Genomic DNA, 71,798 nt, shown 5'->3' with positions numbered 1-71,798 from the left:
ACTCACAAGATGAGGCCCATCATCCCCTTACCTGTTCTTGGGACCTTCACTGCGCCTTTGCAGCCCTGCTCATGATTGTCATTGTGAACTGGATAATGATTTTTAAAGTTTTAAATAAAGTTTTAAATCGCCTCCCCACCCCAACCCCTCCATCTCCTCACCCCCACCTCTCCACCTCCACTTGTATCCACAGCCCTTTTTACCTCCTCACCCCCATATATCACATCTGCCACTATCTGCCCCACCCCCATATCCTCACCCCTACCTCCTCACCTCCATATACTTACATGCTGCTTTACTATCCTCTCCTTTACCTTCTCCGGCTCCCCTCCATTTTACCTCCTCTTTCCTTATCTCATATCCTTGCATATTTACTTATCACTCACTATATCCTCACTATCGGATCAGGGCGCATCGCTTTACCGTTTTTGCATCATCATTTTCCCGTGAAAATGTCATCATCTGCGGCACGGCGCAGCATCATCGCTGCGTCATCGCGCATCGATCAGACGTCACAGCATCGATTTTTGCTTTACGCACACATCGCTGCAGCGTAATCTGGCATCGCGCATCACACACGGCACATTTTACGCTCATCGCTGAGTCATCATCGTTACAGTCATCATCATTTTGGCATCATCAAAAGCATCGTCATCACCAGCGCAGTCATCATCATCAAGCATTTTACCATCATCCATAAATCCAAGAACAAGCATCAAAAAGCATCACCGGGTACATCTTTCATCAATAAAATCATGCGCGCATCACGCTTCCTTTAGCATCATCATTTTACACTTTAGCATCACGCTTTAGGTATCTGCGCATCTGGGATCATCGCTTCCGATTGCAGCATCATCTGAAGCGCAGCATCATCATCATCAGCATCACGCTTCCAGCGCATCGCTCCATCGCTTTAAGCGTATCATCATCCATCATCGCGCAGCGCATCAAAACGTATCGTACAGATCATAATCGTCAGCGTCACACCTTTTGGCGCATCCGGCGTCATCATTTTTAAGTCATCGTCAGCATCGAAGCTGAAGAGAACATACCGCGTTGCGGATCTGATCGATCTGACTGATGGATGATCTGATCTGAAGATCTGATCCTGATCCGATCCGATGATCTGACTGATCTGACCCGGACTCACGATCTCGATCTCGATTCCGATCTCGACCCGATCCGCCGCTGCGGAATGGACGATCCGACCCTCAAGGAAGGGACAGAAAGCCCTTCAGGTCCTGGGAGGAGGGAAGAGCGGGAGGAAGAGACAGAGGAGCGAGTCGAGGCGGGATCCCTGCATTCACTCACTGGTCTCCTGGTTGACCTTTGAACCTTATGTGTTGGGGCGGGGTGGGCGGGGTGGGTTCGAAGGACATTGGGGCTACCCAGCACCCCGCTTGTGTAATGATCCATCCTCTCTCCAGGTTTGCTACCAGCCAGGTTGTGCACTCATGAAATCCTTACAACAACCCTAGGAGGTAGATACTCGTTATTACCCGCTTTACAGGAGAGGAAACGCCCAGCTAATTTTTGTATTTTTTATAGAGACAGGGTTTCACCATGTTGCCCAGGCTGAATTTTAACTCCTGTGCTCAAGTAATCCAGCTGCCTCAGACCTCTCAAAGTGCTAAGATTACAGGAGTGAGCCACTACTTCTGGCTTAAAATGTACTTTAAAATTTAATTTAAATGTGTTTGATAAAGATTTGATAAAGATTCAGTAAGATAAAGGAGATATTTGATAAAGATTCAAAGAGATATAGGAGAGAACTACAGAAATACCTTGGGGGGTGCTGGAGAAAGCATTTCAACAGAGGGAACAGCAAATAGAAAGAAAGGCCCTGAGGTAAAAGTATGTCTTGCTCATTCAAGATACTGTCACATTCCACGAGCCAAAAGTGATTTCTGTCATTTGCAATCAAAACATTCCTAGCGGCTGGGCGTGTGGCTCACACCTGTAATCCTAGCACTTTGGGAGGCCAAGGCAGGCAGATCACCTGAGGTTGGGAGTTCAAGACCAGCCTGACCAACATGGAGAACCCTTGTCTCCACTAAAAATACAAAATTAGCCGGGTGTGATGGCGCATGCCTGTAATCCCGGCTACTCAGGAAGCTGAGGCAGGAGAATTGCTTGAACCCGGGAGGCGGAGGTTGCAGTGAGCTGAGATCACACCATTGCACTCCAGCCTGGGCAACAAGAGTGAAAAAAAGAAAAAATTCCTGCTAATATAGCTTCCCTGATTACCCCTCAAGAAGCAGACCCTCTTCCCTCCCTCCCAGCTGTCTGCTATCTTTTACTATCTTTTACTGCCACATTTACTATCAGTTCTCACTGCTTCGCACAGCTGCCTTTATTTTAAATCATTTGTTATTCAGAAACATCATTAAACACCTACTATGTGCAGCGTGCATGATCACACCCGGACATGATACTGTCTCCCACTCATGAGTGCCATCAGGAAAGTTCAGAGAAGCTCATTTTTCCCAGGGCCACAGTCACAGCAAAGGGCAGAGCTGGGATGCAAACCTAGGCTTGTCCAAGCCCAAAGCCCACGTTTGCAGAATTGGCATCCCAGCTCCATCTCAAGTTGAAGACACTGGGCATATGTTCTGGAAGGAAGGAATGTCAGCTTCTCCTTTGGAACTCAGGTGCAATTCAAGCCTGTAAGGAAAGCAATGTTTTTGATAACAAAGCTTCGGCCAAATGGTACAGTAATCGCTTTATGCACACAGCAGCTCATTTCGTTTCATAAAGGCAAGGTTTGCTATGTGCATTTTCAGGTGAAGAACCAGAGACTCTGACGACCCTGCTGCGACCTCACCTGACTGGTCTGTGTGGCTCCTTGTTCCCAAGGGTTCTTAATTCCCTCCTCTGAGTCCTGCAAAGCACTTTGCATGGGGCTAGGCTTTGCTCTCAGCAGCCCTTGCTCTCACCAGGGCACCCCCCGAGCTGAAACCCCTAAAGTCCAGAGGCCCCTCTGCAGAGCCAACGTAGTCCCTAGAAAAGATGCTGGCTCAGATGGAATCTTAACCCTGGCTCCCTGTCCCAGTGGGAGATCCTAGCTTCCTGGGGGTGGCCCTGCCAGAGCTCACATCCCACCCATCCTGCTCTGTCCCCTGCAGTTCCTGAGGGGCTCATCCTTCCCTATGTTTGAGTTTCCATCCTCCCACCCCACCCTAAGGCAGCCGGGCCACTCCCCAAGACTGAGAGCCTACTCCAGCCTAGGAAGCCTGGGGTTAGGTGCAGAAGGTGCATCACGCTGGAGCTGGAAATGCAGTGATTTTGGGCAGGTTTTGGCTTCTCCACTCACCTGTGAGCCTCAGGGTGGGGACCAAGTTCAGTATCTTAGTTGCTCCTCTACCCGACAGGAGGCTTCCTGACCCCATCAATGCTCTCAGAGATAGTGCATTAGTTGACCAGGGCCGCTGTAACAAAGGACCGCAGCTTCATGGCTTAGAACAACAGAGATTTATTTTCTCGTAGGTGTGGAAGCCGAAAGTCTGAAATCAAGGTATGGTAGGGTTGGCCCTGCTGGGGGCTCCAAGGGAGAACGCTTTCCAAGCCTTCCTTAGTGTTTGGTGACTGCTGGCAATTCTTGGCTTGCAGCTGCGTTGCTTCAGGCTCTGCCCCCATCTTCACATGGCCCTCCTCCCTGTGTGTCTCTGTGTGCTCTCCTTTTCTGTCTCTTTTAAGGACACTGTCACTGGATTTGTTCTTAAATCAGGGATGATTCCTTCTCAAGATCCTTAATTACATCGGTAAAGACCCTGTTTCCAAATAAACTCACATTCACAGGTGAGGGGGATTAGGACTTGGACGTCATGTTTTGGGATCACTCTTCAACTCACTGTAAATGGGAAAATGCAGGCTCAGAGCAGACTGGATTTGCTCAGGATCCACGGTACACTTGGGCAGCCAAAGGACTTCCCTGCTCTCTCGATGCTGGACCAGTACTCCGCCTCCAGCTCCACACTGCCCCGGGTTTCCGAGACCCTCTGGGAACGTGTTCAGTGAAAAAAACATCTGGAGACTGTCTGGACTCAAGAGTAACTGGGAATGTCACCATGGGAGGGAGTTTCCCTTCCTGGTTGGCTCGGCGCCTGGGACCCTGGCTGGCGTGCAGGCCTCACTCTGGTGAATAGGCCATGTCACACCCTAATCAGAGCTGCTGCTCTCATCCACTGCTCTGCAGAGGCCAGACTCAGCCCCAGACACAATGAGAATGGTGAGAGGACTGAGGTCCCCCTGCCCTCCGGGTCACTCTCTTCTCCGGAGATGCTTCCTGCTCTCTTTGATGAGAACCAGAGAACACTGCATAAAATTTAAACTGATTAATTATGATTCCAAATCCTTGGCTCTTAGAGGCTACAGGGCAGAACGGTTAGGATTCTGGCTTCGAAACCCAGTCTGCCTGGGCTCAGGCCCCAGCTCCAACATTTGCTAAGCATTTAGTCTTGGGCACATTTTTCTTCTCCAAGCCTCACTCCTCTCATTGGTAAAACAGGACAATGGCAGACTGACCTTATAGAGTTATTAAAAGGATTAACTGGCTGGGCACGGTGGCTCACGCCTGTAATTCCAACACTTTGGGAGGCTGAGGCGGGCGGATCACCTGAGGTTGGGAGTTCGAGACCAGTCTGACCAACATGGTGAAACCCCATCTCTACTAAAAATACAAAATCAGCCAAGCGTGGTGGTGCATGCCTGTGATCCCAGCTACTCGGGAGGCGGAGGCAGGAGAATTGCTTGAACCTGGGAGGTGGAGGTTGCGGTGAGCCGAGATTGCACCGAGCCGAGATTGCGCCATTGCACTCCAGCCTGGGCAACAAGAGCGAAACTCTGTCTCAATAAATAAATAAAGAAATAAATAATAAAAGGATTAACCTGAGCACATAAAGCAATGATCACAGAACCCATAGTAAGATCAGCAGAGATGGCTACTGCTGTTGCACTGTTCACTGTGGCCTGAGCTCTAAATAAAGGCAAATGTCTCTGTAATCATGTTCATAGGACTCCCAGCCCTCAGCTTATCCTTGCTAGAAGATTCTCTCTTCTTCCCAGACATCACGCCAGTGCCATTCAGCCCCAGAGCTTTGCTTTTCTGTGGGAATCAGAATTCATGTCCACACCTTAGGGAATTACTACAGGCCATGTCAATACTGGTTTGAAGAACTTCTAAGAGAAAAGAAGCTCGTCTGATGTCATCATCTGCATTCAGGGCTGCTCTGGAAGGGGAAATAAAAGAGGTATGTTCTTGCCTTAATAAAATAACCTAAGATCATCCAATAACACCTGTCGTCAAGGACAGATGCCTGTTAGGCCCCTTCTTGTCATGCGTGCTCCCCGCTCCATGGCACTCTGAGCACAGGTCAGTGGTACAGATCTCTGGGGGACAAGCTGCTTGTAGGGGCCATAGGAGCCTTGTCCAACTCAGCATCGATGCAAGACTCCTGCTTCTGGTCATCTACAGGGAAGGAGCGAGGGGACTTCTTCCCTCTTTTTTTTTTTTTCTTTTCCTATTTTTTTTTTTTTGGAGATAGAGTCTCACTCTGTCGCCCAGGCTGGAGTGCAGTGGCGCGATCTTGGCTCACTGCAACCTCTGCCTCCCAGGTTCAAGCAATTCTCCTGCCTCAGCCTCCTGAGTAGCTGGGATTACAGGTGCCCACCACCACACCTGGCTAATTTTTGTATTTTTAGTAGAGACGGGGTTTCACCATGTCAGCCAGGCTGGTCTCAAACTCCTGACCTCAGGTGATCTGCCCTCCTCGGCCTCCCGAAGTGCTGGGACTACAGGTGTGACCCACCGCACCCAGCTGACTTCTTCCCCCTTATTTCAGAAGACTTTCTGACCTCTCTGCAAATTTGCCTGGTCCCTAGACAGTAACCCTTGAGCTCTGCACAGCACAAGATAGGAATTTGAGTAGTTCTGTGTCAAGCCAAATACTTGCCTTCTTTCCCACAGGATTTTGGAATCTAAGCTTTAAGAATGTTAGAGCCTTAAAGAAAAAGAATCTTCGCCTTAAATGTAGAACAGTGTGGGACCTCCTGGCAGCCCAGATGTGGCTGTCACCAGGCACTGCCTTGAGCCTCACCCTAACCAGCCCTTCTTCAGGGCCACATTAGAGAATCCAGGCCCATAGTCAGAAGGAGCTGGCAGCATCCCAGGGCCGTAGGGAGACCATCCTGACCGGATGCCAGGCAGCAACAACCAAATAAAACCCAATTCGCTTTGTTGCTTCTTCCCTGGTGCCACACCTTGCCAGTCCTTTCTGGCCCATCTGGCTTCTTCCCGGCTCCACTCCTCCTCCATTGCCAGATGCTATGCTTTGCCCTCTTGCCCCAAACACTGCTTCCCCTAAGGACTGGAGCTTGTGTTCTGTCCTACCCGCTTTGCTCGTGGAGGACTGGTCAGTTTAGCTGCCACATCCCACCCCTCCACAAGCCCCCATCCTCTCTGGGATTCTGGTGCATGTGATTTTCTCCAACTCATTGTATTCGAACCAGGCCTACTATGAGCTGTGAAATTTAGGTCCCTTGGACTCAACAAAGGTTCACTGTGCTAGGTGCTAACTGCCAAGGAGAAAAGATGTGGGTCCTGCTCTGATGTCACCTAGCGATGGGTAGAGAGCTGGGAGAGCTTAAGCTCATCGCCACTGAAGCTAAGTCCCTTAGATAAGGCAGGGGGCCGGAATGAGAGTGAGGGAAGACACTGAGAGCAACAGGAGGCAGCCAAATGCCCAGGCAGACAGGGGCAGGTCCCCAGTGAAACTCCACCTTCAAGCCAAAACCGAGCCTGAAGGCTGAAAGACCAGACTGCTGGTCCTGGATGAAACCCCCGACCCAGAGTGAGAACATCTGTTCCTGTTTGCCCACCCTTTCCCGACAGATTCTTTCTGAATAATGCTTTTTTTTTTTTTTAATTTTTTTTTTTTTTTGAGACGGAGTCTCGCTCTGTCGCCCAGGCTGGAGTGCAGTGGCTGGATCTCAGCTCACTGCAAGCTCTGCCTCCCGGGTTTACGCCATTCTCCTGCCTCAGCCTCCCAAGTAGCTGGGACTACAGGCGCCCGCCACCTTGCCCGGCTAGTTTTTTGTAATTTTTAGTAGAGACGGGTTTCACCGTATTAGCCAGGATGGTCTCAATCTCCTGACCTTGTGATCCGCCTGTCTTGGCCTCCCAAAGTGCTGGGATTACAGGCTTGAGCCACCGCGCCCGGCCCCTGAATAATGCTTTTTAACCAGTCGAATGTTGCCTTTTCCAACACTACCTACTGCCTGCCCCTCCCCCATTCTAAGCCCTTAAAAGCCCAGACTCGGCCACAGTGGAGAAACTTTCCCGCCTTTGGATGGGGGGGGGCACCCACGCGTCGCCTCTCCACCGAAAGCTGTTTCATCAGTCAGTAAAACTCTCCAGCTTGCTCACTCTTCAATTGTCAGTGTACCCTCATTCCTCTTGGGTGCGGGACGAGAACTTGGGAACTGGTGCACGAGCCAGACTCAGCCAGGGTAGGCCGAGTGAGCAGGCCGTCTCATGCAGCAGGTAGCACGGCCGAGAGAGACCCCAGTGGGGATTGCTGGCCAGAGGCCCCTGGCTTGCAAAGTGACCAAGAAAAAATCCTGTGTCAAAACCAAGGTATATTTTTTTGTGATTGGCCTTCTTGGGGTGCAAGAGGCAGTCTGAAAACACACATCCACAGGGCTGGGGAGTGAATAAGGCTTGGATACAAAGCAACAGAGGTGCAAAATACTCTTTGAATCATAGCATCTCAACAAGAATCACGGAATGGTAGATTCTAAGGGTCACAGGATCACAGCCAAGAAAAGGACCTTGGCTTATCCAAGGAGATCCTCTTGTTTTGCAGATGTGAAAATGGAGGCTCAGAGAGGGCGGGGCCCTGGTGTTTCAAGGGGAACCTGCTCTGTCCCACACTCATTCCTGAAGGCTGAGGCTCCTCCTGCTGGAAGATGCTCCCTTCTGGAGCATCATGAGTTCACAGGGGAACCCTGGCCAGCCAGAGCCCAACTGCCCACCCTTGCAGGGGAAACAGCATGTCCATAGCCACAGTGGGTGCAGAACTAGGTCTGCTGCTCCTCAGTGACCTGGTGGACTTTCATTCTTGGCCACAGCAAGGCTTCTTGGAGCCACAGGCTCAGATGGCCTGTGGACTTTCTTCCTTGGCCACAGCGAGGCTTCCTGGAGTATGTCCGGCAGTTCCCTGTGTACGGACACAGAGTCTCTGGGGGAGATAACACCATCTTCAGTCCAGCAGAGGGGGAGTCTCGATGGCCGTGGAGGGCAATTGCCAGAGGGGCCCATTCTCTGTGATGCATGTGGGGTGATGCCCAGGGAAGCCCAAGCCTAGAGAGGTTATGGGACATCCCAACATGGATTCTTCTAGCTGGAGCAGAGTGGCTGCTAAACCACGGTACTCAGGGCACCCAGAGGCTCCCACCTTGGAGGACCAGCTGCCGGGAACATGCCACTTCACAAAACACTATCAAGGGTCTCTGGGCCACATCAGAGGTAGCCAGCCCTTTAATACCTGACACGCCTTCCCCCAGAGAGGGCATTCGCCAGCCAACTCATACCGAAGAGCACCGCATTCATTGGGTGCCCTTTTTACCCCCCCTCCAACCTCATGGCTCAGTGAGGACTTTCTGGATACTAGAATACTGCTTTTACATTCCATCGGAGAGGGAATGTAACCCGGACTGAGGAACTGGAGAACCAAATAACCCCAGCCACAGAGACCAGTGGGACTTGGAACACAGGTTAACCTAGAGAGATCTTTCCAAAGAATTTTCTTACTAGATCTGGTGGGGAAAATGCTCTCGAATCTCCAACCCAGGAACTAGAAGGACATGAATTGGAATAGACTTGACATTCTCTTCTTTCTGTTATGGAAAAAGCCCACCTGTAGTGGGACAGAATGAGGCTGGAAGAGAGAGAAAGAAAGAGAGAGACAGAGAGAGAGAGAGAGAGAGAGAGAGAGAGAGAGAGAGAGAGAAAGCTACAGTGGGGCTCCTGGTCCCTGAACCTGGAGCTGCCTGAAATCTTCTAGATTTTCCTTTGATTGTGTGAGCAAGTCAGTAGTTCTCAAGCATCCTATCTGTGACCCATTTCACAGTGCAATCCATAGCACACACATGTGTGTGCGTCATCATTATATGGACATAATTTCCATGAAACAATACTTACACCCTTATTATGTATGATATACTCTGATTTTTTCTTTACTCTAGCTCATTTCATTTTCTTTCTTTCCTTTTTATTATTTTTTTTTTTTGAGAAGGAGTCTCTCTCTGTCACCCAGGCTGGAGTGCAGTGGCGGAATCTCAGCTCACTGCAAGCTCCGCCTCCCGAATTTACACCATTCTCCTGCCTCAGCCTCCCAAGTAGCTGGGACTACAGGCGCCCGCCACCACCCCCGGCTAGTTTTTTGTATTTTTTTAGTAGAGACGGGTTTTCACTGTGTTAGCCAGGATGGTCTCAATCTCCTGACCTCGTGATCCGCCCGTCTTGGCCTCCCAAAGTGCTGGGATTACAGGCTTGAGCCACCGCGCCTGGCCTTTTTATTTTTTATTTTTATTTTTTTAATTTGAGATGATCTGTCTCCCAGGCTGGAGTGCAGTGGCACAATCTCAATCACGGCTCACTGCAGGCTCAACCTCCTGGGCTCAAGTGATCCTCCCACCTCAGCACCTCCCACCCCCCATCTCCCCAACACACACACCAGTCTCTAGGACCACAGGCGCACCACCATACCCAGCTAATTTTTGCATTTTTTTGTGGAGACGAGGTTTCACCATGTTACCCAAGCTGGTCTGACTCCTAGGCTCAGGCAATTCTCCAGTCTCAGCCTCCCAAAATGCTGGGATTACAGGCATGAGCCACCACGTCCGACGTCATTTCCCTTTATTATCTCTTGCGACCCACTAGGCTGATTTCAGGACACAGTAAATTGTGACTTGCAGTATGAGAACCACCAAGCTGGATAAATAGCTTCCTTGCTTTTGCTTCCAGTGCTCCAAGATGATGCGTCACTTGCAACCTGCTAACTAAAATGCCAACTAACCTCACCTCTTGCACAACCTGTACCTCCTGTTCCAGCCCCCGCCTACCCCCACCCCACACCTGGCCAGGCTACCGCAAGGAGAGCAGTTTGCAAACTCACTGATCATTCAGCCACAGAACAGAGATGTGGGTGGGCTTCTGCGATGTGCTTTAGTGCAAAGAACTGGAGGCAGACAGATGTGGGTTGGACGCCTAACCCTAGTCATGTTAGACACTATGATCTTGGATGAAGTCCTGGGACCCAGGAGCATCAGCCTTGGCAGCTATAAATTGGGCTTGTGTCCCCTGCTTCATAGAAGGAGCACATGGAAGAAATGAGATCATGAGTGAAATATTCCCAGCACGTGCTCCACATGTAGCATTCCGCACTTGGAAGTTCCCATCCCCCCAACCCAGGATGCCAGACATCTTCATTTTTAATTCAGGTAGAGACGAGGAGACATCCCCTCAAGAGTCTCTCAGATCTCCCATGAAAGATGAGTCCTTGGGACCGGGCGGGGTGGCTCACGCCTGTAATCCCAACAGTTTGGGAGGCCGAGGCAGGTGGATCACCTGAGGTCAGAAGTTCAAGACCAACCTGGTCAACATGGTGAAACCCCATCTCTACTAAATATACCAAAAAAGAAAATAGCCAGGTGTGGTGGTGGGCGCCCGTAATCCCAGCGACTCGTGAGGCTGAGGCAGGAGAATTGCTTGAACCCAGGAGGCGGAGGTTGCAGTAAGCCGAGATCGCACCACTGCACTCCAGCCTGGGCGACAGAGCGAGACTGTCTCAAAAAAAACAAAACAAAACAAAAAGCAAACAAACAAAAACTTCCTCACAAGAATCCCAGGAAGGAGACAGAATGGAAGTGGGTGAGGGTTAGTTGCTGTGGGCCAAGCAACAAGGGTGTGGCCATGCCAGGCCTGGCCCTTTTGGTGGTCCTGGGTTCAAGTTCGGTGCTCCGCTCTCCCCTTGTGATGGCTACTTCCCTGCTTCACTCTGGCCTGGATTCCCAGGATCCCGAAACTGCTTCCAGGCAAAGCAATGCAGGTTACGATGGAACTTTTGCTACATTTGGCAAATTGCACTCAGGACAGCGTTTGCTCAAACTCTCCTTACATGCTGTAGCCAGAGAGAAGAGAAGAAATTTCTGGAATTCAAGAATCTCAGGGTCAAAATGTGCTTCAAGGCCTTTCTCTCCTCCCTGTCTGTGCCAGGGGCCACTGGGCCGAGGCGTGGTGAGTTCTCTGGGAGGCAGACAGCCTGAGCCCAGGGTGGGTTGGTTGTGGCTGCAACAGAGAAAACCTGCGGCTCCTCGAGAGAGGTGCAAGGCAAACCAGAACCCAGGTGTCCGGGAGCCGGTGATGCCTGGTGGGAGGGTCACAAAGGACCCTCTCTGTGGGCCAGTGGAACCCCAGAGGGCCAGTACAAGCCCCTGCCCCCAGATGCCATCTCAGAGGCAGGCAAATTTCCTCCTTCCTTCCTTCCTCCCTCCCTCCCTTCCTTCCTTCCTTTCTTCCTTCCGTCCTTCCTTCCTTCCGACAGGGTCTCGCTCTGTCACCCAGACTGGAGTACAGTGGTGCAATCTCAGTCCACTGCAGCCTCAATAGGAGGCAAACTTTTAAGAAAACATAAAAAGCCCTGACAGAAAATTCGAACTTAAATTGCCTGAACATTCACCCCCAAACGACAGACTTTATCCAAAAGAGTGTGTGTGTGCGTGCATGTTTTTTTTTTTTTTAATTTTTTTAATTTTTTTTTTTTTTTGAGAGAGTCTCACTCTGTTGCCCAGGCTGGAGTACGGTGGCATAATATCAGCTCACTGCAACCTCCGCCTCCCAGGTTCAAGCGATTCTCCTGCCTCAGCCCCCCGAGTAGCTGGGATTACAGGTGCGCACTACGACACATAGCTAATTTTTGTATTTTTAGTAAAGATGGGGTTTCACCATGTTGGTCAGGCTGGCCTTGAACTCCTGACCTCAGGCGATCTGCCTGCCTCAGCCTCCTGAAGTGCTGGGACTACTGGGCCTGCCTCAGCCTTCTGAAGTGCTGGGATTACAGGCATGAGCCACCGTGCCCCGCCCGGCCCGAGAGTGTGTTTTAAACCACAAGAGACTGAGGGGCCTTCAGGCCAGTTTGTTTCTTTTCAGCAGGTCTTGGGCCTTGAGGGAAGGGAAGTGGACTCTAGGAAATTAAACAACTCCCCACTTTTGTTCATCTGACCTATAGGGTGGATGTTTTCTGTTCCCTTACATAAGCAGCACTTCCCTGCATTTGGATACAGAACATTTTTCTCACACAGCATCTCTTGGGGCGATCGTTTCACAAGAGCCCTGGTGGTAAACACTGCCCCTCATCCAATGGCCGGTCTGGCCCCTGAGACTCCCAGGACCGAGCAGTGACCACCACATCTGGGTCCATTGCCAGGGAAAACAGCAGGCAGGCCTGGGATGGCTCAGCGACCCCAGCCAGGCAGCCAAGTCCGCTTCAAGGTCACGCTGTGTTTAGAGTGTTCTCCAAGTGTGGGAGGCCACAGCAGGGCTGGCTTGTGGAATCTGGGATGCCAGGGTTGGAAAGGCCCCTACAGGACCCAACTCAGCAGCCCTTAACCCCTCATTCCTGCTCGTAGGGCCCAGGGACAGGAGGTGGCCTCCGTCGTCGCAAAGCCAGGACTGGCTAGGTGGGCCACGCCTTCTGCAAAGCAACAGCCAGGTGTGGCCTCAGCTAGGGGTGGTGCCTGGGGATTTCTGCAAACCACGTGACTTCTGATCACAACTTGACACAAATGCTAGAGAGACACAGATCTCAGCCCGTAACCACACTGTGGGCTCATTCTTGCAGACACAGCGCCTAGGACTGGTTCTTAGCTGTGTAATCACTAACAACCCACAACTTCCAGAAGCCTGAGTTTCCTCTTCCTTAGAGTGGGAGACAGAGTATCACATCCTGTATCTCCAATCCTTGAGGCCAGATGCATGTCACAGTTCCCAATTGATTTTTAGAAAGGTAATGGGGTGCAGGTATCACATACTGTATAACCCACCCACCCCTAGCAACCCTCCTCAGTCAAACATATTCATATTTTTGCAGTGACAGTGAATATTCAAATTAAGCAAGAGACATAAAAACCATAAGTGAATTCATGCCAGATCAGGTCAGGTTTTGCCACTAAATGAATAAATTATTATTTTTTTTTAAGTTTTCATTTTCAGGCCGGGTGCAGTGGCTCACGCCTATAACCCCAGCACTTTGGGAGGCTGAGGTGGGTGGATCACTTGAGGTCAGGAGTTTGAGACCAGCCTGGCCAACATAAAACCCCATCTCTACTAAAAATACAAAAATTAGCCAGGCGTGGTGGCGGGCACAGGTAATCTCAGCTACTGGGGAGGCTGAGACAGGGGAATATCTTGAACCCAGGAGGCGGAGGTTGCAGTGAGCCGAGATCGTGCCATTGCACTCCAGCCTGGGCAACAGAGCGACACTTCATCTCAAAAATAAAATAAAAAATAAAATAAAAAAGTTTCCATTTTCAGAGGATTCTGCATTTCAGAGTTATTAGCCCTTTAATGCCGGCCGTGCACCTCATAGGGCTGTTATCCACATCAAGATGCTGTGGAGGGAAGCAGTTTCAGAACAATCAGTGATGATCACTACTGTGAATCCACTATTCATCAGGTGCCCCATCGCTTGCTCATGGGCTCCTCACCAGAGCTCTAAGCCACAGGAGCTATTTTCATACCCCATATAGGTCCATCCTATAATACAGCCAGGACAGAGATGAGAGACTCAGGCCTTCTGACTTTGATTCTGCTCTTTCATCTCGTTGTGCATGCAGTTAGAGAAACAGGCAAAAAGGAAAATGAAAGTGCACAGCTGGAGCCCATGATTTCCTGGAAGAGCCCGAGAGTTTGGCTTTTTTTTCTCCTGCAGCACTTAACAGAAACCAGTTTCACAATCAATTCCTGTTCAAAGGCCACCCTACTCTTCCTATCTGTCTTTCTCCAGCCCAGACGCTCACAGCCTCCTGTAGGACCAGGGGGCCTCGGAGAGTCAAGGACAGAGGTTCAGGATCTTCCTCGCCCTCGGGACCCGAGGCCACAAAGGAGAGCTCCGTGGAGAGAAGGTGAGATGGCAGGCAGAAGTTGGGGGAGAAGGGGGCTGCTGCTCTAGTCCCTGAAGGACAAAGCCCCCAAGGGGTTAGCTTTAGGCACCTGACTCAGGAAAAAGAGCTGCTGTCCAAGCAGCGGGGTTCAAATGCCAGCCAGAGCTTGGGGAGAGTCTGAGGATCAATTTCTCCTGTGTTAAACCTGGTAGGTTTCTGTCCCTTACAGCCATTTGAGGGTTAAATCAAAATGTGATAAAGCATGTAATGTGACTAGCCAAGCTGCATTTGCCCCTCCACTGCTGGGGATCCAAGGGCTTAAGCAGAGGTGATCTGGCACTTAGAAAGCAGGTGATTTCAGCTGGGCGCGGTGGCTCACGCCTGTAATCCCAGCACTTCGGGAGGCCGAGGCGGGCGGATCACAAGGTCAGGAGATCGAGACCATCCTGGCTAACACGGTGAAATCCTGTCTCTACTAAAAATACAAAAAATTAGCCAGGCGTGGTGGCAGGCGCCTGTAGTCCCAGCTACTCAGGAGGCTGAGGCAGGAGAATGGCGGAGCTTGCAGTGAGCCAAGATCATGCCACTGCACTCTAGCCTGGACGACAGAGCAAAAAAAAAAAAAGAAAGAAAGCAGGTGATTACATTAGCCACAGGGGTTTCTCTAGAAATTCAGTATAGGAATGGTTTAGGGGTGTCATTTCACAAGAAAAAGGGTGCTGGGTGAGTTGTCCAGAAACTGCAAAGCCAACCTACAGAGTTTTCTAGATGTAGGTTTATGTGAAGTTGTTTGGGAAGAGGGTGAGGGAGTTTGTGATAAATATTAGGGTGACTAGGCCAGGCGCAGTGGCTCATGCCTGTAATCCCAGCACTTTGGGAGGCTAAGGCAAGTGTCTTGTTTGAGCCCAAGAGTTTGAGACCAGCGTGGGCAACATAGTGAGATCCTCTCTCTAAAAAAATCAAAAATTAGCTGGGCGTGATGGTGCACACCTGTAGTCCCAGCTACTGGGTGGATAGGGGGGTGCTGAGGTGGAAGGATTACTTGAACCCAGAAAATCAAGAATGCAGTGAGCAGTGATCACACCACTGCACTCCAGCCTGGGCAGCAGAGTGAGACCCTGTCTCAAAAAAAAAAAAAAAAAAAACATTGGGAGATTATCTTGAAGCTGTGTTTTCAAAGTAAGCAGACTTTTCTTACTTAGATTGTGTATCTGAAGAAGTTGGTTTTGCGGGGGAAGGCAGGTAAGGAAAGACTGTCATAAATATCCTATAAGCTTTCTAATGAAAATAATGTCTCAAATCCTCTCCCAATACAACTCTCATCTCACAACCACCGAGAGCAGGTCAGAGGGGAGGGAATGGGATCTGCTCAGACGAGTTTCCTGCTGTTACCTTTGCCCTGAATCCCATAGGACTAATGTAAAAAAAAAATGGGAGAGGTACTGAGGGACTCTGGTGAAAAATGGGGTTCCAGACCAGGGTCTCTCACCCCCGGCATCCTTGTCATGTTTAACCAGGTGATCCCTGGTTGTGGGGGCCGTCCTGTGCATTGTAGGGTGCTTGGCAGCATCCCTGGCGTCTGCCCACTACATACCCTCTCCAGCTGAGACCATCAAAAATGTCTCCAGATATTAGCAACGTCCCTGGGGAGCAAATGTGCCCTGATTGGGACCGACCACTCCAGACTCAGCGTGGCTGGAATCGTACAGGCTCTCCTGCTTACTGTGTAACACTGACCTCCCTATGTCTCAGTTTGCACATCTGTAAAATGGGCATAATCTTGGCATCGATTTCACAGGGTCACTGTAAAGCAGGTAGATGTATGTCTGGTGAAAGTAAGTCCTTAAAGGTGCCAAGTCCCTCAAATCAAACCGAGCTTCACATACCAGAGAGGGGAGAACGTTTTTATCTTTGACACATTAATTCTTTTTCATAGACTGCCCCAAAGAAATAACCAAACATGTAGACACACATCTATATAAGGATTTTAACCAAAAATTATAAATACAAAATTTAAAACTAACTGAAAACAACCCAAAGTTTCAACAGTGAGAAAGTTACTGAATGTGTAGTGATACATTCGTATAATGAAATGCGACACGGTTTCTATATATCACCTGGGGAACTACTACCATACAATGTTTTTTTTTTTTTTTTTTTTTTTTTGAGACGGAGTCTTGCTCTGTGGCCCAGGCTGCAGTGCAGTGGCCGGATCTCAGCTCACGCAAGCTCCGCCTCCAGGGTTCATGCCATTCTCCTGCCTCAGCCTTCCGAGTAGCTGGGACTACAGGTGCCCACCACCTCGCCCAGCTAGTTTTTTGTATTTTTTAGTACAGACGGGGTTTCACTGTGTTAGCCAGGATGGTCTTGATCTCCTGACCTCGTGATCCACCCGTTTCGGCCTCCCAAAGTGCTGGGATTACAGGCTTGAGCCACCGCGCCCAGCCCCAACGATACAATGTTAACTGACAAGAATTCACACAAACTACCTGAACAGCATTCATTTAAATTTTTGGTTTGTAAAATAAAATGTCACTAGTTTTTATTTCCATGTGGTGAGTGTACAGGTGGATTTTATAATTTATTTCTAAATTTTCAACCGTAAACTTGTATTCATTTAAACAATTAGAAAATGAATGGCTATAAGAATTTGTAGGGGGCCGGGCGCGGTGGCTCAAGCCTGTAATCCCAGCACTTTGGGAGGCCGAAGCGGGCGGATCACAAGGTCAGGAGATCGAGACCACGGTGAAACCCCGTCTCTACTAAAAATACAAAAAACTAGCCGGGCGAGGTGGCGGCGCCTGTAGTCCCAGCTACTCGGGAGGCTGAGGCAGGAGAATGGCGTGAACCCGGGAGGCGGAGCTTGCCGTGAGCCGAGATCGCGCCACTGCACTCCAGCCGGGGAAAGAACAAGACCCCTCCCAAAAAAAAAAAAAAAAAAAAAAAATAAGAATTTGTGTCCCAGGCTGGGCACGGTGGTTCACGCCTGTAATCCCAGCACTTTGGGAGGCTGAGGCAGGTGGATCACCTGAGGTCAGGAGTTCAAGACCAGCCTGGCCAACATGGTGAAACCCATCTCTACTAAAAATACAAAAATTAGCCAGGCGTGTTAGCACGTGCCTGTAATCCCAGCTACTCGGGAGGCTGAGGCAGGAGAATCGCTTGAATCTGGGAGGTAGAGGTTGCAATAAGCCAAAAATTGTGCCATTGTATGCCAGCCTGGGCAATGAGAGCAAAATTCCGTCTCAAAAAAAAAAAATTAATTAATTAAAAATAAAAAAAAAATAAAGAATTTGTGTCCCTTCAGAGTATGTGAGGGAGGATTTTTTTTTTTCTAACTTTTTACAAGTGGAAGGGAAGAGGATGAGAGAAGGGAGGATGAGCTGAGCAAGAAGCCATGTCTAGGAAATGGCATTTCTGCCGTAAGTGCTGGACCAAGTACCAAATGTAGGGAAGAGATCCAAAGGAGTATATTGGCTTCCCTGCTGTCAGAAAGCACCACAAACCGGGTGGCCTCAAACAACAGACATTTAGTGTCTCACGGTTCTGGAGGCTGGAAGTAAAAAGTCACAGTGCTGGTAGGGCACACTTCTGCTGCAGGCTCCCGGGAGACCCTCTGTGCCTTTTGCAGCCTCAGTGGCTTCTGACAGCACGACTCTAATCTCTGCCTCTGTCTGCGCGCGGCCTTCTTTTCTGTGTCTCTCTCTGTCACCTCTTCTTCTTATAATGACACCAGTGGTGGATTTCAGGGCCACCCTAAATCCAGGATAATTTCACCCGGAGATCCTTCACTAATTTTAACTACAAAGACCCTATTTCCAGATAAGGTCACATTCTAAGGTTCCAAGCAGACATGAATTTGGCAGGGGAAGGGGCACACTATTCAACCTGCCTCACAGGAAAACTTTTTTTTTTTTTAATTGCTTAACATATCACAGACAGCCACGTGGCAAAAAATATTGATACAAAAAGTATGAAGGGACCTAGAGAAAAGCAAGCTTCCACTGGTTCCTGACCCTTAATCTCATCACTGATTACTGCTATTAAATTTTTTTTTCTTTTTCTTTTTCTTTTTTTTCGGAGACAAGGTCTCACTGTTTTACCAAGGCTGGTCTCCGACTTCTGGGCTCAAGTGATCCTCCTGCCTCAGTCTTCTGAGTAGCTGGGATTACAGATGCAAACAACCATGTCTGGCTACTTTCCTCCCACTTCAGCCTCTCAAAGTACTGGGATTAAAGGCATAAACTGGCCAGGCTTGGTGGCTCATGCCTGTAATCCCAGCACTTTGGGAGGCCAAGGTGAGCAGATCACTTGAGGTCAGGAGTTGGAAACCAGCCTGGCCAACATGGTGAAACCCTGTCTCTACTAAAAATACAAAAATAGCCGTGCGTGGTAGCAGATGCCTATAATCCCACCTTCTCAGGAGGCTGAGGGCAGGAGAATCGCTTGAACTCGGGAGGTGGAGGTTATAGTGAGCTGAGATAGTACCACTGCACTCTAGCCTGGGTGATAGCACAAGACTCTGTCTCAAAAAAAAAAAAAAAAAAAAGAAAAAAGAAAAAAAGCATAAACCACTGCATCTGGCATAGATGCTTGTCTATATAGTCACATTTATCTTTTATGTGTACAAATGAACCCTGCCTTTTAATTTACCAATGCATATAGGAGATCCTTCCACATCTGTTCACATGAATTTGCCTCCTTTGGTTTAATGTCTGCATAGGATATCATTGTTTGATAGGCCATAGTTTTTTTAATCAGTCTACTTTAAGTGGAAATTTAGGTGTTTTTTTGTTTGTTTTTTACTATTAATAATGTTACAATACTTTTTTTTTTGTACTTGCCTGCCACTTTAAAAAAAGTTTCTATTTTGAAATAATTATAGATTTACATGCAGTTATAATAAATAATACAGAGAGATCCCATAGACCCATTACTGAGTTTCCCAAGTTTAATTTACTGCAATTTTCTCACATGTGGACGTATGTGGCTACCGCTAATCAAGACACAGAACAGTTCCATCCCAAGGATTCCTCTTACAGCCACAGACATTGCCTTTGCCTTTGTGATTTTGCCCAACTTTTTAGTTCCAACTTTTTTCGAGTCACTGTTTCAGTTGTATCTCCTGTAAGAAACATACAAAGTAGTTGGGGGTTGCTTTCTAAGCCAATCCGAGGTAAGACACTATTTTTATCCTATTCATAATTGTGAAAAATGCAGAAACTAGTTGCTCCCGAACATTTATTGAGCTAGGCATTTTACTAGCTATTTTACTTATCTATAAGTTATATCTTATTATCTCAAACTATTTCTCTTTTCTGAGAAGGGAAACGTACAGTGGTATCTTGAATGTCTTGAAACCCCAGAACAGGTAAGTGGTAGAAAGGGGCTTTGGATCCATACTAATGAGAAGGCCTTCTTTCTCCTATAGAAAGGTAGTACAGCGTCTCTTCTCAGCCAGAACACCTGTCATTCTGAATATAAGGAGGATCAGAAACATGCTATCTCCAGCCTGCCAAGGTATGTTTTCTTCCATTCCAGCTAGTGTCACTGGCAGGTAAAGCAGAATCTTCGTAAGATAAAGATGGAAAGCAAGATTCAGAATGTTGAAAAATACAGGGAGACACAAAGGCTGTCAATCATATTCAAATGTTTCACCCTGGATTCCAAAATGCCATTCTCTGTCAGTTCTCTGTGTGCTTCACTAGCTGCTCCTGTGTTCCATCTCTTGTTCTTCCTCCTCTCTTTCCTCGGGTCCCACTGTTGGAGTGCTCAGGACCCAGTTCTTTGACTGCACTTTGTCTCTACTGTTACTCTTATCCTGGGGTTCTCACCCAAGTCATGATTTCAACTACTTTCTGCACTGATGGCTCCCAAATTTGATCTCCAGCCAGAAACAGACTCAACATCACTTGGCTGTCTAACAGGTTTCTCAAACTTAACCCATCCCACACTGAACTCTATCACACCCCACGACAAACACATATCCTACCAAAAAAACCACCCCTTCCCATCTCAGTAAATGAGATCTTCATTGTAACAGTTGTTCAAGGCCCAAAAATATGATGTTATCCTTGACTCTACTCTCTCACCTCCCACATGCGCTGGTGAAACCTGTGGATTTCTGCAAATCTAACTGCTGCCATCACCCCTACCAACATAGAGCTCCTAAAATTTTTACCTTGTAGATAGAAGGACTGGGGGACTCTTATTCTGTCTTAGTCTGTTTTGTGCTGCTATAACAGAATACCACAAACTGGGGAATTTATGAAGAAAAGAAATTTATTTCTCACAGTTCTGGAGGCTGGGAAGTTCAATATCAGGGTGCTAGCATCTGGCAAGGACCTTCTTGCTGTGTTATCCCATGGCAGAAGGCAGAAGGCAGAAGGGCAAGAGGGTGTGTGCGAGAGAGGCGAAGGAAGGAGGCTGAACTCTACTACTACCCTCAATACTCACACCAATTTACTTCTTCTGGTCACCAAAATGTGTGAGTTTTTCCCCCTACACCAAGCAATTCTCCACTTCTTGATGAGAACAAACTTGGCATCCTACAGTTTAACTCAATTCAGACACTATCTCCTTGGAGATACCATTAGATCCCACCGGTTAAGGGCTCAGTCCCATAAGACTGCCCCTACTTCAGACACCAGTTGTAAGTGGTGGGTCCCCAGGTTACCCACAACTTTTGTCCAATGTGGTGACACATGGAAGATTTCCACACCCCCTTCCTCAGTTTCAATAATTTGCTAGAACAGCTTGCAAAACTCAGGGAAACATTTATTTACAATGACCAGTTTATTATAAAGGATCCAACTCAAGAATGGCCAGATGGAATTGATGCACAGGGCAAGATATGGGGGAAGAGACATGGAGTTCCCATGCCCTCTCTGGGCACACGACGCTCCAAGTATCTCCATGTGTTCACCAACCCAGAAGCTCTTTGAATCCTGTCTTTTTGGGTTTTTATGGAGGCTTCCTTACACAGGCATGACTGATTAAAGAAACTATGGGCCATTGGTGGTTAACTCAATCTCCAGTCTCTCTCCTCTCCTGGAACTCAAGGGCTGAATATTCCAACCCTCAAATCACCTGGTTGTTTCCCCAGACGACCAGTGCCCCCATCCTTAGAGGCTTTCTAAAGTCACCTCATTAACATCAACTCAGGTGTGGCTAAAAGGGCCCGGTTATGGTTAAGAAAAGATGCTCTTTTCACCTTTATTGTTTTCATCACCAGGAAATTTCAAGGGTTTTAGGAGCCCTGTGCCAGAAATGGGGATGAGAACCATATACACACACATACACACACACACACACACATATACACACGTATATGTAATTATATATCTATATATAATTATACTTATAAATCACAATATCACAACATATTATGTTTTTGGGAGTACAATTTGTACAAAGGGGCCTTGTAAATTACTGCTTTGTTCGGTGAAAATGATCCTTTAATCATTACTGTCCATGTGGTCATAATATTTGTGAGAGAACAGAATACGCTACTCCGAGATACGCCCCTTTGGCATAGGGATTCTTGAGGTGAAGGCAATTAAGAAGAAGCAGATGCAGGAAGGCTCTCTGTCCTCTCTCTATTTGCCTAAAAGTAAGACCTAAATTTACAAAGGTCTTTCTATCAAGGATAATAAAGGTTAACCACTGAGAACTTTAGACCTTTATGGGCCTGGAGATGGTACCAGAGGAAGCTGCGTAACAAACTTTATTGACTAGTCTCTTTCTATTCTTCATTTCGTTTTTATTTGTCTACCCACAGTTTGGTGGCCCTCAAGATGCAAAGTCTTTTTCTTCATCTTGTCACTTCTCTAAAATTGTATAATTCTTTGTTGAGGGTGGTTATATAAGCAGGGAGTTCTAAGCCACTCCTCTGAGAATTGTTTATTCCCTGGTGTCTCCTACATACACTTAAGAGTACATTTCTGTTTGTTTTTCTCTTATTTATCTGTCTTGAGTTACAGGGGTTCTAGTTGAGAACTTAGAAGAATAGAGGGAAAATTTTTTTTCCCTCTCTTATAATATCCATCTAAGAAATCACTCACCCAGGTCAAGATGGAGAACAGGAGATTTCCTTGTACTTCCTCCTCCCAGTCAATAATCGCCCCACCTGAGAGAAAACCATGATTCTGACTTCTACAACCAATTCATTTGCATATTATTGAACTTCATATAAATGGAGTCATTTGTTTGATTTCTTTCACTCAATAATAATGTCTGTGAAGTTATTCCATGTTGTTTGGGTATCAGTAGTTTTAAAAGTTGTTATTGCTATGTAGTATTTAGCTATATAAAAATACTATAATTTGTTTGTTTATTCTTCTATTGATTGATGTATTTGGGTTGTTACCAGCCCTTGGCTATGTATGGGAGGAAAAGTAATTTTTTTCTCAATCCTCATAAGTTCTTAGCTGGAACAGACTCCTGTAACCCAAGACAGATTAACAAGAGAAAACGAAGCAGAAGTGTGTTAACATGTCTATTTCATATGGACATGGGAGAGATCCAGGGATTAAATAATTCTCAAAGAGGTAGCTTTGAATTCCTGTTTCAATACACCTCCAACAATGAACAGTACATTTTTAGAGAAGTAGTCAGACAGTGGAAAAGGGTTTTAAGTCTCCAGGAGGAATACCTTATGGGAAGGCAAGTCAATGTCATCTTTGGTGATCGAACTTTATCCTTTCTGGTAGTGAGGAGATGAGGGACAGCTTTACCTTTGTAAATTTATGTCTTGCTTTTAGGCAAATACGGGGAGGGTGGAGAACTTTTCTTGTACCCACTTCTTCTCAATTGCTTTTGGCTCAAAATAATCCTTATGCCAAAGTGGCATATTTTGGGGTGGTGTATACTGCTACCCTCCAATAAAGAGGTCACAATGTATTGAACTGACTATTTCACCGCATGCATTTATTGTGTGTAAGCTACACCTCAACATACAATTTTAAAATAATAGTTTGCAAATATTTAGTATGCTATATGGTTGTTATTTTGATACCACAGAATCCAAAATCCCTCCACACCTGAATTTCATAAGGTTTCATCATATGTGCAGTAATGTTGTTTTTCTACATTCCTGACCAGAAAATCATTTGACTCCTGGGGACACAGATTTGGTGCCACAGATGCTGCTGGACAACCAGGCAGAGGAAGAAAGTGAAGCTGGTGTTGGTTTGGAAAGGTAACCCAAAAGGCCTAGTCCCCAGGGAGAGGGCTGGTTCTGTTGAAATGCTGCAGGCATCCTCACAATAAGGAATACATGTGCTCTGATAGGATTACCTGTGGGGCCTTATCTCCCCGCTGGTCTCTATTACGCATACGAAAATCCGTTCCCCTAGGGAAAAAAATACTTCACAGAGCTTAAGTAAATATTTTGGAGAGCAAGTCAAGATTGAGTCAGTCACATGGCGTTGGGCAATAAGACTCCAAAGATAGAAGTTGCTCCACTCTGGAGCCTCATCTCTGTAACTCTCTTGAAGACAGGAACTCCGTTTCTTCAGCTCATATACCACCAAGGAAGGAAGCCATTTGGTGTTAACAAATTAATGAATTTAAGCCCAGTTACTGGTAAATCAGCCTCCTGCACAATGTGTGCAAGTAACAAATATCTGCTCTGTGAATTAGGTGAATTATGTGTAGTATCTCATGGAACTGAACTGAAATGTTATCCAATGCCAGTAGACATCACCAAGTGATACAGGATGTACTGGAGCAGAGATGTTCACATGTGAGATGCTTGGTTTAATTAAGAAACACATGAAGTCAAGCTTCTGTTAGTTATCAGCCATGCTAAAACCAAAACTCTACAGTTAATATACAGTGGCATTGTTGATCTTTGCAGCTACGTATCTATTTGCTGTTTCTTTTTGTCTAGCATACCTTGAGGAAACACAAAGATCAGGGTGGGCTAAACTATGGCATCTTTTATGTCTAGGGTTCTTCATCAGGACCACCCCGCTTGCCTTCATCCCACCCCTTCCCCATTGCAAGCCCTGGTGATCTTCTGCTCTGTTAACTGATTTACATCTGTGGATTAATGGATAATTGGGCCTAAATTTATTAATTCATTAATACTTAAAACATATGCTCGATGGTATATTTAGTTTCTAATCTTTCCCACTGAGGAATTCTGTGCATGTGTGTGTGGAAAGAGAGATTTAAAGATAAAAACATTTATGGACATACATATACTTCAATGAGGAGGCCGTGACATCAACTGACAGATGAGAGGAAGGGCAGAAAGCACCAAGTTTAGGACTCAGAGCCCACCCAACGCTCCATCTTTACCTTGCATGTTCCTTTGGGAGTGTCCTCTTTTCTCTCTGGGCTTGAGGCCCCCCACTGAATCATAAAGGAGATGGCCCAGATCCTCTCCAGGGTTCCCTCCAGCTCTGATGTTCTCCTTTGGGCCAGGGCATCTGTTATCACCAGGCCTCCTTGGCTCACCCTGAAAGAAATGCACAAATGGCACCTTACATGAGAAAATGCCCCAAGCAGTAGGCTTTGCTCTCACCCTGATGCAGCTCTCCCTTGAAGGTCAAAGCCAACTGACCTGGCAAAGATCCCTTCGTACTTCGTCCTGTGAAATGTTGGAGGAAGAGAGGTCTGGGTCTCTTTGTCTCAAACTTCTTCCATAAAGGACCAATCCCATCTGCTTGAAGGGTCAAGTAAAGCTGACCAAGAGCAAGGAGAGCATTCAGGACATGAATAATAATTGATCTCAACTCTCAATGTGTAACTCCTGATAGAAGCAGAGGCACACCCCACGTAGCCAGATTCAGGGTCATCAGAGTGGAGGATGTATGACTCAATATGGCCCCCTCCACCCTCCTACTCACTTCTACACATCTGGGACTCTCATCCCCTGCCCACTACCTTGTCTTCTCTTTCTCCTACTTTTCCCAGATCTCTCCCGCCGTTGTTCCCAAGTTCCTCATCTTGAGTGGGGTTTTAACATTTCCCCACTGCCCCTCCTCTGCAGCAGTGCTGTGCTTTCTCTGAACAAGGCTGAAAACATACCTCAGGACTTAATCTTCCTTCCCCATTCCTTGGTCAAGGCTGGGGTGACTCACATTTGTCCTTCCACATGCCCCTCTTACGTGTTTCTTTTCTCCACGGAACCAGTAGTTTTCAGCGAAAGTTGAACTACTCTACAATGCTCTGGGACTTTTCAGGGGATTTTGTAGGGAGGTACAGGGAGGATTCGAAGTTGAGAGTGGCAAGAATATCCAAGAGCCACAAGCAGTTTCCCATCTGGGAAGCTGAAGCAAAATCTTTATTTCATTTCTCCTCAGGGATGAGGAAGATGTTCCTCTGTGTGAAGACGTGGAGCTACAAGACAGAGATCTGTCCCCCAAAGAAAAAAGATTTTTGAGAGAATTTCCCAGATTGAAAGAAGATCTAAAAGGGAACATTGACAAGCTCCGTGCCCTTGCAGAGGATATTGACAACACTCACAAGAAATTCACCAAGGCTAACATAGTGATCAACTCTACTGCTGTCATCTCTGACGCGATGAGCCTCCTGGGTTTAGCCTTTGCCCCAGTAACAGGAGGAGCGAGCCTACTGCTCTCCGGCGCTGGTCAAGTTTTGGCAGCAGCAGCTGGGGTCACCAGCATTGTGAGTGGTATGTTGGAAAAATCCGAAAATAAAAAAGCCCAAGCACAGGCTGAAGACATACTGCCCACCCATGACCAAGAGGACAGGGAGGAGGAGGTAAACAGGGCAGACTATGCCACAGCTGCTGTAAAGATTGCCTATGATGGTGTAAACGTCTTGAAGGGTGCCAAGAAAAACATCCGTGCATTTCAGAAATTCAGAGCTGACCCACACTTGGCCAGTGCTAGCAAGCGTCTTCTGACCACTGGCCAAGTCTCCTCCCGGAGCAGCAGGCAGATACAAAAGGCCTTTGGGGGAACAACACTGGCGATGACCAAGAATGCTCGCCTGCGGGGAGGTGTGATGTCCGTCATCTCCCTTGGCCTTGACTGCCACGCTCTCTCAAAGGGATGGAAGCACCTGAAGGAAGGAGCAAGGGCAGAGCTTGCGGAAGAGTTGAGATCCGAGGCCTCGGAGTGGGAGAGGAAACTCACAGAACTCACCCAGTACTACGAGAGCTTGCAACAGAAAGTAAGGTCAAGGGCCAGAGGGGTAGGGAAGGATTTAACTGGGACCTGTGAAACCAAGTCTTACTGGAAGGGGTTAAGGGAGCATGTGTGGGTGTGGGTGTGGGTGTGGGTGTGTGTGTGTCTGTGTGTATGTAAAGTTTACATGAATGTTTCTTAGGACATGGCATACAATGGCCTTGGAGGTCCAAATAATATCGAGTACATCTTGGAGATGAGGGTGCCTGTCCTGGACAGACCTAGGCATGCCTTCTGTTTATCCCTCAATGCTCCTTAAGGCCTATTGCTGGGAAAAGGGTCTCCCCTGTTTGTTTGTTTGTTTTGAGACAGGGTCTCTGTTGCCCAGGCTGGAGTGCAGTGGCATGATCTCGGCTCACTGCAACCTCTGCCTCCTGAGTGCAAGCAATTCTCCTGCCTCAGCCTCCCAAGTAGCTGGGATTCCAGGCATACACCATCACGCTCAGCTGATTTGGGTATTTTTAGTAGAGACAGGGTTTCACCATTTTGGCCAGGCTGGTCTCTAATTCCTGACCTCAAGTGATCCAGGCACCTTGGCCTCCCAAAGTGCTGGGGTTATAGGTTTGAGCCACCATGCCCAGCCGGGTCTTCCCAGTTTTAACAAAGAGTCACTGAGCCGTAGGGAGAGTTAAGAACTAAATTGTCTCCTCCTCCAAATTCATATGTTTGAAGTCCTAAACCAAAATGTGGCTGTATTTAGAGATGGACCCTTTGGGAGGTAATTAGGGTTGAATGAGGCCATAGGGTAAGGTTCTTGCCCAATGGAATTGACCTCCTTATAAGAGGAGGAGGAAATACAAGAGGACCTCCCCACCCCTGCTGCACACCTGCACTGAAGGAAGGCTATTTGTAGACACAGCAAGAAGGCAGCCACTTGCAAGGCAGAAGAAGAGAGCCCTCACCAGGAACTGAATGAATCAGCAGCTCAGTCTGGGACTTCTAGCCTCTGGAACTGTGAAACAATAAATTTCTGTGGTGTAAGCAACTCAATCTATAGTAGTTTGTTACTATTTTGTTATAGTAACTGAAGATGACTAAGCCAAGGAGGTTATGTCACTCACCAAGTGTCTTAGTCTGTTTGTGCTGCTTTAACAAAATACCTTAGACGGGGTAATTTACAAACAACAGAGATATATCCAGAAATCCACAGTTCTGGAGGCTAGGAAGTCCAAAATCAAGGCACCAGCAGATTCCATATCTGGTGAAGGTTCACTCTGCTTCACAGATGGCACCGTCTTGCTGTGTCCTCATATGGCAGAAGGGGCAAACAAGCCCCCCTGGGTCTCTTTTATAAAGGCACTAATTCCATGCCTAAAGGCAGGGCCCTCATGACTCTATCACCTACCAAAAGGCTCCACTTCTTTATACTATTGGAGGGGCAGAAGGAACTTCCTTTCTAGACCTTGAAGGTTTAAGAATTTGAATCTATAAAACAAGCTGACAATAGACAGGTTAACAGGAGAAAAGGCATATACATTTTTTAATGTGGGCCAGATGGCGGAAGCTTAAATAGCACCCCAAGCTACAGGAAGTGGGGCCTCTGATGGGGAGGTAGAGACACAGGCCATGGGAGGGGGTAGGGGCAGGAAGTGTATGGTGAGCAAAGTTTGCCTTATTACACTGAGAAAGGTAGATCACCTGAGGTCAGGTCTTTGAGACCAGCCTGGCCAACATGGCAATACCTTGTCTCTACTATAAATACAAAAATTAGCCAGATGTAGTGGCAGGGTACTTGTAATCCCATCTACTCGGGAGGCTGAGGCAGGAAAATTGCTTGAACGCAGGCTGTAGGTGACAGAATGAAACTCCATCTCAAAAAAAAAAAGAAAAAAGAAGAAGAATACAGTCATGTATCTCTTGGTGACAAGGATACTGTCAGGCCTCTGAGCCCAAACCAAGCCATTGCATCCCCTGTGACTTGCAGGTATATGCCCAGATGGCCTGAAGTAACTGAAGAATCACAAAAGAAGTGCAAATGCCCGCCCTTCCTTGACTGATGCCATTCCACCACAAAAGAAGTGAAAATGACCGGTCCTTGCCTAAAGCGATGACATTATCTTGTGAAATTCCTTTTCCTGGCTCATCCTGGCTCAAAAAGCTCCCCCACTGAGCACCTTGTGACCCCCACTCCTGCCTGCTAGAGAACAACCCCCCTTTGACTGTAATTTTCCTTTACCTACCCAAATCCTGTAAAACGGCCCCACCCTTAACTCCCTTCGCTGACTCTCTTTTTGGACTCAGCCCGCCTGCACCCAAGTGATTAAAAAGTTTTATTGCTCACACAAAGTCTGTTTGGTGGTCTCTGCACATTGACGCCCATGACAGATACATTCTGAGAAATGTGTCGTTAGGCAACTGCATTGTCGTGTGATTATCACAGAGTGTACTTATCCAAACTTAGATGGCATAGCCTACTACACACCTAGGCTATATGGGAGAGCCTATTGCTCGCAGGCTACACACCTGTACAACATGTGACTACTGAATACTATAGGGAATTGCAGCACAATGGGAAATATTTGTGCATCTAAACATATGTAAACAGAGAAAAAGAAAAGTAAAAATATGGCATAAAAGATAAGAATTGGCTCTCCTGTACAGGGCACTTACCACAAATGGAGCTTGCGGGGCTGAGAGTTGCTCCAGATGAGTCAGCGAGTGGTGAGTGAAGGTGAAGGCCTAGGACATTACTGTATACTACTGTAGGCTTTATAAACACAGCACACTTAGGGTACACAAAATACATTTTAAAACGTTTTCTTCCTTCGGCATATTAGGCAATAGGAATTTCTCAAGTCCACTATAATCTTATCAAACCATGGTTGTATATGCAGTTGACTGAAACATTGTTATTGAACACATAACTATAGTTGAAAGAATAAGCAAAAAGTCTATCTCAGTGTGGTGTCTTGAGCAACTTTTAATTATTCTCCTGTCCTGCATTACGAGTTAATCTTCTCTGATTGATGTAGATTCCAGGAAGGGGTGTCCAGGACAATTGTCTTCCTTCTGGAGAAACTTCCCTTAATCAAATAAGAGAACTTCAAAGAAAGCTCCTCCCTGTGCTTTGGAAAGGAAGGGAAGTGGGCAGGAGTGGGTCAAAGACAGACCTTCGTTCTCTTATTTCTGAGGCCCTTCAGTCTCCTTTATACAAAGAACTCAGCATGCCAAAGCACCCTATTTTAGGGTATCTTTTTCTGAGCCCTAAACACTATCACACTGGGGATGTCAACTATGAAAGGAAAATATCTTGGGACCCCAGAATCACCAAGGAAAACCCAAGCTTAGCGAAACTGCTTAGGGCAAACCCACCTCCCACTCTGTTCAAAGCTATCCCTCTGCTCACTGAGATAGATACGTATCTGATTGCCTCCTTTGGAAAGGCTAATCAGAAACTCAAAAGAATGCAACCATTTGTGTCTCACTTATCTGTGACCTGGAAGCTCCCTCCCCACTGAACCAATGCTCTTCTTACATATATTGATTCATGTCTTATGTCTCCCTAAAATGTATAAAACCAAGCTATGCCCCGACCGTCTTGGTCCCATGTCTTCAGGACTTCCTGAGGCTGTGTCACAGGTGTGTCCTCAACCTTGGCAAAATCAACTTTCTAAATTTACTGAGACCTGTCTCAGATTTTCTGGGTTCACATTTTGGAAACCATGAATGGATTCTGAGTGGAGATGCTCCCGACCGTTGACGAATCTGTCAGTGCTTGGTACCAGCATGAGCTAACTTTATGGCTCAAACCAATAGGACAATTTGCTGAGGTCTGAGAGGACTCCCTCCAGAAAATCCCTGATCTCTTAAAATTTGGTAGAGATCTGAAGTTTATTTTGCTGTACAACACCTCTTTTGTTGGAGTTTTACTTGCTCCCAACAAGGAAAGCAAGTTTTCCTGCTTTCATGATGATGGAAGGCAGGTGATGTTTTAATGGAGTTTGAGCTCTCTTGCAATGGGGAGAATTGTTTGTTTTGTTTTTCCTGCTTCTAGGTTGGTACAGGGCAGTCTACAGCCTGAGACCCATCACTAGGTAAGAAACTGTTTTGGGATTCTGTCTTGCAAATTCTTTTTAAACGACTAAAGTTAGTATTTAACAACCAGCTGGTGTTAATTTCTGCTTACCCTTAGAGCGCTCAGAAATTGTATAATCTGTGTGACCATTGTTAGTTTTGCTTAACTGTTTTGTTGTTTGTTTCTGTCTTAGTCAAATCCGAAGGGGAACCCTACATTATGGGGTCAAGGACTCTGACGTAGTAGGAAAACAGCCAGCTTAAAAAAATTTTTTTTTAATTTTAATTACTCTAAGGGCTTTATTTACATAACAAGGCCACCTTTTTGCTAGCCAGACCAAACTGAAAGAGCAATGGCTGTACCTCTGAAATAGCAACCTTTTGTCCTAGCTGAGATTTGCTAATAAGATTTTTTTTTAAGTTTTTCAAGGAGCTCAATGGTTGAAAGTCTGCTTATTTAAAACACTCACATCCAAGATGTGTGTGTTTGTGCATGTTTGTATTTGAAAGGCCTTCATTTTTTGTTTCTTGTTTGTTTTTCTCTCCTAAGACCTTGTCTTATTTTTGTAGCAAAAAAAAGTTTTTTTTCCTTTTACTACTCAGTTGACTGAATTCTGTTTTCGCCGGATTTCTTGACTAAAATAGTTATTGCAACAGAGGCTACTCTTGTGTTAAGGAAGAATGTAGTTTAATGTTATGTTTAATTTGGCTCAAAGAAAAATAAAAACATCTTCCTCTAACACCACCAGGCTTTTTTCTCTCTGTACCTTATGATGTAAATTTTGCTATTTGATTTTCACCTGGGTTGTTTTCTTTAATGTGCAAATTTAAGACTATTTAGCTGACAATTGCCTAGGGTTGTAAAACAGGTTATCAAGAATCTGAAAGTCTAAGATAGGAAAAAAAGGTGGGTGGGGGTTGGGGGTGGGCATTATAAATCTGTAAAATGTACTTCTATTGGCATGCCTAATATGTCCTTATATGTATGTATGTGTTGTGTACACAATGTTTCAGTACGAAAAATATATAAAACAGCTCCAACTGGCTTAAAGAAAAATAAAAGTGCTTAAATCAGATACTAAAAAAGAAGAGTAGTCAAATGCTTTTTCAAGTTTATGTAACTTAAGTAAAATATTTAATAAATAAGCTAGCTTTAAAATTATTGGTAAAGTGATGTTAGAAATGTCTTAAGAATTGCCAGCATACATTTTTGTTTGCATTCTATCAATCAAGTGATTTTATACTTATCCCTGCAAAATACCGTAAGGTGTCAAAATTTGGCGTAGGGGTTACAAAACTGTAATGATCTTTGCTTGTGTAATTTTTAAGAAATATGACATTGATATGGTTTAATGAAAATAGCTGCATCTTGAATTTAGTAAGATTACCATAACTTCTAATCCTGTGGCTTGAGGCAGTTTAGTCCACAGACAAGAAGGAGGTTTGTTTTGGGAAAGGACTGTTATTGTCTTTGTTTCAAAGCTAATCTTAGACTAGATTTCTTCAAAAGTTCATTCGGCCTATGCCCAGGAATGAACAAGGGAGAGCTTGGAGGTTAAGAGCAAGGTGGAGTCAGTTAGGTCAAATTGTTTTTCACTGTCTCAGCTGTAATTTTGCAATGGAAGTTTCATAACTTTAAATCATGACTATCATAATTTTTATAAATAATCTAGGTAAACAATTAAAATGAAATAGGTAAATGTAATGGGATAAATACAAACTGGATGCAATTTAGAATATAAAGTCATATTAAATTAAATAACAGATAATTTATTATTTGTGTATTTTCCAACAAATATATCTTGTAGGAAAACACTCTTGCTTAAAAAAATAGTGTGTCTTTTTTTTAAAACAAAAAAGGTGAACAAGTTTTGTCTAATTCAGAACTTATTAAAAGGTTATGTATAAAACCAGGTAAAAGGAACCAGAAAATAAAAAATGATGTAAATAAAGTTATAAATAATTCTTTCAAGGTTAAAAAGCTTAAAGAGAAGTAATTTTATATAAGAAAGAATCTTATATGGTAAATTTGATTCAGTGTCTGCTGCAGTGGGCAGGTCTTTCTCTGGCCTCCCGGAGCACCTTGCCTTCCCCACCCTGCCATAAGCAATACTTTTCTCCCTTCCCTTTCCTCTCTCTCTCTGTGCAAACTGCAAAGGAATGGTAAAAATCACTGTTTAGCCGGGCACGGTGGTTCAAGCCTATAATCCTAGAACTTTGGGAGGCCGAGACGGGCGGATCACAAGGTCAGGAGATCGAGACCATCCCAACATGGGCTAACATGGTGAAACCCTGTCTCCACTAAAAAATACAAAAAACTAGCCAGGTGAGGTGGCGGGCGCCTGTAGTCCCAGCTACTCGGGAGGCTGAGACAGGAGAATGGCGTGAACCCGGGAGGCGGAGCTTGCAGTGAGCTGAGATCCAGCCACTGCACTCCAGCCTGGGCGACAGAGCGAGACTCCGTCTCAAAAAAAAAAAAAAAAAATCACTGTTTATCTCTTATAAAGTTTTGATTAATGGAAAAAAGGATTCACGAGGCTAATCTTAAGCTGTAGTGAATCTGGTGTGTTTTGTGGGTCTTTCTGTATTGTTCTGTCACCAAGAGGGGTACCTTAGGATAAAACGTGGGCTTAGGACACCTGTAAGCCTGTTTCAGATGGCCCAGCAAACTGGAAAATTACGAACTTTTCTGCGGGTCCCTGAAAAAAATTTAATGAGGTTTTTTCCTTGTCCTGTACGTCCTTGGGAACTTGACCTTATAACCATGTGGCTGTGATTTCTTTTTTCACAATAGTGACCTGGATTCAGAGTCCAATTCCTGGCTTAAGGAATGAGTCTTTTATCTTCTGTCTGTCTGTGTATTTATATAGGTTCTGTGTGTGATACTTATATATGAAAGAGCTTTGATTAATTTTGTTTAATAATAATAAGAGCTTAAATCAAATATTTTGTCAGAAAATTAAAAAGTATAATGCCTTTTATTTAGTTCATGTAACTTAAGTAACCTTTGGGAAACGAAGACAGTTTTAAAGACTATTAGTGAAATAAAAATATTTTCAAAAATGTAAATATTTCGTCTAAATTATGCAGGTCAGATATTAGGTTTACTAAATGTAGTAAAGTCATAAACTGCTTCTTTGGCTTTTAAAAATTGTTCAATTTATCTTGGAGTATTATATTCTAGATAAGGCCTGGGACATGTGGAGTTAGCCATGCCCCCTAGCTATGTTGGAAATAGTCAGACCCTCTGGTGGCCTAGGCTCCACACCTGGTACATAATTAATATCACTTACTAACCAGGTTTTTCACCAAAAGTAAAAGTTGCTAAGAGTTAACATTGTAACATGTAATTAAGACTACTAAAGAAACAGTTCCACCTGTAAGGTTAGCAAAGTGAAATTTTTTTTCTTTTTGAGATGGAGTCTCGCTTTGTCGCCCAGGCTGGAGTGCAGTGGCACAATCTCAGCTCACTGCAAGCTCTGCCTCCCAGGTTCACTCCATTCTCCTGCCTCAGCCTCCCGAGTAGCTGGGGCTACAGGCACCCACCACCACACCTGGCTAATTTTTTGTATTTTTTAGTAGAGATGGAGTTTCACAATGTTAGCCAGGATGGTCTTGATCTCCTGACCTCATGATCCACCTGCCTCAGCCTCCCAAAGTGCTGGGATTACAGGCGTGAGCCACCGCTCCCAGCCGTGAATTTTCTTTTCTTCTCCTAAAGGGTTAGAGGATTGTTTTAAGTTAGATAGAATAAAGCTGAAGGTTTTTAAGAAAGTTGTGGAAGTTTTATTTAAAAAATTAATTGTAAGAGATTTTGTGTGTGAATATATTGGCTAAAGTTAAAGAGGCATTATTCAGTTTTTCCATAAATTAAACATTGGAATAAAAGCACAACAGGTTTTTGTTAGAGCAAAACCCTGCTTATGACCTACTCTTTAACACACATTTGTAAAGGGTTATAAAAAGTTTATGAGAATCTTACCTTATGGTCAAACATTAAAATTGGGTAGATATGTCTATAAGGTTTTATTAAGAACTGGGTTTGACATCAATAATGCACTAATGCGACAGTGACATTTGGCTTATTTAGTATAAAAGTCATACAGGAAGCATCATCAAATATGAAATGGTGTTTGGTTTTCTTTGGGCTATATTTGTATAAATGTTACTGGTATGTATTCCAAATTTTTTTTTTTTGAGACGGAGTCTCGTGCTGTCGCCCAGGCTGGAGTGCAGTGGCGCAATCTCAGCTCACTGCAAGCTCCGCCTCCCGGGTTCACGCCATTCTCCTGCCTCAGCCTCCTGAGTAGCTGGGACTACAGGCGCCTGCCACCACGCCTGGCTAATTTTTTGTATTTTTAGTAGAGACGGGGTTTCACCGTGGTCTTGATCTCCTGACCTTGTGATCCACCTGCCTCGGCCTCCCAAAGTGCTGGGATTACAGGCTTGAGCCACCGCGCCCGGCCTTCCAAAATTATTTTTAAGAAAAACTCCTATAATTATGATATGACTTAGAGTATGTTATTAATAATTATAATTGTTATATAAAATAATTGTATGCCACAGAGGTAACCAAATTTCTTTGTCTATCATGTTTTTGACTGTGGTTGTCCTAAGATGTTTCTTCACCTACAAACAATTGTTGTCTTGTTTTAACCCTCTTTAAAAGGTGATTTATAATCAACTATAAAACTCTAACAGGTGTTCTTGAGTGTAGGATTCTGATAACTTTGGAAGTGTGACATCAGAATAGAGAAAAAACTTTCAGAACTCTCATGGAGAGCTGAAATGTTCATAGCTATCAAACAGAACAGAAGTTAACTGCATGGAGTAAACTAATAGAAGTCTGAAGTAATCTTTTGTTTTTTTACTTTGCTTAAAATGTTGCTGATCCTTTTTTTTGTTTTTCAGAGACAAGGAAACTTTTCTTTTGAGCTATTTACAGCTTTTAACAATTGAGTAAAGTGTACTTCTGTGAACAAAATTTGGAGCATATTTGTTTCTCTCTACATGATTTCTCCAGAATTTGAAAACTAGTTGCGAGTATTCTTAACTTATGGCAGTATAGTTATTTGCATAAGTGCAATTAGAATCTGTTTTCTTTTGTAACAGGGCACAATTGGAAAAACTGATTATTTTACCAAGGCCTTGACTGGAATATTGTGCTTTCCTTTAAGGAATCAAACTTAACTGTAAAGCCAATAAAAGTCCCTTGGGAAAACTGGCCTCATATCTTGCCTCCACAGTCCCTGTATAGGGTTTCTGATTGGTGGTAAGTAAAGAATGTCACTTTCTATCAGGCCCGGGGGCCCCAAGTTATCTTGGAACCTCAGGAGGAGAGGAATTTACTCAATTCATAGGTATTTGAGGATACAAACCCATGGCAAGGCTTGGCTCTAATAAAAGTCCTATCTAAAATTCCTTCTATGGAACAGAGTTCCATCAAAGCCAATTTACAAAGAGCTTATGTAAAAAATAATTATTCTTGAAGCACTTTAGACAAACAATTAGGTCAAGTATGAAAAGGTAAATTGGTGTTGCCATAATTTGTCTTTAGTAAAAATGGGAAACTGGAGAGAGAAATATTATGTTTCAAAAACTGTGGTACACTTGTTATTAAATTCTAGTCTCATCAGTTGTTTTTAAGTTTGTTTCTGCAATTTAGGCTAACCCTGCTTATTCCTGTAAACCAACCATTCCTGACTGCAGCTTAAAAGAAACAAGACAGATGGGTAATGTAAAAATGTGAATCAATATTCTAATTCTGAGCACATCGGACTCAACTATCGATCCCACGTCAGCTTGGCTCCAACAGTTGCCCAGTTCTTGGAAAGCCTTCTAATTTAGTTTACTTGGAATAATTTTACTTATTTTGCTTTACTGTTGTGGAATATATTGCTATTGTACTCTTTCTGTGTAGGAATAAGGATATGCTTGCTCAACGATTTCTTAAATTAAACACTTATTAATCTTCCAGGTATCACCTCTTGTCAAAACTTGGAGTTATGAATGGCCATTACTATACTGATACTTTCTGACTGAGCTCCTCTATACCCTAAACACAAGAGACTCTTATAGTTAGGCAGGAATATCATCACCCTATTCAGTCTGAAGAAGTTACAGAAGATGAATCTTGGTCGCTCTGCAACCCTTATGATTAAGGGTTCTCTTATAAAAGGGAGGGAAGAAATGTCAGAGGTGTTTAAACCAGAGCAACTCCATCTGGAACAGAGTCTGGGTAAAATAAGGCTGAGACCTCCTGGGCTGCATTCCCAGAGAGTTAGGCATTCTAAGTCACAGGATGAGACAGGAGGTTGGTACAAGATGCAGGTCATAATACCTTGAGGATAAAATAGGTTGCAATAAAGAAACCAGCTAAAACCCACCAAAACCAAGATGGCGATGAGAATGACATCTCTTCATCCTCACTGCTCCACTCTCATCAGAGCCATGACAGTTTACAGATGCCATGGGAACATCAGCAAGTTACCCTCTATGGTCTAAAAAGGGGAGGCTTGAATAATCCACCCCTTGTTTAGCATATAATTAAGAAATAACCATAAAAATGGGCAACCACCAGTAGCCCTTGGGGCTGCTCTGTCTATGGAGTAGCTATTCTTTTTTTTTTCTGAGATGGAGTCTTGCTCTGTTGCCCAGGCTGGAGTGCAGTGGCACCATCTTGGTTCACTGCAACCTCTGCCTCCCAGGTTCAAGTGATTCTCCTGCCTCACCCTCCCTAGTAGCTGGAATTATAGGCACGTGCCACCACACCCAGCTGATTTTTGTATTTTTAGTAGAGATGGGGTTTCACCATGTTGGCCAGGCTGGTCTGAAACTCCTGACCTCATGATCCACCTACCTCAGCCTCCCAAAGTGCTGGAATTACAGGCATGAGCCACTGCACCTGGTCCATTCTTTTTTTCCTTTACTTTCCTAATAAACTTGCTTTCACTTTACTCTGCATACTTGCCCTGAGTCCTTTCTTGTGCAAGATCCAAGAACCTCTCTTGGGGTCTGGATGGGGACCTGTTTCCAGTAACACGTTCACTCGCCTGCATGCACAGTCAGTCCTCAGTAGACCTGTATTGTTTTATGCCAGCTTCTATAGTAAGAGCCAAAGATAAGACGGGAGGATTCCTGGGAGAAATGTATTTTGTGTTCTCTTTTCCATATCAACTCACCCTCTTGTTGCCTCTCTCTGTTCTCTTCCTCCCCGACCCTGGCAGTAATCCTGGCTGGGATCCTGGGTCTGCACAAAAAAGGGTGTCACTGGAACCTGCTCAACCACATTCCAGCGGGAAGGAGAGAGCCTCTCTGCCTGCCCCCAAGTCTCAAATCCTTGAAGCTTCTTCAGGACTTCAGAACCTGTAGGAGTTCTCCTAGCTGCCCAGCTCACCTATCTTAACAATTTTTTTAATTTTCTATGCTTTAGCTGCTATTTTGAAAGTAGTGCATAGAGAAGTTTTGTTTTGTTTTTTTAATTCAGGAAACTAAAACATAGGAAGAAATAATGCACAATTAAGAGTGACAACTGTTGGTATTTTGGCATAGAATTTCCTTCCTGTGTTTTTCTTGCTTTGGGGGTTGAAATACTTGCTTTATGTCATTAGAATATTGTCATTAGACTACCTGCTGGGGACCATTTCTCAAGGCTGTATTACAAAATATGCATTATAACATATGTTTCTGCAACCCACTGAGTTTTCTTTCTAATTTCCAATTTTCTCATTTGCCTACAGATCTGTAACTTTTTGTTTTGCTGTTCTTACTGTAGTTGAAAAAATAGGCAAAAAGTCTGTCTAGGTTGATGTCTTGAGTGGCTTTTCATTGTTCTCCTCTCCTGCAATATGAGTTAATCTTCTCTAGTTGATGTAGATTCCAGGGAGGGAGGTCCAAAGCGATTGCATTCCTTCTGGACAGAATTTCCCTTAATCAAACAAGATAATTTCAAAGAAAGCCCCTCTCTTTGCTTTGGAAGGGAAGGAGGCAGTGGCAGAAGGTCAGAGAGAGACCTTTGTAAACCAAAATAAAATTCAAAGCCCCCCACCCCAACAACCATCTGAATGGACTTCTTCTTCCAGGTCAGAGCCCTCTACATTTAACCTGAAAGAATAGTTCAGGCCATGATGGGAAGCGGGAGTTCGGACATGCCTCAGTATACCCTCCTCTCTTTTGGAAATCAGGAAAAGCCAATCAGTATTTCACATCAATACAGAACTTACGTCTGCTATCTGGGGACTTCATCTGCAAGATAAAGCTTTGTTCTCCACAACTTCTTTTTTTTTTTTTTTTTTCTGAGACAGAGTCTCACACTGTTGCCTGGGCTGGGCTGGAGTGCAATGGCATGATCTCAGCTCACTGAAACCTCTGCCTCCTGGGTTCAAGCAGTTCTCCCGCCTCAGCCTCCTGAGTAGCTGGGTCTGCAGGTACCCATCACCACACTTGGTTAATTTTTCTTTTTGTATTTTTAGTAGAGACGGGGTTTCACTATGTTGGTCATGCTGGTCTCGAACTCCTGACCTCATGATCCGTCCGCCTCAGCCTCCCAAAGTGCTGGGATTACAGGCCTGAGTCACTGGGCCTGGCCCTATTGTTAATAATTCTTTCAAACAATTGCCAATCAGAAAATTTTTAAATCTACCTATAACCCTATAAACTGGAAGCACCCACCTCCCCAACAAGTGGTCCCAGTGTTGGAAGTAAATGCTCCGTGCCGCCAAGTGAAAATAGCACTCAGGCAAAAGTTTTCTCAGCAAGGCAATTTACTTCTATGGAAGGGTGCATCTCGCAGATGGAGCAATGGCGAGAGCACACTGGACAAGGGAAGGAAAAGGAGTCTTATGTCTAAAGAGGCTAGTCCCTACTGCTGTGTCTTTCCCCTATTGGCTAGGGTTGGACCACACAGTCTAAGCTAATTCCAATTGACTGTTTTAAGGAGAGCAAGGGTAAGAGCCAGAGTGGTGGGGTAAGTATTTTCAGCAGGAAGGATGCTTACAGAGCAGGTGACTAAGGATGACTAAGGACAGAGCAGGTGACTAAGGACAGAGCAGGTGATAGAGGCTAGGAAGGGGTTGTTTATTGAAAGTAGGGGCAAGGAGACATAAAGAATGAGGAAGTTAAACTTTAAAATAGAGAACAAAGAACAGGGGAGCTGAACATACTGATACATTGGTTCTTTGGAGAGGATCTCAGAACTCATTGTACTTAACAATTTTCTCCCTCTTGAATTTTAAAGGAAGTTAAGAGGCTAAAACTTTTTTTTTTTTTTTTTTTTGAGACGGAGTCTTGCTCTGTCGCCCAGGCTGGAGTGCAGTGGCCGGATCTCAGCTCACTGCAGGCTCCGCCTCCCGGGTTTAAGCCATTCTCCTGCCTCAGCCTCCCGAGTAGCTGGGACTACAGGTGCCCGCCACCTCGCCCAGCTAGTTTTTTGTATTTTTTTTAGTAGAGACGAGGTTTCACCATGTTAGCCAGGATGGTCTTGATCTCCTGACCTCATGATCCACCCGTCTTGGCCTCCCAAAGTGCTGGGATTACAGGCTTGAGCCACCGCGCCCGGCCGAGGCTAAAACTTTTGAAGAGGAATTTATTATATCCTACACCAACTTTCCGGACTGGACCAATATATATCTTAAATGTATTTGACTGATGTCTCATGTCTCCCTAAAATGTATAAAACCAAGCTTCACCCCTACCACCTTGGGCACAAGTTCTCAGGATCTCCTGAGGGCTGTGTCACAGGCCATGGTCACTCATATTTGGCCCAGAATAAATCTCTTCAAATATTTTACAGAGTTTGACTATTTTTGAGGCCTCTGCAGTATTTTCTACAGTTCAATGCTTTAGTTTACCCCAGGTGTTTTTTCCTTTTTTTTTTTTGAAATGGAGCCTCACTCTGTCACCCAGGTTGGAGTGCAGTGCCACAATCTCGCCTCACTGCAACTTTCGTCTCCCAGATTCAAGTGATCTCCTGTCTCAGCCTCCCGAGTAGCTGGGATTACAGGCGTTCCCCACCATGCCTGGCTAATTTTTGTATTTTTAGTAGAGATGGGGTTTCACCATGTTGGCCAGGCTGGTCTTGAACTCCTGACCACAAGTGATCCACCTGCCTCAGCTTCCCAAAGTGCTGGGATTACAGGTGTGAGCCACCACGCCTGGCCAAGCCCTCCTGTTTTGTTCTTTTTCAATATTGTTATGGCTATTCAGAGTCCCTTAAGAGTCCATATAAATTTTAGGATGAATTTTTCTACTTCTGCAAAAAATGTTGTTGGGATTTTGATAGGGCTTACAATGAATCTGTTGATTTCTTTGGGTAGTATTAACATCTAAACAATATTGTCTTCCAATCCATGAACACAGGATGTCTTTCCATTTATTGATGTCCTCTTTAATTTCTTTTAGCAACATTGTGTAGTTTTCAGTATACAAGTTTTTCACCTCCTCATTTAAGAGGCACTAACAATTTAAAGCTGGTTCTTGTCCACAGTAGTTCCCTACAACAAACGTGAAACACAACCTATGTTGCAGTTGAAAGATGCCGAAGCCGGGCGCGATGGCTCACGCCTATAATCCCAGCACTTTGGGAGGCCGAGGTGGGCGGATCACTAGGTCAGGAGATCGAGACCATCCTGGCTAACACAGTGAAACCCCATTTCTACTAAAAATACAAAAAATTATCTGGGTGTGGTGGTGGGTGCCTGTGGTCCCAGCTACTTGGGTGGCTGAGGCAGGAGAATGGTGTGAACCTGGTAGGTGGAGTTTGCAGTGAGCCGAGATTGTGCCACTGTACTCCAACCTGGGCAACAGAGCAAGACTCCATCTCAAAATAAAATAAAACAAATAGAATAGAATAGAATAGAATAAAAGTGGCGAGCTGAGAAACTCTGTAAAAGGAGGAAAAAAAGTTCCCCAGCCTCAGCAACCAATACCTAAAAGATTTGTAAACAGAATTTTTCGTTCCTGTAATTGATTCATTCTCTCAACTGCACCTGTTTGTTAAGGCCACAGAAGTTAACATCAACTAGGAGCTATTCCGGTAAAGCAAACAAACAAACAAAAAAACCCTGACTCTATTTTCAGCTGCCACTCTTGAGAATAAAGCCACCCAGCTCTGTGCGTGGCAAGTCCCTGACCCCACATGACTTTTGTAACCCAAAGCCAAAGGCCGGAATTTAGGCTCGAGCAACACAATCTCTGGGTATTATTTTGCCCCTTAAATTGCACTCTTTGTACAACGTTTCTGGCCCCATGCAACAACCCAGAAATAGACACAAGAATTAGGCAGATGGAGATAGAAATAGCGCCTTAATTACTGGTGAAGCTGTTAGAGAATGAGGTTCCTTCTCTCTGAGCCATGTGGGCTTATGAATATTTCACCCCACCGCTGGACAGATTTTCCATCTCTGGAGCAGGCACCCTGGACAACTGCGTGCCTCTCCAACAGGGCTTGTCTCTCTGACACCTGCAGCTTAAAGGAACAGAACAAAATACGTGCTCTCCCGTGGGTAGGTAGATCCTAAGGAAAGTTGAGAAGAAAAAAGGACTGAGCTATGCATGGCTCCACTCCTTCAAAGATTAACAGATACATTTTGCCCCCACCCTGCAGGAGGCTGGGAGCTTTGCTCTCATGAAAGTTCCACCACATAGAAACAAGAAAAAGCAAAATTAGTGTTTCCTCCTATATAACACAATTTAAAATCTTAATTTACACCCATATTTTTTCTCCTAAAAAGCAGGGAATAAGTTTCTTTCAAATGCTTTGGGATCATTTGTAAAAATATATCAAGCACTAGTCTACAAAGAAAATCCCAATAAGATTTTTTAAGAAGTAATTATAGAGGCTGCATTCTATGAGCATACTGCAATAGAGCTGTAACTTAACAATATAAGGATGATCAATTGCTTGCTCACTTTCTATTTTAAATTAGGTTTTAAAATATGAAGTATACAGTTTAATTAATGTTTACATACTTATCCACCACGTAACTACCACTTGATGAAGATACGGAATGTTTCTAGCTCTCCAGAGACCTCACTTTTATTCCCATCCAGTCCATACTCACTGTATATGTTTTCTATGGATGCTGCAATGAATTACCACAAATGTAGTGGCTTAAAACAACACACATTTATTGCCTCACAGTTCTGTAGGTGAGAAGTCTAGGTAAAACTTGACTGGGTTCCCAATCTTATCTTGGCCTTTTTTGTTTTTTGAGATGGGGGTCTCACCACATTGCCCAGGCTCTTTTTGAACTCCTAGGCTCAAGCAATCCCTCTCTCTTGGCCTCCCAAAGTGGTGGGATCACAGGAATGAGTCATTGTGCCCAACCTTGTCTTAGCTTCTGATAGGGCCAAAGTCAGTGTTGAATGGCCTGGGCTATTGTCTGGATACTCCCAAGGGAGAAACTGCTTCTAGGTGCCTTCATGTCATTGGTAGAACTCACTACTTCTCATGATTTCCAGAACAGTGACTCAAGTCCTTGCCACACTTTGAGTCTTCTGACTTCCTCTTCTGCCACATCTGTCTACCTTCAGCCAGGGAATGTTCTCTGCTTCTAAGGGCCCATATGATTAGATTAGTCCCATTCCGATAATCTCTCTCTTTTAACATCAACTGATTAGTGACTTTAATTACATCTGCAAAGTCCCTCTTGCCAGGTAACAGAGCATATTTATAGTTTCTAAGGATTAAGATGGGACATTCTGGGAAACTGATATTCTGCCTGCCACATCCAACTCTTCTGATTTGTCACCATGATTAGTCTTCCTTGTCCTTGAAATTCATATAAATAAAATCATACAGTATATCCTCTTTTGTACTCAAAGATATATCTGTGAAATTCATCTGTGTGGTTATGTGTAGCTTTAGTTATTTTTTACTGCAGTGAAATTCCGTTATATACCAAAATGTATTTCTTCATTCTAATGGTGATAAACATGCTTGAGACTATTATAAATAAAGCTGTTCTGTACATCTTTGTTAATGTACGTGATATGGTTTGGTTCTGTGTCCCCACCCAAATCTCAACTTCAACTGTAATAATCCCCACGTCGTGGGAGGGACCCGGTGGGAGGTAATTGGCTCATAGAGGCAGTTTCCCCCATACCGTTCTTGTGGTAGTGAGGAAGTCTCATGAGATCTGATGGCTTTATAAGTGGGAATTCCCCTGCACATGCTCTCTTGCCTGCTGCCATGTAAGAAGCCCTTTTGCTCTTTCTTCATCTTCCACCATGATTGTGAGGCCTCCCCAGTCATGTGGAACTGTGAGTCCATTAAACCTCTTTCCTTTATAAATTACCTAGTATCAGGTATGTCTTCATTAGCAGCATTAGAACAGATTAATACAGTATGTTTTGGTAGGTTTATATACTCACTTCTCTTGGACATATGGCAAGTAGTAGAACCACAGTTTGTAGAGTGCACATATTTTAGCTTTAATAAACACATCTGAAGTGATTGTATCTATTTTTATTCCCACCAGTAATGGTTAGAGTTCCAGTTGTTCCACATCCTCACCATCTATTGGTATCGTCACTAAAAAATTTTAGCCAGTTTGCTGAGCAAGTAGTGATATCTTTGTGATTGTGATTTGAATGTATGTTCCTTTGATGACATATGTCTGTTCGTTTGCTTGTTTTTGAGACGGAGTTTAGCTCTTGTCATCCAGATTGGAGTGCAGTGGTGCGATCTCAGCTCACTGCAACCTCTGCCTCCTGGGTTCAAGGATTCTCCTGCCTCAGCATCCCTAGTAGCTGGGACTACAGGCACCGGCCACCATGCCTGGCTAGTTTTTTGTATTTTTAGTAGAGACGGGGTTTCACCATGTTAGCCAGGATGGTTTTGATCTCCTGACCTCGTGATCCATCCACCTCGGCCTCCCAAAGTGCTGAGATTACAGGTGTGAGCCACCGCACCCGGCCTCTTTGATGACATATGATATTGAGTATCCATGTGCTTATTGACCCCTTTAATCTCTTTTTTTGTGAAATACCTGTCCAAGCCTTTTTGCCCATTTTTATTCTGTTATTTTTCTTATTGATTGAAGACTTTCTTTTTTTTTTACATTTAAGTCTTTTGTCAGATATATTTATCACAAATATCTTCTCTCAGGCTGTGGCTTGAGGCACTAACAATTTCAAGGTGGTCTCTAAACTGATAGTCTCTTACTGATATATACCCTCTAACTGGTATATGTATTTTAAAATTTTTGGTACTATATATATAATATAAAATTTACCATTTTAACCATTATGAAGTGTACAGTTCAGTGGCATTAGGTACATTCACATTGTTGTGCAACCATCCCTACCATCTATCTCCAGAACTTTTTTCATCTTGCAAAACTGAAACTCTCTACCTATTAAACAATAGCACCTCACTCCCTCTTCCCTTATACACTGGCAATCATCATTCTACTTTCTGTTCCTACGAATTTGATTACTCTAAATATCACATATGAGTACAATTATACAGTATTTGTTTTGTGATTGATTTCTTTTTTTTTTTTTTTTGAGACAGAGTCTCACTCTGCCACCCAGGCTGGAGTGCAATGCCATGATCTTGGTTCACTCCAACCTCTGTCTCCTGGGTTCAAGCAATACTCCTCAGCCTCCTGAGTAGCTGGGATTACAGGTCCATGCCACCACACCCCATCTCTATTTTTAGTAGAGATGGGGTTTCGCCATGTTGGCCAGGCTGGTCTCAAACTTCTTACCTTAAGTGATCCACCCGCCTCAGCCTCCCAAAGTACTGGGATTACAGGCATGAGCCACTGTGCCTAGCCTGGCTTATTTCACTTAGCATAACGTCTTCAAAGGTCATCCATGTTGTAACATGTGTCAGAATGTCCTTCTTTCTCAAGGCTAACTAATATTGGATGTATATATTAGGTTGGTGCAAAGGTAATTGTGGTTTTTGCAATTAAAAGTTAAAAATTAAATGAAAACTGCAATTACTTTTGCACCAATCTTTGTTGTACCACAGTTTGTTTATCTACTCATCCATTTGACTCAGGCTTTTTGCTCCTTAGTTCAGCTAAATCCAGGTTTTTGTCTCACGACCAAGAAAAATTATGCACGCAGACACATTGAAGGGTGAGGAGGGCAGAATTTATTCAGTGACAGGAAAGCTCTCAGCAAAGAGAGGGGCTCTGCAAGCAGATTTCCATTTCACAAATTGAATACCAGGGCCACCAGACACAAACTGAAGGTCAGGCTCCTCCCCTGCATAAGGTGTGAATTTCCAGTAGCTCCACCCCATTCCCCCCGGGCATGTGGCCCCCCGGTCTGCTGTGGGTATGCCGCCTGTGCAGGTTCCCTTATCTGCACAAAAGGTCTGGTGTAAACATTTGGTGATTACGTCTAGTGTAACCTGGGGTGGGTCGGAGTTTCTCCAGGAACCCTTCCCTATCTGCCTCGGCATTTGGCCATCTCCTGCGTCTCTATCACACTGACACTTAGATTGCTTCCTCCTTTTGACTATTGTAAATAACGTTGCTATAAACATGGGTGTGCTCTTACTGGTATATTTTAATGTACAACATTTCTTCATGTTAGTGAAGTCCGAGTTATAAATGTTTTCTTCCATCAGTTCTTTTAATGCTGTATAGAATATTTGTGTATCCCTTGATAGTGCACATATCCTCCTTTGATTTTTTTCTACAGATTTTATTTTATTTTTTTAACCTTTAAATCTTTCATCGTCAGGAATTGATTTTTATGTGTGATGTGAGGAAGGAATCAAGATTCACTTTCTTTGGCAGGGCACAGTGGCTCATGCCTATAATCCCAACACTTTGGGAGGCTGAGGTGGGTGGATGACATGAAGCCAGGAGTTCAAGATCAGCTGGTCAACATGGTGAAACGCCATCTCTATTAAAAATACAAAAATTAGCCAGGTGTGGTGGCATGTGTCTATAATCCCAGCTACTCAGGAGGCTGAGGCATGAGAATCACTTGAACCTGGGAGGTGGAGGTTACAGTGAGCCAAGATCATGCCACTGCACTCCAGCCTGGGAGACAGAGCAAGACCTTATCTCAAAAAAAATCCACTTTTTTCGCATATGAATATCTAATTGATCATCACTATTTGTGGCAAAGACCATTCTTCTACTGCATTGCAGGGTGCCTTTGTTGTAAATGAGGTGATGGTACAAACACAAGGTTAGACAAATAGACCAACAGAACTTACAGTGGAGTGCAGTGGCGCGATCTCAGCTCGCGCTGAGTTTGTTTCTGGATTCTCTGTGTTGTTCTGTTGGTCTATTTGTCTGGCCTTGTGCAATACCATACTCTTAATTACTGTGGATTTACAATGACTCTTTTAGATCCTGTAATGTAAATTTTCCAACTTGTTCTTCACCAAGATTTCTTCTGTTACTCTAGGTCATTTTTATTTCCATATAAATTTTAAAATTGAATCAACTTGTCAATGTTCTAATAAAAATATCTGCTACTATTTTATTGAATCTATAGATCAGTTTGAAAATAATTGAATTCCTGACAAAATTGAATTTTTTGATTCATAGTATCTCTCCAATTATTTAGGTCTTTCAGTTATTTTAACAATGCCTTGTAGTTTGAGTGTCTTGAAAATTGTTTGCTGGATATATTCTTAGGTATTTGATGTGTTCTAATGTCATAAATTATTTATTTTACTTTATTATTGTTTGTCTCTTAGTATGAAGAAATAGCATTTCTGTATATTGACCTCGTATCCAGGGACCTCACTAAATTTATTATAATCTAATGAATTACCCATACATTATTTTGGATTTTCTACACGTAAAATTACAGTTGAGCCTTGAACAACATGAGTTTAAACTGTTTAGGTCCACTTATATGCAGATTGGAGAAGGGATGAGCAAAAGAGAGAAGAAGGAATGAGAGAGACAGAGAGAAGTGATGAGAGAGAGAAGAAGAGAAAGAATAAGAGAGAGAGAGAGAAAGGATGAGAGAGAGAGGAGAGAAGGAATGAGAAAGAGAGGAGAGAAGGAGTGAGAGAGAGAAGAAATGAGAGAAAAAGGAGAGAAGGAATGACAGAAAGAGAAGGAATTAGAGACAGAGAAGGAGAGAAGGAATGAGAGAAAGAAGGAGAGAAGGAATGAGAGAGAGAGAAGAAAGAATGACAGAGAGAAAGAGAGAGAAGGAATGTGAGAGAGGAGGAGAGAAAGAATGAGAGAAAGAGGAGAGAAGGAATGACAGAGAGAAAGAGAGAAGGAATGAGAGAGAGAAGGAATGAGGGAGAGAGAGAAGGCGAGAAGGAATGAGAGAGAAGGAGAGAAGGAATGAGAGAGAAGGAGAGAAGGAATGACAGAGAGAAAGAGAGAAGGAATGAGAGAGAAGGAAAGAGAGAAAGAGAAGGAATGAGAGAGAGAAAGAGAGAAGGAATGACAGAGAGAGAGAGAAGGAGAGGAGGAGAGAAACTGCCGTGGACTCTGGTGGACATTTGTAAACCATCACAGCCACCCAACACTCGATCGGTAAACTCACTTTCTCAGCCTCCAAGACGCTAGAATGAAGACATGGGTGATCTGCCCTGGGATGGAACTGGAAGCTGATTTGGAGCTGGATGCAGTAACTGATGTGTCCTGATCCCGTTTTGAAAAGAGTATTTTTGTGTGTATGTGGGCTAAAAGGGGTTTATAAATATTATTTTCTGTTACTTCGTTTTGTTTATTTAAGTGTGTGTGTGTGTGCGCGCGTGTGCACTCGCTGACGTTGGATAGTCAAAGGCTTTGTAGACTTTGGTGATTCTTTTTGCCCAGTAAACACTTTGCCTCCATTTGGGGGCGCTCCCTGCTCTATAGCTCTTGGTGGGACGTGGCGATAGCCTCTGACTACAGAAATCAGATATTCATTCCCAGCCTCTCTTGATGCAGAGATGCAGCCAAACAGTTGTACCCATATTAGACTTCAAATCATGAGCTCGCTCCAGAATCTATTCTGGGGATAATGGCAGCAGTTACATCCTGTTTCCAGAGCCAACAGCATAAGAGGCTATAGTCGTGTGTCCAGCATTGGTCGCGTTGGTGACAATGGTGCTGAAGTCAGAGCTGTCTGTGCATAGCAATGCTTCCCACTAAAACCACTTTTCAGTGTGATTTTGGGTGCTGTTTCTGGGGGTGTTGCTTATGGACACAAATTGTATACAGGCCATTTTTCCTTCTCTCCTAGAGAGCTTTTGAGATACCTAGTATTTGGTAATACCTTGCTTTTCTGATTAAGCTAGTTTGGGTCCCCTTTTGTTAGCAGCTAGGATTGCTGATTGGTTCAGGAATGAATTAGGTCATATAATGAAAAGTCCAGCGATGGCCCTGCTTCAGGTAAGGTTGATTGCAGGTGCTTAACTACATACTAGGACTTTTTTTTTTTTTTTGAGACAGAGTCTCACTGTGTTGCCCAGGCTGAAGGGCAGTGGTTCAGTCTCAGCTCATTGCAACTCCACCTCCCAGGTTCAGGTGATTCCTGCCTCGGCATCCCAAGTAGCTGAGATTACGGGCAAGTGCCACCACATCTGGCTGATTTTGTATTTTTACAAAATCAGACAGGTCTCAAACTCCTGACCTCAAGTGATCCGCCCCCCTTGGCCTCCCAAAGTGCTAGGATTACAGTTGTGAGCCACCGCGCCTGGCCTAGGACTCCTGTCTCTCTCAGGTCTGCTTTCGTCCGCGTGGGTTCCTTTCCTAGGAATGACCTTTGTACATCATGGAAAAGATGGCCATCAGAGATCTAGATTTACCTTGTCCTTAAACTAACAGGCCCAGAGGGAAGGGAATCCATCTTTCCTACCTATTTCTCCCGCAGAAGTCCTGGGAATGGCTCTGCCCAAAGCAACCAGCATGGCAGAGGTTCTCCAGTTAGTGTCTGAGACCCTTAGTGTTTCAGCAATTTTTTTTACAGCTTCCCTAGGTCACCAAATGGTTTGGTTACCAAATGGTTTGGTCCCTAGGTTACCAAACAGTTCAATTACCAAGTGGCTAGGCCCAAATGGTTTGCGAACCTCTGCAATCCTCTGCAGTCATGGAATAGGCCAACTGAGTCATGCACTCTCCTCCGCAAAGGAGGTGCAGCCACACTTCCAGGAAGGTAATTATGATGGGCAAAGTATAAAAGATATCCACCATTCCTCTGTCCTGATGGAACAGCCTCGGCAGGTCTGTGTCTGGTAGATATAAACAGAGTGTGCGTGTGTGATAGGTAGCAGATGACCAGCAGAAGAGCTGGCCTGGGGCTGGGGGTCTGTGGAACGCACTGGTTTATTTATAGGATGCTTGTACCCCAACCTGGAGCCTATGACGTCGTCAACTGTTAAAACAAGCCACACTAGCAAAAATAGAGGCCTGAGAGCCAATTCATGACCCCGAGAGCTCCATCCTGAGGGGGCAGGCCCGGGATGTGAGTTCTGCGTTTGGAGTGAGGGATGCGGAACTGTGGGAATGGATAAATCAGTTGCATTTATCTTTCCTCCTTTTGCCCAAAAACCCAATAAACACATCTCTTCCTTGTTTAGTTCCTGTGCTCTGAGCGTGAATTGCAGCACGCCTAGAATGAAACTGAGTGGTTGTACTAAACTTCCTGCCTGGCACGGATGATGGCCAAGGCAGGAAAGCCGATGAATAGTGTCGCTTTGTAGGCAGGAGGCCAAGAAGGAGTTTGGCGTGGTTTGTACCAACTTGTCAGCATTGTTTATTGATAACAGTGAGACTGATTTGCTCCTGGTGAGACCCCCAGAGAGATGTGCTGCAGAAGCTAGTTATGTAACAGGAATTTCTGTATGTGACCCGTGAAACATAAAAAACCCCAGCCGAGACTCTCTTTTGGGCCCCTTGGTTGTGTGGTGCTCTGTGCACCTGCCAAGGGTTCTGTAAAGGGTTCTGAAAGAGGAAGTGCATTTTGCCATGACTAGCTGTGATTCGGCCATAGCTGTGATTCTCTTCCTTCCCCTTCTTCTTCTTCTTCTTCTCCTTCTTCTTCTTCTTCTTCTTCTTCTTCTTCTTCTTCTTCTTCTTCTTCTTCTTCTTCCTCTTCTTCCTCTTCTTCCTCTTCTTCCTCTTCTTCCTCTTCCTCTTCCTCTTCCTCTTCTTCTTCTTCTTCCTCTTCTTCTTCTTCTTCTTCTTTTTCTTCTTCTTCTTCTTCTCCTTCTTCTTCTTTCTTCTTCTCCTTCTCCTTCTCCCTCTTCTCCCTCTTATTCTTCTTCCTTCTTCTTCTCCTTCTTCTTTCTTCTTCTTCTTCCTCTTCCTCTTCCTCCTCTTCCTCTTCCTCTTCTTCTTTCTTCTTCTTCTTTTCTGTCTCTGTTGCACAGTGGAGTCCAGTGGCTTGATCATATCTCATTGAAGCCTCCAACTCTTAGGTTTAAGTGTCCTCCCACCTCAGCCTCCTGGGTAGCCAGGACTACAGGTGTGTGCCACCACACCTAGTTTTTGTTGTTGTTGTTTGTTTGTTTCGCGGGACAGAGTCTTGCTCTGTCACCCAAGCTGGAGTGCAATGGCATGATCTCAGCTCACGGCAACCTCTGCCTCCTGGGTTCAAGCAATTCTCCTGCCTCAGCCTCCCGAGTAGCTGTGATTACAGGTGCGCACCACCACACCCAGCTAATTTTTGGTATTTTTAGTAGAGATGGGGTTTCACCACGTTGGCCAGGCTGGTCTCAAACTCCTGACCTCAGGTGATCCACCTGCCTCAGCCTCCTAAAATGCTGGAATTACAGGCGTAAGCCACTGCACCCAGCCCAGGCCTAGTTAATTTTTAAATTTTTTGTAGCGATGGGAATCTCATTGTGTTGCTCAGACTGGTCTCGAACTCCTGGTCTCAAGCAATCCTCCCACCTCAGCCCCCCAAAGTGCTGGGATTACAAGCGTGCACCACCGTGCCCTGCACACATCGTGACTTTAATGTTAGCTGTACAGTGCTCCTTTCCCTTCAAGAATCTATAGATTTGTAAGCATTGTCATTTGGAGCCCTGTAAGTTATTAGCAATAAATCCTGTAACTGCTACTCTTAGTGCAGTCCCTAAGGTAAAATGACTCGATTCTGTCTAATTGGGCTGAAAAGGACATAGATGTGTTAGTCTTTAGTTTCTCAAGCTAATCCAGTTGCCATTCTGCTGACAGAGTATTCACATTCAAAATGTCTATAGATATTGCCAGATTCTTATTTCTACCAGTAGTGTGTGGACAGACCTTTTGCAGTACACTGTCATCAAAATTCGAGGTACTCAATCATTTGCATTTTTGCCATCTGAGAGGTGAAACATTTGATGTCATTGCCTGCATTTGTACTTGGCAAAATCAAGGATGCCAGGAAGGGGATGTAGCTTGCCTATCTCTCTTGGTTTCCTGAGGAGGTTGCCTGAAGTATGGTGCTCTCGGCAGCCCCCATGGAGTGAGGAATGCATTATTTCAGAGGCGATAAGAGCAAGCCAGAACTTGTGGCTTTTACAGTATTTTAGTTTGGGGTCAAGGGTTGATTGGCATTCAAGATTCATTCTTGGGCTGGGAGTGGTGGCTCACACCTGTCATCCCAGCACTTTGGGAGGCTGAGGGGGGTGGATCTCTTGAGCTCAAGAGTTCACGACCAGCCTGACCAACATGGTGAAACCCCATCTCTACCAAAAATATAAAAATATTAGTCAAGTGTGGTGGTGTGGCTAAAGCAGGAGAATCACCTGAACCCGGGAGGCGGAGGGTGCAGTGAGACAAGATCACATTACTGCACTCCAGCCTGAGTGACAGAGCAAGACTCTGTCTCAAAAAAAAAAGATTCATTCCTGTGACATGTAAGGGAATGCTTCTATATCACAGGTACATCCCACCACATTCCACTACTTACTGTACCATCGCACCCACTTAAGGTTTCAGTGCAGCAAGCCTGGCCGTGCCCTACCATACCTCACACCTTTTCAGATCTGTGGTCCATTTTCTTTCTGTCTGCCTATACTTTTTTCTTAATTTGTAGACACTCTTGCATATTAACCCGTGGTCTGTCACATGTACTGCAAATATATTCTTCAGTCAGTCATTTGCCATTTAACTTCCCTTGTCATTTATTTTTTACATTATAAAAATGTCTTACATTTTCTCCTGGTATTTTATACTTTTATGTTTTATGTTATCAAATAAGGAAGGGTGCTATTTGTTACATAGTATCATGTTATGTTTGTATAGATATGTTATTAATGTAAGTGTTCCAGAAATTGTATGAAATTTCTAGAAATCTGATATGTCCTGGGATAATGTTATCAGCTATAATTCCAGTTGTTATCTTAAAATGTCATATACCACATGAATAACTAAATTTTCTTATGAAAATTCAAATGAACTCTCATGAGATCATTAACCATGGCCATTTTAATTTTTTTTTGTCACCCAGCAGGCGGTTATCATTTACTCTGATGCTTTCCTGAAAGCACTTGCAAATCGCTATGACACGAAATTTCAAGAGATTCATAAAAATAGACTCAAGCGTAGGTGTCTGATAACTTTTAATTCTCACTGTTGAACCCATTAAACCGGAGTTGTTCTTAGCCTTACAGCCTTGCGAATGGGAGCTGGATGACTTGATAGAGACTTCAGAGAAATAGTTACAACAGGTTATACCTGGACAACCTCGGTGCCTGAGGCTGTGTTGGCCACACAGAAAGTTCACCAGAAACCTGATGATATCACCAGAGACATCCAAGCTGCAAACCAGGAAAACTCATTGGATTGAAACTGCCGCACCAGAAGAAGAAAAAACAAATGCTATTTCTATGTGAATACGACAGGAATAGATGCCCAAATCTTGGATCTTTAGAGATATAAGAGGCCAGGTCCAGGTTCTCCAGCAGATGTGGAAAACATCATCAACTGATCTAGTTAAATCAAGAGATTAAATCTTGGCTCTTGGGGACCCTAGTTTCGGGGTACTTTCCAAACTCTTGGCATTATCCTCTCATTAGTCCTACTGATAACATTTCCTATCTGTTGCTTCTCTCAGGAGTCTTCAGTGCTTGTCAGCAGCCACTGACTCATCACGTGATCTCAGGAGGATGGAGCAACAAAAACTGCTTCAATTGGAATTGTCAAAAAAAGAAAAAACCTACTGAAACTCGGCTTCATGATCTTCAGACAGCATGGAGACCAAGTCATGTGGAAACTGAGTGTAGCGCTAAGCAGTGGGTCACACTCTGAGTCCGACTGAGAGAATGACCCAAATTGGGCAATTGTTAAAAAGAAACAAGAAAATAGATGGCCAGGTGTGGTGGCTCAGGCCTGTAATCCCAGCACTTCTGGAGGCCGAGGCGGGTGGATCACTTGGCCAACATGGTGAAACCCCTTCTCTACAAAAAGTACAAAAGAATTAGCCTTGTGTGGTGGTGTGAGCCTGTAATCCCACATACTCAGGAGGCTGAGGCATGAGAATCACTGGAACCCTGGAGGCAGAGGTTGCAGTGAGCTGAGATCGCGCCATTGCACTCCAGCCTGGAGTATGATACCCTGTCGAAAGAAAGAAGAAAGAAAGGAAGAGAGAAAGAGAGAAAGAAAGAAAGAAGGAAGGAAGGAAGGAAGGAAGGAAGGAAGGAAGGAAGGAAGGAAGGAAGGAAGGAAGGAAGAAAGAAGGAAGGAAGGAAGGGAGGGAAAGAGGCCCTGAACCGACTAGCTATGGCCATGTAACTGAAACTAAATTGATCCTGATTTCCCCTCAAATGCTGGCTCTACCCACAAATAAAAATTAAGCTTTTCTTCCTTGCCAACCTGGAAACATGAAGCTGATACAAATAAGCTTGTGCAGCTCTGTTTGCAAGACAGAGGTGAAGGTGCCTCCTCATTCTTGCTTTGTAAGCTGCGCTGTAACTGCTGGGCTGCTTCTTACCATGTTCACAAATTATTCTTTTGCATGCACAATCACCTTAAAAATTCTTAAATTTGATCTGATTTTATTTTTAACAAAGTATGATTTTGCTGTTGGTTTCTGAGAGTTGGCTTTGATGTGATAATTATTGCTCATATTTCTAGCTTAATGGAAGTTTTTATTTGGATTTTGTTAAATGACTTTGAGTATTTGTTCTGTAGAGGTTTATGGCTAGAAGGGGAAGTGAGGAGTGGAAGGGAACTCGGGAGGAGAAGGGGAGGGAAGAGGGGCTTACTTGTCTAGTGGTGTCTCACAGGGTCTCGGGTCAGAGAGCTCCCAAGGGTGGCAGCAGCTTGAGGGCCTTAGAATTTTGAGGCTCCAGCTCATCCATAGATAACACTTGTCCTGTGAGGTTTCACAGGGCATGCAAAGCAGGCAAGCTCTAAATGGCTAACAGTTTAATTGTTGGGACTATTTTTTACAATAACTGGATGTGTACAAATTTGAATTTGGTAGCAGTGGGCTTTTGAGCTAACAGATGTGAATCTGTAGTGAAGAAATAAACAACCCCATGGGTCCATAGGCCCAGGCCATTGTTGGCTCATTTTTAGAACAGCAGCTTAGAGACAGCCCATGTCCGAGGATTCTAATAAATTAAGGAGGTAAAGACTCCCTCTTACTACACAGTGCACTGCATTACAGACAGAGGGGTCAAGTGTTTGAGGTGGGAGGAAGTGAAGGTGGAGCCACGTGGCCTACAGCAACAATGAAGAGTTGATGGAGGGTGTGGTGGCACTCCTCTGTAGTTCCAGCTACTGGGGAGACTGAGGCAGGAGGAGCGTTTGAGCCCAGGAATTCGAGCCTGCAGTGAGCCATGATCTCATCGGTACATTCCAGCCTGGGTAACAGAGTGAGACTCCATCTTTTAAAAATAAAAACGAGCTGATAACACACGAGCAAGCAGTGTCTGAATGCTCAAGGTAGTACAAGTTCCCATGGTGAGATTTGCTTCGGTGAAACCCCAGTGAACACTTCTTGCAGTCTTGGGAGTAATATCATCCTCTCCCATCATGGATATTAAGAACAATATTACAAAGGAGGTGCACACCCCCTGCAGTATTGAGAGTAAGATTATGCTCTCCCCTTCGGGATATTAGGAACAATATCGCAGGTGGTGTGTACAATCCCTGCGATATTGGGAGTAATATCATCCTCTCCCCCTGAATGTAAGAAACAATATCACAGGAGGATGTACACCCCCTGCGATATTGGGAGTCATACCATTTTCTCCCCCTCTGGATATTCGGAACAATATCACAGTGGGTGTGTACACCCCCTGCGATATTGCCACCAGTATCATCGTCTCCCTCCCAGGATATAAGGAACAATATCACAAGGGGGTGTATACCCCCTGCGATATTGGGGGTAATATCTTCCTCTCCCCCACTGGCTATGAGGAACAATGTCACAGAAGGGGTGTACACCCCCTGCTCTATTGGGAGTGATATCATCCTCTCTGTCCCTGGATATTAGGAACAATATCACTAGGGAGTGTACACCTCCTGCGAAAGAGGATGATATTGAGACTAATATCATCCTCTCACCCCCTGGATATTAGGAAACATATCACGGGGGAGGTCTATGCCCCCTGCGATATTGGAAGTCACATCATCCTCTCCCACCCAGGATATAAGGAACCAGACGACCGAAGGGATGTACACCCACTGTGATAGTTTCAAGAATGTCATCCTCTACCCCCTGGCTACTAGGAATAAGAACATACAGGGGTGTACACTTTCAGCGATATTGGGAGTCACATCATCCTCTCCCCCCGGATATCAGGAACAAGTCTATTAATTATTAATATTAATAAATATAAAAATTAATAGTAATAATCGATATTAATAATCACAATGAAGATAGTAAAAATTAATACTGGTTAAAAATGTTAATGATTAGTATTAATAGTAATATCACTATTAATAATAAAATAATGATATCAGCAATTATTGTTACTTAAATCAATACTAAGTGATGTTAGTAATAAAATAATAATTAATATTAAGAACTAATATTGTTAAATAACATTAATATTATTAATCATAATCATAGCTTTAAAATATTATCAATAATTAATGATGTCATACTATTAATTAATATTATCATTGATAATTATTAAAATCGATCATTGATGTTTAATAATTAATAATGTCATTACACCTACCTGTGACGTTGTTCCTAATATCCAGGGATGGAGAGCATGATTTTAGTTTTAATATCGCCGTCGGTGTACACTCACCCTGTGACATTGATCCTAATATCCAGGGGGTAGAGTATGACATGACTAACAACATAGCAATGAATGGGCAGCCACCTGGTGATATCACTCCTAATATTCCCGGAAGAAGCCTATTCTATGACTCCCAATATCGCAGGGAGTGTGCAGCTCTTCTGTGATATTGTTCCTAGTATCCGGAGGGGGAGACGATGATAATAATTCGCAGGCTGTGTTCACCGGCCCTGTGATATTGTTATTAATATCCTGGAAGGGAGAGGGTGATATTACACTCCGTACAGCAGGAAGCGTACACACAGCCTGGGATATTGTTCCTCATATCCATGGAGGGCACAGGCTGATATTACTCCCAATATGGCAGAGGGTGTACATCCATCCTGTGATATTCTTCTTAATATTCCAAGGCCAAGAGTTTGATATTACTCCCAGTATCACAGACGGTGTACATCCCCATGTGATACTCTTCCTGATATTCGGAAGGGGAGAAGATGGTATTAATCCCCCTATTGCAGGAGGTGAACACCCACTCTGTGATATCTTTCCTCATATGCAGGGGAAGAGAGGATAATATTATTCCCAATATTGCAGAAGATGTACACGCCCCCGCGCAATATTGTCCTTAATATTCCAAGGCAGAGAAGACGATGTTACTCCCAATATCGCAGAAAGTGTACACCCCCCAGTGATGTTGTTCCCATGATCCGGGAGGGAAGAGGATGATACTACTTTCGAAATGGCAGGGGGTGTATACACCACCAGTGATACTGTTCCTAATTTCCACGTGGGAGAGGATGATATTACTCCCAATATCGCAGAGGTTATAAACACTCCTTTGATATTGTTCCTAATATCCGGGGGGGGAGAGGATGATGATATTCCTTCCTATATTGCAGAGGGTGTACACCCGTCTTGGATACTGTTCGTAATGTCTAGAGGGGGAGATGATATTACTCACAAAATCGTAAACACGTTGTGTGTCCACCGTGGATCCTAATATCCAGGGAGGGATAGTACTCCCCAAGTCGCGGGGGGTGTCCACCCCGCCTGTCACATTGTTTCTTATACCCAGGGAGGAGAGGATGATGTCGCTACTAATATCGAAGAAGTGTACATGCCCCCTGTGATATGGTTCCTAATATCCACGTTGGGAGAGGATGATATTACTCTCAATATCACAGGGGTTGTCCATCCCGCCTGTGATATTTTTCCTACTATCCAGAATAAGAGAGAATGATATTACTCCCAATAGTGCAGGGGGTGTACCCCCCGCCATGTGATATTGTTCTCAAGGGGTAAAGGAAGAGAAGATAATATTATTCCTTGTACTGCAGGGGGTGTACTCCCACGATGTGGGGAGTCATAGCCACCCCATCTCCCCTCCTGGCTATTACGGTCCATGGTGGACTCACAGCCTGTTTATAGTGTTGTGAGTAATATCATCTCCCCATCTGGAAATTATGAACCCTCTGAGGGTGTACACCCGTCCTTATTGGGAGTCATATCATCCTCTTCCTCCCTGAATATTAAGAGCAGTATCCCAAGAGTGTTTCTACTCCCTACGATATGGGGTGTCATATCCTCCTCTCCCACGTCAAAATTAGAAACTAGATCACTGGGGGCGTGTACACCTTCTGTGATCTTTAAAGTAATATCATCCTCTTCCCTCCAGGATCATGGGAACAATATCCCTGGGGGGTGTACACTTTCTGCCATATATGTAGTCGTATAATCTCCTCCGCCTTGGAATAGTATGAAGGACCATCTCACACGAGGGTGTACAACCCTTGCTGCGATACTGGGAATAGGATTATCCTCTTCCCCCTCTGCATATTTGGAAAAAGATCAGAGTGGGTGTACACCTCCTGCGATATGGGGATTAATATCCTCTTCTTCCTTTCAGGATATGAGAAAGAATATCACATGGGGGTTTATACTTTCTTCGATATCTGGAGTCATGTTATCCTCTCCTGTTTTGAATGGCAAGAACAATATCTCAGGGGGGGATGTACACCCCCTGCCATATTGGGAATGATATTATGCTCTCCACACCTTGATATTAGGAACAAAATCTGAGAGTGGGTGTACAGCTCCTACTCTATGGAAAGTAATACTGTCCTCTCCTTTCCTGGATTTTAGGAACAGTACCACAGGGTGGGTGTACACAGCCTGCGATTTTGAAAGTAGTATCATCCTCTCCCCCTCCGGATATTAGCAACAATATCGCAGAAGGGTTGTTCACTCTCTGCGATATTGGGAGTAACACAGTCGCCTGTGATATACTTCCTAACATTGAGGTGGGGAGAGGATGATATTACTGCCCATAGCGCACGAGTTGTAAAACCCCTTCGATATTTTGCCTACAATCCTGAGGGCAGAGGATGATATTACTCCCAATATCGAAGAAGGTGTACACCCCCCTGTGATACTATGCCCAATATCCACATTGGGAGACGATGACATCACGCCCAATATCGCAGGGGATGTACACCCACCCTGGGATATTGTTCCTTCTATCGAGAGGGGGAGAAGATGCTATGACTCCCAATAACGCAAGGGCTGTGGCTGTACACCCCTCCTGTGATACTGTTCTTAATATCCTAGGGAAGAGAGGATGATACTACACCCAATAGGGGATGTACACCCACCCAGTGATATTGTTCTTTTTTTTTTTTTTTTTTTTTTTGAGACTTAGTCTCACGCTGTCGCCCAGGCTGGAGTGCAGTGGCGCGATCTCGGCTCACTGCAAGCTCCGTCTCCCGGGTTCACGCCATTCTCCTGCCTCAGCCTCCTGAGTAGCTGGGACTACAGGCGCCCGCCACCGCGCCCAGCTAATTTTTTGTATTTTTAGTAGAGACGGGGTTTCACCGTAGTCTCGATCTCCTGACCTTGTGATCCGCCCGCCTCGGCCTCCCAAAGTGCTGGGATTACAGGCGTGAGCCACCGCGCCCGGCTGATATTGTTCTTAATGTACTCCACCTCCCACCACGAGGGATATCGTTCCTAATATCCAGGGGAAGAGAGGATAACATTATGCCCAATACCGCAGGGGAGTGTACACACCCTTTGTGATGTTGTTCCTAGTATCCGAAGGTAGAGATGATGATATTACTGGCCATATCGCAGGGGGTGTACACCCTTCTGTGATATTAGTTTTGACATTCAGTGGGGGAGAGGATAACATTAATCCCAATATCGCAGAAGTTGTACAGACCCCTGTGATACAGTTCCTACTGTACAGGGACAAGGGAAGAATATTACTCTCAATATCGCAGGGGATGTAACCACCCTGCCTCACGTATATTGTTCCTAATACGCAGCGGGGTGAAGGCTGACAGTACTCCCAATATCCCAGAAGGTGCACACACACCTGTGATACAGTTCCTAATATCCAGGGGGAAAGAGGCTGATTTTACTTGCGATATCACAGTGGGTGTACACGGCCCCCAACCCCGGGGTATCGTTCCTAATATCTAGGCGAGAAGATGACATTGCTGACAATATCGAAGGGGGTGGACACCTCTTCTGTGATATGGTTCCTGATATCCAGGGGGTGAGTGGATGATACTACTCCCAATAAAGTAGGAACCGTATAGCCACCCTGGGATTTTGTCCTTAATAACCACAGGGGAGAGGTGATATTACTACCCATATTGCAAGGGGTGTACACCTCTTCTGTGATATTGTTTCTGATATCCAGGAAAGGATAAGATGGTATTACTACCAATATTGAAGAGATATACAGTCCCCATGGGATATTGTTCTAAAGATACAGGTTGAAAGAGGATGAGATTCCATCCAATATAACAAGGGGTGTACACCCCGCCTGTGATATGAATCGTAAAACCTAGAGGAAGAGAGAATGACATTGCTTCCAAAAATACATGGGGCGTACACCCACCCTGTGATACTGTTCCCATCATCTAAAGGAAGAGATGATGATACTACTGCCACTACCGGAGAAGGTACACACCTCCCTGTGATATTGTTCCTCATAACTTGTGGGGGAGAGCATGATATTACTTCTAATATGACAGCGGCTTGACACCCAGTCTGTGATATTGCTCCTAGTTTCCAGTAGGTAAAGTATGATGTTCCTGCCAAGAGAGTAGTGGGTGTACAGCCGCCCTGTGATATGTCTCCGAATATTCAGGGAAACACAGGACCACATTACCCCAAATCTCCCAAAAAGTGTACACCCATTGTGTGATACGCTTCCTAATATCCGGAGGTGCAGAGGATGGTGTTCGTTCTCCTATTGCAGGCTGTGTACACACAACCTGTGAAATTGTTCCTAATATCCTGAACAAAAGAGACTGCTAATAATGGATACACATTGCAGGGGGGAGTAATTATTTCGATCCACATCGTAATGGGGAGTAATAGCAACCCCCTCTCTCCCCCTTGCTGTTAGGATCCACATCGCAGGGGGGTGAGGCACCCCCCACGATATGGGGAGTAATAGGATCCTCCTCTCTCCCCCTGGCCTTATATAAGGAGGCTGGCCTTATATAAGTGTCCCCCAATGCCATCGCAGGCTTTAATGTATTCACTTAAAGTTTTTTCCTCATTGCCGGGCGCGGTGGCTCACGCCTGTAATCCCAGCACTTTGGGAGGCCGAGGCGGGCGGATCACAAGGTCAGGAGATCGAGACCACAGTGAAACCCCGTCTCTACTAAAAATACAAAAAATTAGCCGGGCGCGGTGGTGGGCGCCTGTAGTCCCAGCTACTCAGGAGGCTGAGGCAGGAGAATGGCGTGAACCTGGGAGGCGGAGCTTGCAGTGAGCCGAGATCGCGCCACTGCACTCCAGCCTGGGCGACAGCGTGAGACGCCGTCTCAAGAAAAAAAAAAAAAAAAAAAAAAAAAAAAGTTTTTTCCTCATTTAGATCTGCCTTTCCCTTAACAGATCTAATTGCTGCCCGACATTCTGTATTAGCATTTTCATGAGCAAGCAGCTGAACGATCACTTTCTTGGCATGAGAATCGGAAATAGCCTTTTGAGCCGCATCCTGCAAACAGGCGATAGAATCTGGATAAGGCTCCCCTGGACACTGTTGAACTGTGTGAAAAGAAGAATAAGCAGTAGCAGGGTCGTGAATTTTTTCCCAGGGTCTTGGGCATATAGTTCTGAGCTGATCAACAGCCTCATCACCCATTACCATCTGTTAATTTAGAGTACCCCATGCCTGTCCGATTCCAAGCAGTTGATCAGATGTGATATTAACGGGATGTTGGGCTTGAGCATTTCTGCGTGCCTGATTTGTTGCTTCATCCGTCCACCAGGTTTTAAATTGGAGAAATTCAGAGGGGGACAGGGTGGATCGGGCTAGTGCCAATCCGTAGGTATTCAACGTCTGTTATAAGCCACACATTGTAACAAGGAATGAACGTAAGGAGAATTTGGCCCATATTGTCCAATTGCTTGCTTTAAGTCTTTTAATATTTTAAAAGGAAATGGCTCCCAGCATGCTTGAGCAAGTTCTCTGAGCTCCTTAGCTGGCAAAATAATTACCAGAAACTGCCAAGCATTCAAATCCCCCATTTCTTGTGCCTGGCGAATGGATGCCTGGATTGTCCCCGTGCCATCATTTGTATTTGGACCGGCTCGTAGCATTCCTCTACCATAATTAACAGGTGGGCAGGCCTGGATCATTCCCTCATCCTAATTGGCTGTTGGAGAAGCCAGAAGTTTCCCTTTGCCATAGTTACTGGCGGCGCCTGCAACAATGGGAGCCCCAAGGCGCCTCTCAGGCTCCCCTTCCAAAAATCCCCAAGGCTGACCTGGGGGTGGCCATTCCAGACCTTCCCCTAAAGGCGCGGTAGGTGGCACTGTTTCTTTTATAAATTTTTGGAGATTAGCATACATACCTTCCGGTTTCTCGCCCTTTTTAAAACTAGACTGTCATGGTTCACTTTGCTGATAATTAGACTCCTGATTATTCAACTTCCCTATATCATCCTGAAACTCCTCCTTCTCCTCAGTGTGGAAGGGCTCCAGTGCCGTTTTAATTGCAGACCACACAGACCAAGCAGAGACGGGAATACCGCGGCCCTCTTGTGCTGGTTTTAAGTCTGATCCGACCTTATCCCAATCTTTTACATTCATGGTTCCATATTCCGGGAACCAAGGAGAATACTTGTCCACCAGATGGAACAAAGATGTGAGATTTTGGGTACTCACAATTACCCCTTCGCGGCGCAGTAACTGCTGCACAAAGCTTAAGTAATTAGCGAACTTACTCTCAGCCTGACCCATATTTTCCCCAGGTTTCCCTGGAATTCTCCGAGCGCCCTACTTAGCCTAGAGCTTGAAGTGAAAACCTACTCAGAAGTCCTTTGTCGGTCGTCCTCCGCTTTCCACGCTCTAGTGTTCCTTCACTGGATTATTTGTAGAGATAACGGGGAGCCCCGCGTTGGGCACCAGAGAGCAGCCTGGGCAAACGAGGGAGACCCCTGTTTCTACCAAAAAAAAATATAGCCAGGTGTGGTGTCGCGCGCCTGTAATCCCAGCTACTCCATGAGAAATCAGACAAAACCTGGCACCAGAGACTGATTTTCTTCTAAAATGCTTTCTCCAAAATATTTTTAAAACAAAAGGGGGAAATTGGAAAGGAAAATATTTTGGGACCCCCAAATCACTAAGATAAAGGGAAAAGTCAATCTGGGAACTGCTTAGGGCAAACCTGCCTCCCATTGTATTCAAAGTCATCCCCTGCTCACTGAGAAGAATGCATATCTTATTGCCTCCTTTGGAAAGGCTCATCAGAAACTCGGAAGAATGCAACCTTTCGTCTCTCACCTATCTGTGACCTGGAAGCCCCCTCCTGGCTTCGAGTTGACCCACTTTTGCTTCAGGTTGTACCGGATCAAACCAATGTTCCTCTTACATATGTTGATTGATGTCTTCTGTCTCCCTAAAATGTTTAAAACTGTCAGATACAGTCAGTTTCGCTTCCAGGGTTTGGCATGTTAACGTTCTTGTTTTTTGTTCTGGAACTCAACTTTCTTGTTCTCCATGCCTGCTTGCCCTTGGTTACTGTAAACAACCTTCCAGTCAGTTCTAATCAATAACTCACATCTGTTCCCTTGGTTACCTGCTCTGCACCCATTTCTCCCTTCGAAACCACACTTCCCACCGTTGTAACTCACATCCCCCTTTCCCCTTCCTTATTTGGGAAAATATTCACAAATAGCCAAACGGGTCAGTTTAGATCTTGAGGTCTGGCCCCAGCCCATGCCAGAGGTAGGGATTGCGTTAGGAATAAAAACCTCTGCTTTCCTTTGTTCAGTGTGCTCTTGCGATTGTGATGGATGCGAGCAGCAGGCTTCCGCAGAAGTAAATTGCGTTGCTGAGAAAACTTTCGCTTGAGTGCTGGTTTCACTTTGCGGCACCGAGCATTTATCTCCAGCAAAACCAAGCTGTGCTCTGACCACCTTGGGCAACTGTCATCAGGACATCCTGAGGCTGTGTCATGCACAAGTATCCCCAACCTTGGCAAAATAAACTTGCTAAATACTCGTATCCCCAAATGCTCAGGGAGACTGATTTGAATAATCATAAAACCCCGAGGCTGCACTCCAGCCTGGGCGACAGAGCAAGACTCCGTTTCAGAAAAATAAAATAAAATAAAATAAAATAATAAAATACTCCGGTCTCCCGCACAGCCGACTCTTGCGTGAATTACTCTTTCTCTACTGCTATTTCTCCGTCTTGAGAAATTGGATCTGTCTAGGTAGCGGGCAAGGTGAACCCACTGGGCAGTTACAGAATTGTCATTACATTGCTTACAATTATATATATATATATAAATTATATATATATAAAATTATATATAATATATATAATATATAATTATATATAAAATGCACAAATAGCTATAACCTTGTATACAAGGTTAAATGCGAATGTCCTCCTTGCATGGTCAGATCCCAGCGCAGGAAGGACGCACCCCCTACAAACTGCTAGGCCAAAACGATCATTCTGGCCTCATCCAGCCTCACGTAAGATAGCAATCTCCTGTCACTCAGGGCCTGAGGGGGCGGGGCCTGAAGCCCCGTACAATCAGGCGCGCTGGGGTGGGGACCCTTCAATCAGGCGCGCCGCCGGAAAGGAGAGGGCGGCTTCCGGGCTCTGGCTGGCGGGCGCTTTGTCTCGCTTTCGCCACAGAAGGCTCTTCCTGTTAGTCTCCGCTGCTACTTCTTGACTCTGGGAGGCCCAGGTGGCTCTGCAGCAGCCTCTGCCACCCTGTGACCTGCGGGTATTGGGACATCCCTAGCTGACGCCAGGACACCCGGGAAGCAGAGGAATGGTGAGTGGACTGCGCCTGGCTTCCCGAAGTGGGGAAGAAGGCTAGTTGAAACCTCCTGGAACCAGCCATCGGCTGCGGAACCTGCGGACCGAGTCGCCGGGCGCAGCCGGGCCTCAGTCCTCTTCTGTGCAGAGCCGGGCGGGGCGGGCAGCGGGACCCCTGCGTCCTGTCTGTACCTGTGGGCGCCACTTCCGCCGGCCGGAGCCCTCTCGGGAACCCCGCGCCTCCCCCACCCAGGTAGTGCGGTGACCACCAGAGGGTGATCCGGGAGAGCCCCGACTCGGTGTGCGGGGTTCCAGCGTGGGAGGAGCTGTGGTTCATGGAGCTTCCAGTCCTACCTTTCTCCCCCTGAAATTAACCTGAGGTTTTGTTAAAACGTTAAACGGTGTGTTTGAGCAAACGGCGAATCATAAACCGGGTACCGCAGTCGTGGTTTGTGGTTTGGGGTCCACAGGAGGGGCGTAAATGAGAGGCTTTGATAAGGTTAATGAGGAAGCTAATGAGAGGCTAAATGAGAGGCTTTAATAAGGTTAATGAGGAAGCAAACCATATATATATATAATATATGTTATATATTATACAATACATATATTATATTGTATATAATATATAATATAATATCTTATATTGTATAGTATATATAACATATTATATATAGTGGCCAGATCTCAGCTCACTGCAAGCTCCGCCTCCCGGGTTCACGCCATTCTCCTGCCTCAGCCTCCCAAGTAGCTGGGACTACAGGCGCCCGCCACCTCGCCCGGCTGGTTTTTTGTATTTTTTAGTAGAGACGGGGTTTCACCGTGTTAGCCAGGCTGGTCTCAAACTCCTGACCTGGTGATCCACCCGCCTCGGCCTCCCAAAGTGCTGGGATTACAGGCTTGAGCCACCGCGCCCGGCCTATATATATTTTTTGAGACGGAGTCTTGCCCTGTCGTCAGGCTGGAGTGCAATGGTGCAGTCTCAGCTCACTGCAACCTCTGACTCCCGGGTTCAAGCGATTCTTCTGCCTCAGCCTCCCAAGTAGCTGAGCTTACAGGCGCCCACCACCACGTCCAGCTAATTTTTGTATTTTTGGTAGAGACAGGGTTTTGCCATGTTGGCTAGGTTGATCTCGAACTCCTGACCTTAATTGATCGCCCGTCTCGGCCTCCTAAAGCGCTGGGATTACAGGCGTGAGCCACCTTGGCCAAAATGTTTCTGTTTCCAAACATTTTACATGAGAGGAAAGCAGGGAATAAATCATCTGACACTCTACTGTAAAAAAAAAATCTTTGTGCCTCTCTTCATCTTTCCTAAGTGTACATATTACCAAAATGTCTTTAGGTTGAGGTCCCCCGGTGAAAACTTTACAGGGTGTTGTGTCCTCAGCCACCCTCCTGTCTTTTCCTAGTCCTGGTATTTTAGAACTGGCTGGGGATGACCCAGGATACCCACAGTGGCCATGTCTATTGGAGGGTCTAGTGAGTATCAGCCCCGGGGTCATCTCATCGCCAGGGACAGCCTGAGATAGGGGGTAGAGTCTCTCAGGGGAGCAGCTGGATGCTCTTGGCCTTAGAGGAATCTCCTGGTATAGTTTCATCTAAAATGGTGACCCCTTAGGGTCATTAAAATTTTAGGATATTAAAATTAATGGACAATACAATGTAATGTCATGAAAGTTAGGTCATTAAAACTGTTGCTCCAGCTGGAGTTTTTATTCCTCGGAGACACATTGATGGTCTGCCAATGGGATGCTGATACTGAGAGGAAAAGGCAAAAATGATTTCTGCTCTCTAGATAGTCTCAGACTTGTGAAGAGAGAAAAACTGTCCCAAAGGACAAGGAAAACCCGCCCCAGAGAGGATGTGCAAGAACCTGAATATTAAAATGCACTTAAAGGCACACAGGAGGACAAAGAGCAGTGCCAGTGCCTCCTAGGAGGTCAGTGAGTACTTTACTGAACAGGATGGGTGTCCGGAGGAAGACGAATAGAATGGCCTGCCGTGACACTTAGAAAGGTCTGTGTTGGAGTCAGCACTGCCTCTCCCTGAGTTTGTTACCTTGAAAAGGCTTGTCCGCTTATTGGCCTTTCAGTTTTTCATTGACTGTAAGATACATTTTGTCAGTATAGCTTGAAAGGTAAAAATACTATTTCCAAAGAGGCAAGGTAAAAGGATGTATTTTATTTGCTAGAAATTCGTATTTATTTCTTCCCCAGAGTGAGTGTAGTAAGTTTTAAAGGTCTGTTCTTTTTAAGGGTAATTTCAAATGGAATTGTAGGACTTAGCTTTGTAAATGCTACTGGTGAAATAAAAGTGTGATAGATAAATTGATGATTTACAAAGATTCACCAAAACGTCAGTTCCCCTCTTGTAGCATGGTGAAGAATTTATGACACTGGACACATCTGTATCCTCTTATCTGGATATCTGAGGGTCTTTTTTGTTGTTTTTTGTTTTTTTGGAGACAGTGTCTTGCTCTGTAGCCCGGCTGGAGTGCAGTGGCGCCATCTTTGCTTACTGCAACCTCTGCCTCCCGGGTTCAAGTGATTCTCCTGTGTCAGCCTCCCGCGTAACTGGGATTATAGGCACCCACCACCACACCCAGCTAATTTTTGTATTTTTAGTAAACACGGGGTTTTAGGCCTGGCAGGGTGGCTCATGCCTGTAATCCCAGCACTTTGGGAGGCCAAGGTGGGCGCATCACGAGGTCAGGAGTTCCAGACCAGCCTGGCCAACATGGTGAAACCCTGTCTCTACTAAAAATACAAAAAAATTAGCTGAGCGTGGTGGCAGGCACCTGTAATCCCAGCTACTCGGGAGGTTGAGGCAAGAGAATTGCTTGAACCCAGGAGGTGGAGGTTGCAGTGAGCCAAGATCTTGCCACTGCACCCCAGCCCAAGCGACAACGCGAGACTCCATCTCAAAAAACAGACAAACAAACAACAAAAAGACGGGGTTTTGCCATGTTGGCCAGGCTGGTCTCAACCTCCTGACCTCAGGTGATCCCCCGCCTCAGCCTCCCAAGGTGCTGGGATTATAGGCGTGAGCCACCACGCCCGGCCCACTCTATTTTCTTTTTATTCCCTAAATTTTAATATGTTTGAGTTTGTCTGTTCCTTTATCACTTTTTTCTTACATAAAAAAAAATTCTGCCTAATCCTTGATTAAAAAAAAACTTCCTGTGACTTCTGAAAGTGTTCTGGTTTTATCTTTCATATTTGATATATAATAAGTTGACTATTGTTCATAGAGTAGAGAAGGATGCAATGCATTTTCCCAAGTAGATGCCAGCCTGGTTTGCCTCATATTTTAAAGTGCATGTGATTTCTTTTTCTATTCTACAGTGCCTACTCTATCATTCCTCAACTTTCCATATAAATGCTGGGTCATTAAGACTTTTTTTTCCCTTGGTCTGCTTGCTCATCTCTGCTAATACTGTGCTGTCCTGAATATTTTCATTTGAAAATCTTAGAAGTATGTTAGACAAGCCATCACTCTTTTTTTAGACGACTAAAAATCATTAGACATTTGTCATTTTTACTACATGTGAAAAAGTAGTTTTTCTTGCCTAAAAAAACCTGATTTGGGAATTTATGTGATTTCATAGGAATAGCATCTGGAAGTGGTGACATTAATGTCATTTTAAAAAACATGTGTCATATTTCCTTTTATTCCTTTCTGCCTTGACATTGTGCAATAGAAATTGAAAAAATTGTTGTATTAGTATTGTTAAATATCAATTATTTGTTTTATTTACTACTCAATTAAATTTAATAAGCCTATTCTCTTTTGGTGTAATCACATGGAATGGGTTCAACTCCCCAGTTAACAAGTGACAGCACATGTACAATATTGTCTACCAGGGAAATTCACTGAACACTTACTTTCAGACTGTGTTTTGGTGTCTAGTTCCCTAAGCACCACTGCAGTGACACAAAATAATAGACCTTCAGCAGAAAAAGTTTTAGCAAATATATTGTGTAAGCCATTTAGAGACAGTGAGTCGTTCTTATTACCTAGGTTGGTGGAATCCCTTTCAAAATGTAAGTTACTAATACAAACAAAGATTGAACTTTGGGACCAGGCATTTTTAAGAACAAGTAGTCTCAGGACTGATAATATTAACTCCCTTATGCACATCAGGTAGGACTTTATTATGACAGATACTAGAAATGTACAAAGTGAAGTTAAAAGGTAACTCCTAGCAGCACATCTTACTCCCTGGATTCTCTAATGAGATGGTTGTTTCTCCTTTGCTGTTGCCTTTTTGAATAGTTCAATTCTAGCATTAGTACTGCTGTGTGGGAGGGAGTATGTGTGAACAGAGTAAGAGTTGTGACAATCAAGTCATAGAATAAATGCATGGAAATTTTAGAATCATGTAAACAGCTTATGAATTGAGTATAGATTCCCAGTGCTGTCCGTCTCACCCATCCTTCTATCCACATATGTGGAATGTTCTAGGACTCCGTGGCTTTTGAGGATGTGGCTGTGAACTTTTCCCAGGAGGAATGGGCTTTGCTAGATTCTTCTCAGAAGAATCTCTGCAGAGAAGTGATGCAGGAAACCTGCAGGAACCTGGCTTCTGTAGGTGAGAATGACAACACATTTCACTTAATTACAGAAGTATTTCCCTATCATCAGTGCTATTTGTGATTTGGAATGTGGCAAGGGAATGATTTGGTGAATAAATCAGGCATGGGCACGGTGTACAATGAACATGAAATCTAGTAATGTTTCTATAGCTTGTAATAATTCATGATAATTTTGTGGGTCTGCAGTTTAGGAAACAAATGGAAAGACCAGAATATTGTAGATCACTTCGAAAAACCTGGGAAAGATATAAGATAATTTGCACTGAGAAGAGGAAATAAAGTCCTCTGAAGGAATCTTAGCATGTCATGAACTTAAAAACAAGCAATCAAAACAAGTAAGGGTCACTTGAAATTTCTTTCTTTTTAGAAAAATTTCACCCAAAATGTAACGTACTTCAGTGTAGCAGTCAGTGTTTGGAAAACAGTTTACTTGAAAATAGTACTACAAGAGTGTATATGAATGTTACTATTTTGGTCATAGCCATGCAAGTGGTAGCTGTGTTTTCAGTAGTAACCCATTTGCTTTCAAATAATTCAGTCATGGAAAAAAAAAAAAAATGCGTTTTCCCTGGTATTGGTAGCAGTGTAAGTCCAAGACCTATTAATAAGTAGAAAGTTATTAAACCAATAATAATGTGCTTGTCATTTTTTAATAGAAATCATGTGGTACAGAGATTGTGTGAAAGCAAAGAAGGTAGTCAGTATGGATAAGTTGTCAGCCAAATTCCAAATCTTGATCTGAATGAGAACATTTCTACTGGATGAAAACAATGTGAATGCAGTATTTGTGGAAAAGTCTTTGTACGTCATTCCCTCCTTAATAGGCCTTAATAGGCACATCCTGGTTCACTCAGGATACAAACCATACGGAGAGAAGCCATATAAATGGGAACAGTGTGAGAAATTCTTCATTTCTGTTCCAGGTGTCAGAAGACACGTGATAATGCACAGTGGAAATCCAGCTTATAAATGTACGCTATGTAGGAAAGCTTTTCATTTTCTCAATTCAGTTGAAAGACATCAGAGAACTCACACAGGAGAAAAACCCTATCAATGTAAACAATGTGGTAAAGCGTTCACTGTTTCCAGTTCTTGTCTAATACATGAACGAACTCACACTGGAGAGAAACCCTACGAATGTAAGGAATGTGGGAAAACATTCAGATTTTCTTGTTCTTTTAAGACGCGTGAAAGGACTCACACTGGAGAAAGACCCTATAAATGTACCAAATGTGATGAAGCCTTCAGCTGTTCCACTTCCCTTCATGACCATGGAAGCGTTCATACTGGAGAGAGACCCTATGAATGTAAACAGTGTGACCAAGTCTTCAGTCGCCTCAGTTCACTTCACCTCCACGAACGAATTCATACTGGAGAAAAACCCTACGAATGTAAGAGATGCGGTAAAGCCTACACTTGTTCCAGTCACCTTACTCGCCATGAAAGAAGTCATGATATAGAGGCTGGGTGTAGTGACTCAGCCTATAATCCCAGCACTTTGGGAGGCCAAGGTGTGTGTGTATTGAGCCCAAGAGTTCATAACCAGCCTGGATTAAAACAAGGTGAAACAACCTGGGCAACATGGTGAAACCCCGTCTCTACAAAAAATAAAATAATGCCGAGTGTGGTGGCTCATGCCAGCTACTCGGGAGGCTGAGGCAGGAGAATGGCGGGAACCCGGGAGGCGGAGCTTGCAGTGAGCCGAGATTGCACCACTGCACTGCAGCCTGGGCGACAGAGCGAGACTCTGTCTGAAAAAAAAAAAAAAAAAAAAAAATAATTAGCTGGGCATGGTGGCACATTTCAGTTGTCTTAGTTCTTTTTCAAGGACATAAAAAGCCACGGGGGGTTGTGGGGAAGCCCTGTGCATGCGGATCACAAGGTCAGGAGATCGAGACCATCCTGGCCAACATGGTGAAACCTTGTCTCTACTAAAAATACGTAGATTAGCTGGGTGTGGTAGCATATGCTTGTAATCCCAGCTACTCAGGAGGCTGAGGCAGGAGAATCACTTGAACCCAGGAGGCGGAAGTTGCAGTGAGCCGAGATTGTGCCACTGCACTCCAGCCTGGTGACGAGTGAGACTCCATCTCAAAAATTAAATAAATAAATAAAGCCCCTTGAATGTAAGAAATGTGCTAAAACATTTACTCTTTCCCATTCCCTCATAAACACGAAAGAGCTCACACTGCAGAGAAACCTTAAGAATGTAGGAAATGTGGTCAAGTCTTCAGATTTTCCTGTTTTTGAAGATTTGGGAGGACTCAGAGTGGAGAAAAGCCTTTTGAATCTAAATTTGTGGTAAGGCCTTCAGTTGTGTTAGTCCCATTTGAAGACATCGGCTCATTCCTGAGAAAAACCCTATGAATGTCCAGAACATGGGAATGCTTCATTTCTCTCATACCCACTCAAGGACATACGAAAATGCACACTGTAGCTGGCTGGACCTTGTAA

At 44.7% G+C, this 71,798-nt stretch overlaps 1 protein-coding gene and 1 pseudogene across 6 annotated transcripts; both read left to right on the top strand.

The window, feature by feature from the left end:
• Positions 1-13,923: 13,923 nt before the first annotated feature.
• LOC101003773 (apolipoprotein L6) lies at positions 13,924-53,605 on the top strand. 6 transcript variants are annotated; one of them, XM_009217186.3, is made up of 6 exons: positions 13,924-14,181; positions 19,592-19,680; positions 23,263-23,359; positions 25,473-26,307; positions 30,316-30,355; positions 37,562-38,663. In XM_009217186.3, the coding sequence occupies exons 2-5, from the start codon at positions 19,659-19,661 to the stop codon at positions 30,340-30,342; spliced, it is 981 nt and encodes a 326-aa protein (XP_009215450.2). In that variant the 5' UTR covers positions 13,924-14,181; positions 19,592-19,658; the 3' UTR covers positions 30,343-30,355; positions 37,562-38,663. The 6 variants fall into 6 exon arrangements, with proteins under 6 accessions (XP_009215450.2, XP_031512212.1, XP_031512213.1 ...); XM_031656352.1 differs by lacking the exons at positions 19,592-19,680; positions 37,562-38,663 and adding an exon at positions 53,307-53,605 and having other exon boundaries at positions 13,926-14,181; XM_031656353.1 differs by lacking the exons at positions 19,592-19,680; positions 37,562-38,663 and adding an exon at positions 52,701-52,836 and having other exon boundaries at positions 13,926-14,181.
• Positions 53,606-64,762: 11,157 nt separating this feature from the next.
• Positions 64,763-71,011, top strand: LOC103881328 (annotated as a pseudogene).
• Positions 71,012-71,798: the final 787 nt, after the last annotated feature.

This window comes from Papio anubis, chromosome 16, assembly GCF_008728515.1.
Source record: "Papio anubis isolate 15944 chromosome 16, Panubis1.0, whole genome shotgun sequence".
Taxonomy (NCBI): domain Eukaryota; kingdom Metazoa; phylum Chordata; class Mammalia; order Primates; family Cercopithecidae; genus Papio; species Papio anubis.
Note: the sequence above shows the minus strand (reverse complement) of the source record. Positions and strands in the feature narration are given on the sequence as shown.

Bases quoted from the DNA above. Each gene is read 5' to 3' on its own strand.
- LOC101003773 (XM_031656352.1), top strand. From the start codon at position 13,941: ATGATTTCCTGGAAGAGCCCGAGAGTTTGGCTTTTTTTTCTCCTGCAG. The intron at 14,182-23,262 runs GTGAGATGGCAG...ATTCCTGACCAG, and splicing joins GAGAGCTCCGTGGAGAGAAG to AAAATCATTTGACTCCTGGG. The intron at 26,308-30,315 runs GTAAGGTCAAGG...TCCTGCTTCTAG, and splicing joins ACGAGAGCTTGCAACAGAAA to GTTGGTACAGGGCAGTCTAC.